The sequence below is a fragment of the Mobula hypostoma genome, chromosome 6 (genome assembly GCF_963921235.1).
Source record: "Mobula hypostoma chromosome 6, sMobHyp1.1, whole genome shotgun sequence".
NCBI lineage: Eukaryota > Metazoa > Chordata > Chondrichthyes > Myliobatiformes > Myliobatidae > Mobula > Mobula hypostoma.
This window is the reverse complement of record NC_086102.1, coordinates 24,376,167-24,448,255: the sequence shown is the minus strand read 5'-3', so window position 1 is coordinate 24,448,255 and position 72,089 is coordinate 24,376,167. Positions and strand designations below refer to the sequence as shown.

The 72,089-nt window shown below is 43.6% G+C and overlaps 1 protein-coding gene across 3 annotated transcripts; it reads right to left on the bottom strand.

Moving 5' to 3' along the window:
• Nucleotides 1-15,340: 15,340 nt before the first annotated feature.
• Nucleotides 15,341-52,220, bottom strand: LOC134347871 (interferon-induced GTP-binding protein Mx1-like). 3 transcript variants are annotated; one of them, XM_063050419.1, is made up of 16 exons: nt 51,913-52,220; nt 50,891-51,089; nt 50,344-50,443; nt 47,468-47,686; nt 38,558-38,750; nt 36,413-36,550; nt 34,158-34,312; nt 33,041-33,179; nt 32,342-32,540; nt 29,880-29,958; nt 28,713-28,835; nt 26,992-27,136; nt 23,609-23,767; nt 18,486-18,562; nt 16,728-16,928; nt 15,341-15,983 (listed from the first exon to the last, which is right to left on the bottom strand). In XM_063050419.1, exons 3-16 carry the CDS (start codon nt 50,428-50,430, stop codon nt 15,756-15,758), a joined length of 2,142 nt encoding a protein of 713 aa, XP_062906489.1. In that variant the 5' UTR covers nt 50,431-50,443; nt 50,891-51,089; nt 51,913-52,220; the 3' UTR covers nt 15,341-15,755. The 3 variants fall into 3 exon arrangements, with proteins under 3 accessions (XP_062906489.1, XP_062906490.1, XP_062906491.1); XM_063050420.1 differs by having other exon boundaries at nt 50,891-51,078; XM_063050421.1 differs by lacking the exon at nt 50,344-50,443 and having other exon boundaries at nt 51,913-52,218.
• Between the last annotated feature and the right edge of the window lie 19,869 nt (nt 52,221-72,089).

Genomic DNA, 72,089 nt, shown 5'->3' with positions numbered 1-72,089 from the left:
ACTGTTTGGGGCCCTGAATGGTGGTAAGGGAGGAAGTGTAAGGGCATGTGTAGCACTTGTTCCGCTTACACAGATAAGTGCCAGGAGGGAGATCAGTGGGGAGGGATGGGGGGGACGAATGCACAAGGGAGTTGCATAGGGAGCGATCCCTGCGGAATGCAGGGGGGGGGGAGGGAAAGATGTGCTTAGTGGTGGGATCCCGTTGGAGGTGGCGGAAGTTACGGAGAATAATATGTTGGACCTGGAGGCTGGTGGGGTGGTAGGTGAGGACCAGGGGAACCCTATTCCTAGTGGGGTGGCGGGAGGATGGAGTGAGAGCAGATGTACGTGAAATGGGGGAGATGCGTTTAAGAGCAGAGTTGATAGTGGAGGAAGGGAAGCCCCTTTCTTTAAAAAAGGAAGACATCTCCCTCGTCCTAGAATGAAAAGCCTCATCCTGAGAGCAAATGCAGCAGAGACGGAGGAATTGCGAGAAGGGGATGGCATTTTTGCAAGAGACAGGGTGAGAAGAGGAATAGTCCAAATAGCTGTGAGAGTCAGTAGGCTTATAGTAGACATCAGTAGATAAGCTGTCCCCAGAGACAGAGACAGAAAGATCTAGAAAGGGGAGGGAGGTGTCGGAAATGGACCAGGTAAACTTGAGGGCAGTATGAAATTTGGAGGCAAAGTTAATAAAGTCAACGAGTTCTGCATGCGTGCAGGAAGCAGCGCCAATGCAGTCGTCGATGTAGCGAAGGAAAAGTGGGGGACAGATACCAGAATAGGCACGGAACATAGATTGTTCCACAAACCCAACAAAAAGGCAGGCATAGCTCGGACCCATACGGGTGCCCATAGCTACACCTTTAGTTTGGAGGAAATGGGAGGAGCCAAAGGAGAAATTATTAAGAGTAAGGACTAATTACGCTAGACGGAGCAGAGTGGTGGTAGAGGGGAACTGATTAGGTCTGGAATCCAAAAAGAAGCGTAGAGCTTTGAGACCTTCCTGATGGGGAATGGAAGTATATAAGGACTGGACATCCATGGTGAAAATAAAGCGGTGGGGGCCAGGGAACTTAAAATCATCGAAAAGTTTAAGAGCGTGAGAAGTGTCACGAACATAGGTCGGAAGGGATTGAACAAGGGGTGGTAAAACCGTGTCGAGGTATGCAGAAACGAGTTCGGTGGGGCAGGAGCAAGCTGAGACAATAGGTCGGCCAGGACAGGCAGGTTTGTGGATCTTGGGTAGCAGGTAGAAACGGGAAGTGCGGGGTGTGGGAACTATAAGGTTGGTAGCAGTGGATGGGAGATCCCCTGAGCGGATAAAGTCGGTGATAGTGTGGGAGACAATGGCCTGGTGCTCCTTAGTGGGGTCACGATCGAGGGGTAAATAAGAGGAGGTATCCGCGAGTTGTCGCTGTGCCTCGGCAAGGTAGAGGTCAGTACGCCAGACTACAACAGCACCCCTCTTATCGGCGGGTTTAATAATAAGGTTAGGATTAGTGCGGAGCGAGTGGAGAGCAGAGCGTTCCGAAGGAGTGAGGTTGGAAAGGTGAATGGTGTTTTTGGATTCCTTCATCAGTTGCAGTCGTTTACACCTGAAGAGATCGTAAAGAGGTCATCAAATCTTATTAAATCATATCTGGAAATCTGGAAGAAAGTCTTGATGAAGAATTTGTGCAGTTTACTGAACTGTTGAAAACTGATCTTGCTTCTCATACTGGCGCCAAACAAGACCTTGTAGAGTTACAGTTGTACCGTTTGATAACTGACAATTCTTTGGAGTCATGTTTTCCAGACGTAGAAAATGCCTTGCACATCTATTTGTCACTCATGGTTACCAACTGCAGTAGAGAATGCTCATTTTCAAAACTGAAAAGGGTTAAAAGTGAACTAAGGAGCACCATGGGTCAAAACAGATTGAACAATCTCACTCCAATGAGCATTGAACATGAACTTCTGCATGAAATAGATATTTCCAGTATCATCAACAAATTTGTTCATGCTAAAGCTAGAAAATGTAACTTCTAAATTGTAGCAACACACACAAAAAATGCTGGTGAACACAGCAGGCCAGGCAGCATCTATAGGAAGAGGTACAGTCGACGTTTCAGGCCGGGACCCTTCATCAGGACTAACTGAAAGAGGAGATAGTAAGAGATTTGAAAGTGGGAGGGGGAGGGGGAGATCTGAAATGATAGGAGAAGACAGGAGGGGGAGGGATGGATCTAAGAGCTGGAGAAGAGAGAGGATCATGGGACGGGAAGCCTGGGGAGAAAGAGAAGGGGGGAGTGGAGCCCGGAGGGTGGAGAGCAGGCAAGGAGTTATAGTGAGAGGGACAGAGGGAGAAAAAAGAGAGGGAAAAAAAGAGAGAGAAAAAAAAGGGAAAAATAAAAAATATAATATATTAAATAAATAAATAAGGAATGGAGTGTGAAGGGGAGGAGGGGCATTAACGGAAGTTAGAGAAGTCGATGTTCACGCCATCAGGTTGGAGGCTACCCAGACGGAATATAAGGTGTTGTTCCTCCAACCTGAGTGTGGCTTCATCTTGACAATAGAGGAAGCCGTGGATAGACATATCAGAGTGGGAATGGGATGTGGAATTAAAATGTGTGGCCACTGGGAGATCCTGCTTTCTCTAGCAGACAGGGCGTAGGTGTTCAGCGAAACGATCTCCCAATCTGCGTCGGGTCTTGCCAATATATAGAAGGCCGCATCGGGAGCACCGGACGCAGTATATCACCCCAGCTGACTCCCAGGTGAAGTGTCGCCTCACCTAGAAGGACTGTCTGGGGCCCTGAATGGTGGTGAGGGAGGAAGTGTAAGGGCATGTGTAGCACTTGTTCCGCTTACAAGGATAATTGCTGGGAGGGAGATCAGTGGGAAGGGATGGGGGGACGAATGGACAAGGGAGTTGCGTATGGAGCGATCCCTGCAGAAAGCAGAAAGAGCGGGGGAGGGAAAGATGTGCTTGGTGGTGGGATCCTGTTGGAGGTGGCGGAAGTTACGGAGAATTATATGTTGGACCCGGAGGCTGGTGGGGTGGTAGGTGAGGACCAGGAGAACCCTATTCCTAGTGGTGTGGTGGGAGGATGGGGTGAGAGCAGATGTGCGTGAAATGGGAGAGATGCGTTTGAGAGCAGAGTTGATGGTGGTGGAAGGGAAGCCCCTTTCTTTAAAAAAGGAAGACATCTCCCTCGTCCTAGAATGAAAAGCGTCATCCTGAGAGCAGATGCAGCAGAGACGGAGGAATTGTGAGAAGGGGATGGCATTTTTGCAAGAGACAGGGTGAGAAGAGGAATAGTCCAGATAGCTGTGAGAGTCAGTAGGCTTATAGTAGACATCAGTAGATAAGCTGTCTCCAGAGACAGAGACAGAAAGATCTAGAAAGGGGAGGGAGGTGTCGGAAATGGACCAGGTAAACTTGAGGGCAGGGTGAAAGTTGGAGACAAAGTTAATGAAGTCAATGAGCTCAGCATGCGTGCAGGAAGCAGCACCAATGCAGTCGTCGATGTAGCGAAGGAAAAGTGGGGGACAGATACCAGTATAGGCTTGGAATATGGATTGTAGTTTTGTTACTTCTGACATTTGAAATTGATACCTACATGTAAGTAATACTATTACTGAAGAGTCAGACATCTGCTGTATTATCTGGCAGAATAGCAAATGACAAAATTGAATTACTTTACTATGCAAGTAAATAATTTATGTTTTAATACTTATGTGCATTTTTGAAATTTACAGCCCGTTATAACATATGCTACAGGCCGTGCGCTAGCTTAATCCGGCCCTGTCCGCAGCCTGTAATTCCTCTTTAAGGAATGTTCTTTTCAGCCATCTAAATAAACTAGCGATTTAACAACTCCAGAGGTATTTGGCGAACTTGCTTCTCTGGAATGCAGGTACGGCACCTTGAAGCATTTTAACTTCGGCCACAGCCAATAGAGAAAGCACAGGGGCGGACTTCAAACCAGGTTAAAGTGCCGAGGCCTGAGAGTGGAAAGTGAACCGGTGTTCAGCCCCACTACTCTATGTCCATCTGAGTCTGTCCTGTCTGTCTGAATTTCACCTGTCTCCCTCTCTTCTCGCTACTACTGTCAGGCGGGAGGTGCCACCAGGTTCGGATCCATTGCTGCCCCGCGACTATTAGGCTCCTTGAGCCCTGTGGGTGGCTGCACTCGCCTCAGTCTTGAACTGATCGACTCGGCATTTGTTAAGTATGGTTTTTCAGTGATTCTATTATACTGCCTTATTTTCCTGTGGGTGCCTGCGAGAAAATGAATCTCAAGGTTGTATATGGTATAGATACTTCAATAACAAACTTACTTTCAACTTTGAACCAAGACTCCTGTACCTTCTGCCCGATGGTTGTCATCATCATCAGGTGCCGTGCCCAGTTTGAGCTTCGACTGCCATGGCCCACACACTCCTGTTTCGGGTCAAGTGGATCAGTTCATTGGTATTCATTTCTAGTTCTCTGGCTGCTGTCTCCATCATCAACACACATCAAAGTTGCTGGTGAACGCAGCAGGCCAGGCAGCATCTGTAGGAAGAGGTGCAGTCGACGTTTCAGGCCGAGACCCTTCGTCAGGACTGTCTCCATCATCATTTGTCTTTGTCTTCTCTTCTTGCTTTCTTCCCTTCCATCTTTCCCATAGTTACCGTGCATTCTAACTCCTCTTTCCTAATCACATGTCCAATGAAGTTATGTTGCCTTTTCATGATCTCATACATTATTTCTCTTTTTATGTTTGCTCTGTTCATGACATCCTCATTAGATATTCATTTTGTCCATGATATTCTTTGCATCCTCCTCAAAAACCACGTTTCTGCTGCTACAATTCGTTTCCTCATGTTACTAGATATTGTCCAACATTCTGAGCCATATAACATAACTGGATAAACATAACGTTTCAGTACTCTAATATTGGTCAGTATACTCCTCATTCTCGTAAAGGTGTCTTTTGCCATCTCTATTCTTCTTTTGTCGTCCAAGTTGCACCTGTCATCTGATGTCACCCAGCTTCCTAAGTATCAAAAATTCTTCACTTGTTTTATGTCTTCCCCATTTATTCTTAGCCGGCAGATAGGATTCTCCTTCTTTTTGGATATCACCATACTTTCTGTCTTTTTGAAATTGATAGACCGACCTATTTTTGCACTTTCTTCAACAGTTTCCTAAGATGTCTCTTATTTTTTTGTAATATTGTTTCAATGTACACATTAAATAAATCAGGGGAGGAAACATACCCTTGTCTAACGCCTCTCTTGATTTTCATAAACTGACTCACCTCTCCATCTATTCTTACAGTAGCAGTTTGTTCCCAGTACAGATTTCTGATTAGGCGGAGGTCTTTCGAATCTAGATCTTGAGTATTCTGCAATATTTCAAGTAACTTATTGTGCTTCACTTTATCAAATGCTTTTGTGTAGTCGATAAAACAAACAAACAAATCTGTTTGCACTTGAATAGCTCATTCTGATAGTATCCTTAACATCAATATCGCGTTTCTTGTACCTTTGTCTTTCACAAAACCACATTGTTCTTTGCCTATTTCAGCTTGTATCTTACTTTTAGTTCTTGTCATTAAAATTCTTAGAAGTATCTTGGTGATATGACTCATTAAACTTACGGTCCTATGTAATTCACATTCTATTGCCCCAGCTTTCTTAGGAAGAGTGATAAATACTGATTTTTCATCTCTTCTGGTATTATTCCAGTCTCGTAAATGTCATTGATTAAATCACTAAGTTTTTCAATTCCATAATCTTCAAGGGCAATAATTTGTTCTATTACTAATTCATCAGGACCTGTTGCCTTTCCTTTCTTCATCTTATTTATTGCATTACGAACTTCAGATTTTAAAATACTTGGACCTTCAATGCTCTTCTTAATTTCTGGTTTTTCACCTCGATCGTCTTCAAACAATTCCTGAATATACTCAGTCCATCTGTTCATAATCTCATCTTTTTTCATGATAATGGTACCGTCCTTTGCTTTCAAACATCCACCTGAAGAACAGAGGAGCTTTTTACCAGTGATATTCTTGATTTGTTGAAGTAACCCTTTTGGATCAGTAATAGGGATTCTTTCTATTTGCTCACATTCCTGGTTTAACCATTATTCTTTGGCTTTTTGACATATGCTTTTAACTTTTTTATGTAAGGACTTATATTCTATAGGATTTGCTTTCTTCCATCTCCTTTCTTCCATTAGATTTTTGATTTCATCTGTCATCCATTTATTCTTTGTGCTTTTTTCTTTTTTAGGAATCACTGACTTTGCTGATTCTACCAAGGCATCCTTTGGAGAGTTAAATTTCATTTTCTACATGATTGCTATCATCTTCAATAGATTCTATTTCTAGACTTTGAAATCTATTCCTTACTTCAATTGTAAATGTTTGTCTTAAGTTTTCTTCTTTAATTACTTGCAAGTAGTCAAGGGATTGTTCAGATATTTTCTTCTTTAGTTTTTAAAGTTTTACTTTTACATGACATACTACCGGGTTATCGTCAATATTACAGTCTGCACCTGGATACGTGTAGGATATGTGCAGAATATGTGCATTGAGTCACTGAGTTTCTAAATCTTTGGTTTATAGTAATAAAGTCAATTTGATTTCTAGTGTTATCACCTGGACTTTTCCAGGTCCACAAGTATCTTGGATGGTTTTTAAAGTAGGTATTCATAATGACCTGATTATTCATCTTGCACCATTCTACCCATTTCTCACCTCAAACACGAGGAAATCTGCAGATGCTGGAAATTCAAGCAACACACATCAAAGTTGCTGGTGAACGCGGCAGGCCAGGCAGCATCTCTAGGAAGAGGTACAGTCGATGTTCCGACTCTATTCCATTTCTCACCTCTTTCATTTCTTTCCCCTAGTCCAAATTTTCCTATAGTATTTCCATCAACACCTTGTCTTACTTTAGCATTTAGATCTCCCATGACAATAACAATATCTTGAGATTTGCATCCATTCTTTGCTTGTTCAAGCTCTTCATAGAATTTAACTATATCTTCATTTGCTCCATCTGTTGTTGTTGCCCGATGGTAGCGGTGAGAAAAGGGGATGGCCTGGATTGCAGGGATTGTTGATGGCTGAATTCTTGTGCAGTGCTCCATGTAAAAGTATTCAATGGTAGGAAGGGCTTTGCCTGTGATGAACTGGGCTGTGTCCACCACTTTCTGTAGTCTTTTCTGTACCTGAGCATTGGTGTGTTCATACCAGGGAAGACCTTACAGAAGTGTACAAAATTATGAGGGAAAATATATGATAGGAAGGTAGGTAGAGGGGGTGGCGTGGCCCTGATGGTAAGTAACGATATCAAATCACTAGAAAGAAGGGACATAGGATCAGAAGAGATAGAATCCTTATGGGTAGAGTTAAGAAATGGCAAGGGTAAAAAGACACTAATAGCAGTTATATACAGGCCTCCAAACAGCAGTCAGATGTGGACTACAAGTTACAGCTGGAAATAGAAAAAGCACGTCAGAAGGAAAATGTCAAGATAATCATGGGGGATTTTAATATGAAAGTGGATTGGGAAAGTCAGGAAGGTACTGGATCTCAGGAGAGGGAGTTTGTAGAACGCCTACGGGATGATTTTTTTGAGCAGCTTGTCCATGAGCCCACCAGGGGATCGGCTGTTTTGGATTGGGTGCTGTGTAATGAACCTGAGGTGATTAGGGAGCTGGAGGTAATGGAACCCCTTGGAGGTAGTGATCATAATATGACTGAGTGCAGTTTCAAGTTTGAAAAGGAGAAGCTGGTATCAGGTGTATCGATATTTCAGTGGAACAAACGAAATGACAGTCGTATGAGAGAGGAACTGGTCCAAGTCGATTGGAAAAGTAAGCTAGATGGAGGGACGGTAGAGCAGAATTGGATGAAATTCCTACAAGAAATAAGGCAAGTGCAGGAAAAATATATTCCAAGAAAAAAGAAAATCATGAATGGAAAAATGACACAAATGTGGCTAACGAGAGAGGTTAAGGCTAAAATAAAAGCAAAAGAGACAGCATACAAGGAAGCAAAAATTAGTGGGAAAACTGAGGACCTGGATGACTTTTAAAAACTTACAGAAGGAAACTAAGAAAGTCATTAGGAAAGAAAAGATGAATTATGAAAGGAAGTTTGCAATTAACATAAAAAAGGATACTATGAGTTTTTTTAAATATATGAAGAGTCGAAGAGGGACGGGTAGATATAGGGCCGATTGAAAATGATGCTGGAGAAATTATAATGGGTGACAAATAGATGGCAGAGGAACTTAATGAGCATTTTGCATCGCAAACACGAGGAAATCTGTAGATGCTGGAAATTCAAGCAACACACACAAAAAATGCTGGTGAACGCAGCAGGCCAGGCAGCACCTCTAAGAAGAGACACAGTCGACGTTTCAGGTGGAGACCATTCGTCAGGACTAACTGAAAGAAGAGATAGTAAGAGATTTGAAAGTGGGAGGGGGAGGGGGAGATCCGAAATGATAGAGAAGACAGGAGGGGGAGGGATGGAGCCAAGAGCTGGAAAGTTGATTGGCAAAAGGGATACGAGGCTGAAGAAGGGAGAATCCATGGCCGTCCCATTCCCATTCTGATATGTCCACCCATGGCCTCCTCCACTGTCAAGATGAAGCCACACTCAGGTTGGAGGAACAACACCTTATAGAACCATAGAACCATAGAAACTACAGCACAGAAACAGGCCCTTTGGCCCTTCTTGGCTGTGCCGAACCATTTTCTGCCTAGTTCCACTGACCTGCACACGGACCATATCCCTCCATACACCTCCCATCCATGTATCTGTCCAATTTATTCTTAAATGTTAAAAAAGAACCCGCATTTACCACCTCGTCTGGCAGCTCATTCCATACTCCCACCACTCTCTGTGTGAAGAAGCACCCACTAATGTTCCCTTTAAACTTTTCCCCCCTCACCCTTAACCCATGTCCTCTGGTTTTTTTCTTCCCTTGCCTCAGTGGAAAAAGCCTGCTTGCATTCACTCTATCTATACCCATCATAATTTTATATACCTCTATCAAATCTCCCCTCATTCTTCTACGCTCCAGGGAATAAAGTCCTAACCTATTCAACCTTTCTCTGTAACTGAGTTTCTCAAGTCCCGGCAACATCCTTGTAAACCTTCTCTGCACTCTTTCAACCTTATTTATATCCTTCCTGTAATTTGGTGACCAAAACTGAAAACAATACTCCAGATTCGGCCTCACCAATGCCTTATACAACCTCATCATAACATTCCAGCTCTTATACTCAATACTTCGATTAATAAAGGCCAATGTACCAAAAGCTCTCTTTACGACCCTATCTACCTGTGAGGACACTTTTAGGGAATTTTGTATCTGTATTCCCAGATCCCTCTGTTCCACTGCAATCCTCAGTGCCTTACCATTAACCCTGTATGTTCTACGTTGGTTTGTCCTTCCAACGTGCAATACCTCACACTTGTCAGTATTAAACTCCATCTGCCATTTTTCAGCCCATTTTTCCAGCTGGTCCAAGTCCCTCTGCAGGCTCTGAAAACCTTCCTCACTGTCTACTACACCTCCAATCTTTGTATCATCAGCAAACTTGCTGATCCAATTTACCACATTATCATCCAGATCATTGATATAGATGACAAATAACAATGGACCCAGCACTGATCCCTGTGGCACACCACTAGTCTGGGTAGCCTCCAACCTGATGGCATGAACATTGACTTCTCTAACTTCCGTTAATGCCCCACCTCCCCTTTATATCCCATCCCTTATCTATTTATTTATTTATTTATCTATCTATCTATCTATCTATCTATCTATCTATCTATCTATCTATTTATTTATTATTCCCCCACCCCCTTTTTTTTCTCTCTCTCTTTTTTCTCCCTTGGTCCCTCTCACTATGGTGGGCTCCCCTCCCCCTTTCTTTCTCCCTAAGCCTCCTGCCCCATGATCCTCTCCCTTCGCCAGCCTCGTATCCCTTTTGCCAATCAACTGCCAGCTCTTAGCTCCATCCCTCCCCCTCCTGTCTTCTCCTATCATTTCGGATCTCCCCCTCCCCTTCTCACTTTCAAGTCTCTTACTATCTCTTCTTTCAGTTAGTCTTGATGAAGGGTCTCGGCCCGAAACGTCGACTGTACCTCTTCCTATAGATGCTGCCTGGCCTGCTGCATTGACGAGCATTTTTTGTGCATGTTGCTTGAGTATTTTACATCAGTCTTCACAGTGGAAGACATTAGCAATATACCTGATAGCCAGAGGTCTTAGGGAATAGAATTAGGTACTGTCAAGATTACTAGAGAGAAAGTGCTTGGGAAGCTAAATGGGCTAAAAATAGATAAGTCTCCCGGACCAGATGAGGTGCACCCATGGGTTCTGAAGGAGGTGGCTTTGGAGATTGTGGAGGCATTGGAAATGATCTTCCAGGAATCAATAGACTCTGGCATGGTTCCGGAGGACTGGAAGGTTGTAAATGTAGTTCCACCGTTGAAGAAAGGAGGGAGGCAGCAAAAAGAAAATTACAGACCTATTAGTCTGACATCGGTAGTTGGAAAGTTATTGGAATCGATCTTCAAGGACGAGGTTATGAAATACCTTGAGGTGCATGACAAGATAGGCCCAAGCCAGCATAGTTTCATGAAGGGAAGATCCTGCCTCACCAACCCATTGGAATTTTTTGAGGTAATCTCAAATAAGATTAGGACAAGGGAAAGGCTGTGGATTTTGTGTATTTGGATTTTCAAAAGGCCTTCGATGAGGTGCCACATATGAGGCTGCTTAATAAGATGAGAGCCCATGGAATTACAGGAAAGATATTGGAATGGGTGGAGCATTGGCTGATAGGCAGAAAGCAAAGGATGGGAATAAAGGGATCCTATTCTGATTGGTTGCTGGTTACTAGTGGTGTTCCGCAGGGGTCGGTGTTGGGGCCACTTCTTTTTACAATGTATATCGATGATATAGATTATGGATTAAATGGTTTTGTGGCTAAGTTTGCGGATGACACCAAGATAGGTGGAGGAGCAGGAAGTGGTGAAGAAACGGAAAGGCTGCAGAGAGACTTGGTCAATTAGGAGAGTGGGCAAAGAAATGGCAGATGAGATACAATGTTGAGAAATGTACAGTTGTACATTTTGGAAGAAGAAATAATCGGGCAGATTATTTAGATGGAGAGAAAATTCAAAAATCAGAAGTGCGAAGGGACTTGGGGGTCCTCGTGCAGGATACCCTAAAGATTAACCACCAAGTTGGATCGGCAGTAAGGTAAGTGAATGCTATGTTAGCATTCATTTCAAGAGGAATAGTGTATAAGAGTAAGGAGGTGTTGATGAGGCTCTATGGGGCATTAGTGAGACCTCATTTGGAATACTGTGTGTAGTTTTGGGCCCCCTATCTTAGAAAGGATGTACTGATGTTAGAGAGAGTTCAGAGAAGATTTACGAGGACAATTCCTGGAATGCAGGGGCTAACATATGAGGAGCGTTTGTCGGCTCTTGGACTGTATTCATTAGAGTATAGAAGAATAAGAGGGGATCTCATAGAAACATTTTGAATGTTAAAAGGGTTGGACAGAGTAGATGTGGAAAGGCTGTTTCCCTTGGTGGGTGAGTCCAGGACAAGAGGCCACAGTCTTAGAATTAGAGGGTACCCAGTTAAAACAGAGATGAGGAGAAATTTTTTTTAGCCAGAGGGTCATGGATTTATGGAATTCGTTGCCACATACAGCTGTGGAGGCCCGATCATTGAGGGTGTTTCAGGAATAGATTGATAGGTATCTAATTAGTCAGGGTATCAAGGAATATGGGGAAAAAGCCGGAAATTGGAACTAGATGGGAGAATAGTTTAGCTTATGGTGGAGTGGCGGAGCAGACTTGATGGGCCGAATGGCCTACTTCTGCTCCTTTGTCTTGTCTTGTGATATGGGGTAAATACATGCAAGCTTTTCCCTTCAGGGTGGGTGAAGTGAGAACTCAAAGTCATGGGTTCACAGTGAAAGGTGAGGTATTTAACAGGAACTTGAGGTGCAGCTTCTTCACTCAGAGGGTGGTGCAAGAGCGGAACAAGCTGCCAGTGGAAGTGTTAGACACGGGGTCAGTAGGTACACAATGGAAAGAGTGTGGAGGACTATGGTCCAGATGTGGGTAAGTGGAACTAGGTAGAAAAACAGGTCAGCATAGACTAGATGGGTTGAAGGGCCTATTTCTATGCTGTAGACTCTATTAAAGGTCAACATGACCTTGCCAGGCACAGGCTGTGCCTTTCTTGCTAGAATTGTGACTGGCACAGGTAACACAACTCATTCATAAACTCCTGTGCCAAAAACCTGAAAGATTTCTCCACAGGGGCCAGATGAAAAAAAAACTGTCCTCCAAATTATGTGCCCTGGGCATAGCCTTTCCCTCTTCTGGCCTCTTCTTCCTCCTCCTGCTTCAAGGGCAGGCCAATCATAATCTCACTCTCCTCAAAACCACAGACAGCCTGATCACCAATACAACCTCAAGTCCATAAGACCATAAGATGTAGCTGCAGAGTTAGGTTCTTTGGCTCATCAAGCCAGCTCCACCATTTCATCATGGCTGATCCAATATTCCACGCAGCACCAATCTCCTGCCTTCTCCCCCAATATCCTTTCATACCCTGACCAATCAAGAATCTATCAGCCTCTGCCTGAAATATACATAAAGACTTGACCTCCACAGCTGCTTGTGGCAATGAATTCCACAGATTCCCCACTCTCTGGCTGAAGAAATTCCTCCTCATCTCTATTCTAAAAGAATGTCCCTCTATCTGAGGCTGTGTCCTCTGGTCTTAGACTGTTCCATCATAGGAAACATCCTCAACACATCCACTCTATCAAAGCCTTTCAGCAGTCGATAGGTTTTAATGAGGTCATCCCTCGTTCTTCTGAATTCTAGTGAATACAGGCTCTTCATATGACAAGCCATTCAATTCTGGAATCATTTTTGTGAATCTCCTTTGAACCCTCTCCAGTGTCAGGACAACCTTTTTAAGATGAGGGACCCAAACTTGCTCACAATACTCCAAGTGAGGCCTCACCAACGCTTTATAAAGTTGTAACATTACATCCTTGCTTTTATATTCTAGTCCTCTTGAAATGAATGCTAACATCGCATTTACCTTCCCCACCGTAGACTCTACCTTCAAATTAACCTTTAGGATAATGTAATGTAAAAAGAATTGGTCCCAACACAGACCAGTGTGAAACTCCACTAGTCATTGGCAGCCAGCCAGAAGAGTTTCCCCTTGTTCCCACTGTTTGCCTCCTGCCAATCAGCCACTGCTTTATCCATGCTAGAATCTTTCCTGTAATACCCTAGGCTCGTAGCTTGTTAAGCAGCCTCATGTACGGTACCTTGTCAAAGGCCTTCTGAAAATCCAAGTACACATTAACCCATTCTCTTGTCTATTCTGCTTGTTATTTCTTCAAAGAATTACCACAGATTTGTCAGGCAAGATTTTCTCTTGAGCAAACCATGCTGACTACGGCCTATTTAATCATGTGCCTTCAAGTATTCTGGGTCCTCATCCTTAATAATCAACTCCAACACCTTCCCAACCACTGAGGTCAAACTAACTGGCCTATAGTTTCCTTTCTTCTGCCTCTCTCCCTTCTTGAAGGTTGGAGTGACATTTGCAATTTTCCAGTCTTCCAGAACCATTCCAGAAACTAGTGATTCTTGAAAGATCATTACTAATGCCTCCAGAATTTCTTCAGCCACCTCTTTCAGAACCCCAGGTTCTGGTCCAGGTGACTTATCTACCTTCAGACCTTTGAGTTTCCCAAGAACCTTCTCTCTAGTTACGGTAACTTCAGAAACCTCATGGCCCCTGACACCTGGAATTTCCACCATAATGCTAGTGTCTTCCATAGTGACAACAGATGCAAAATACTTAATTAGTTTGCCTACCATTTTGTTGTCCCCCAATACTGCCTTTCCAGCGTTATTTTTCCAGTGGAGCGATATCAACTCTTGCCTCTCTTTTACACTTTATGTATTTGAAGAAATTTTTGGTGTCCTCTTCATTATAATTATTGGCAGCTTACTTTTGTATTCCAGTTTTGTCTTTTTAGTTGCCTTCTGTTGATATTTGAAAGCTTCCCAATCCTCTAACTTTCCACTGAGTTTTTCTCTCTTTGGTTTTTATGTTGGCTTTGACTTACTCGTTAGCCACGGTTGTGTCATCTTTACTTTCGAATACTTCCTCCTCTTTGGGATGTACTGTATATATCCTGCGCTTTCTGAATTGCTTCCAGAATTTCCAGTCATTGCAGTTCTGCCATCATCCCTGATACTGTTCTTTTCCAATCAATTCTGGCCAACTCCTCTCTTATAACTCTGAAATTCCCCTTACTCCACTGTATTACTGAAATACCTGACTTTAGTTTCTCCTTCTCAAATTTTAGGGTGAATTCAATCATTTTATGAACACTTTCTCCTAAGGGTTCTTTTACCTTAAGCTTTGCAATCAATTCTGATTCATTGCACAACATCCAATCCAGAATAACTGATCCTGTAGTGGACTTAACCACGAGCTGCTCTAAAGACCCATCTCATAGGCACTCTAGAAATTCTCCCTTCTGTAATCCCACACCAACCTGATTTTCCCAATCTACCTTCATATTGAAGCGCCTCATGACGATATAACATTGCCCTTTCAGCATGCTTTTCTATCACCCATTGTAATTTGTAGGCCACATCTTTACTACTATTTGGGGGAGGGGGGGGTCTGTATACAACTCCCATTAGAGTTGTTTTACTCTTGCTGTTCCTTAGCTCTATCCACAATAATTCAACACTTTCCAACCCTATATCACTTCTTTCTCGTGATTTGATTTCATTATTTACCAGCAGAGCAATGCCAAACCCTCTGACTTCCTGCCTATCCTTTTGATACAATGTGTATCCTTGGACATTAAGCTCCCAGCTATAATCTTTCAGCCGTGATTCAGTGATGTACTTTTTGTTTGTCTAACTAAATATGCAGAAGTGAGTGTAATTAACGAATTAATGACCACTATCCCAGACATATTTTAAATTGATGATTAAAGACATTTTGTCCCTCTTGTACATTGATTTCTTTTGATCATTAAGTATTAAGAATTTGTTACTAACTTCAATAATAATCAAATAGAATTATTATGTACAAATAGGAGACATTTATAACTTAGTAAGAGTGTAATATATTTTGTGTAACATTGAATCACAGTCTAAAGAAACAGTTTATCATCCCATGGGTATGGATCACAACACTGTAACCCGAAAAGCACAATAAAGGAAATGAAGTCAAACACTAATTCCCACTCCCCATCTATGTATCTTTGTAAACATAGCCAATAATTATCTGCTTTTAAATTGCCTTTATTTCAATGTAACATCTGAAATATTACACAGAATACAAGTACTTGGAATACTTTGTGATATTACATCAGGTACATTAAAAATAACTACAAATTTCTTGTCAGCTTAAACCAGTTTATATATTGTGCTGGTCAGTATACTTATGATGGAATTCAATCCATTTCTTTTTGAGTTACCTAATTTCAGTCAGTATAGGGAAAAGGAAATTGTCCAAAGACATATAGAAATTGGGTGAGGGTATCCCTTATATTTCTCTAATTTATATGAATAGGCTGCTAACATTTGCAGGGTTAAAGACCACCTGTAATGTAGCGTGACTTTTGATACCAAAACCAAATAGAAAAAAGTAGTAAGAGCAACAGTATATATGCATTTTCATAGCATTTAACCAAATTCAAGCAATATCTTCTGGGCTTTTCTCAATCGCTCTATTCTGCATTTAAGCTCGTCTCTCTTTCTCTGTACATCTTGATCTTCCATCAGATATTCATTGATGCGATCCTTCTCTTGGATGAGCTGTAGCATCTGGATCCGTAGTTTTTCAGACAATTCACTTAAAATGTAGCAACGTATGACCATGGGAATCTGGTCAGACAGTCGATTAGAGGCAATCTAGGGAGTTTGAGAATAAAAATAATGGAAAAATGAAAATGAGGCAAAACTTGCAGATTGGCAAGTCTAGAATTAGGACATGAATCCGAAATTCAGAGCTAAAATTTTTTAAGAGTGAATTTAAGCAACTATTCTAAACAAGGAGCTATTATAACTAGTGAACCATATCAGATTGTGAGAATGTTGCAAGTGTGTACAGTATGCGGCTGATTGATGATGTGGTGAATTGACTGGGCACTTTCTTTTGGTGCTGGCTTTTGAGCGTGCGGGGGATCTGACTGCCTGGGTCCAGTTCCTAGCTCCTGCTCTGTAAGTTGCCTAGTGTGTATAGTGGCTAACACAACTCAGTAAAAACGTGTAATCCTATAGCCCCGTTGTCGTTCTTGCACCACACACAGGTAACAATTTGGAGCTTTCTTCGGCGGATGGCATTGATAGTTCTTTACAAAGAAAAGTGTTAAGGTATATGGGTCAGAGGTGAGTAGAAAGAGGCGAACCACAGTTGGAACAGGATTGGGAGCTAACAACCCACTTCACTTCCTATGTTCCTGTGACTCTGCTATTAAATTTTCAGCAATTTAATCCAGTAAACTTCAGCTCCATGTGTAGAAGTAATTCTTCATGTTGCCTCTACCTCTTTCGCCAATCTTATTGCTGGGAGCACCAAGGAATGAGCCCACCAGCAACCAGAGCACACTGGGACTGTTAGCTAATGTGCTTCAGTATTATTCAGAGTATGTTTACCTTGTAATATGCTCGTAAATGATAAGACATTTCCTGGATGCTGGCATTTCCAAAGTTTTTTCCTTGACCTTCCTTCTGTTTGCTCAGGCTGCCACTATAGAGACTATCCTGAGAGTACACCGTACTTTCGATCTTAAACTGGGCTTGCAGCAGCTTCTCTGCTTCCTGTTCTTGCTCACAGCTGAGATCTGCGATATTGACCTGTACACAAAAAAAAATAGCAAATGTAGTCAGATCAAGGCTTGCTTTCTAGTAGGAAAACTTCAAATCTAAAATGGTTTTATGTTCTGTGCAACTGTGAAAACTATCATCTACGACATGTACCACAGCTACCTGTCCAGTCCACTCCAACAGCCCCTTCCTATTCCCACCATCTCCATCACCAAGGGGAACAAGGACCATGGACGCAGGGGAATACTGCTGCTTGCAGTCCCATTCTAACTTGAAGAAATATTGTCAGACCTCCATTGATGCTAGGTCAAATTCTAGCACTCCTGTCACAAAAACACTGGTGGGCCTTCACCAGTAATACTGCACAGTTTAAGAAGATGGTTCTCCACCCCCTTGAGCAATAAATGCAGATTGCATTTAGTAATAAACAAATCCTAAAAATCTTGTGTCCAAGAAAGAGAAAATATTTAAGAACAGGACCGTTAGAAGATGGAGGGAAGGAGGAACGAGGCTTGTTTTGCTGGTGTTGCTTTGTTGACTGTTGTGCTGTTTTGATGTGTTTTGGGTTGTTCTGCGAGCATGGTGAGCATGCAATGTTGGCACTGGAACATTTGGCGACACTTGCTGGTTGTATTAGTTGTTAACACAAATAACACTGTACATCTTGATGTACATGTGATAATATAAATTTAAACTTGAATCTCAAGAGGGCATGCCCCAATGGTGAGGGTCCTTAGTGTTGGATACCTTCTTCCTTGGGCAGCGCCCCTTGAAGATGCTCTCCAGGATGGAATGGATTACGAGGGATAAAAAGATTTACATCATTATGAAATTAATTTTGTCTTATATTGGACCTCAGCCCATTTTCCAAAACACACTCAATGTTGAAAGTGAGTACGTACTTGATATGGCAATTAAGGAACTATACACTACGATTGAGGGTGGAAGTGGGATACAGGGTGATACTGGTGATCTCCAGGGACCTATACTGGTGCCTTTATCTTTTCAGTGTTTTGGTTGAGGATCAGAAGGCAGATATCCTGTTGTGTTGCTTCAGGTCTTCATGCACATGCTGAAAGTGCCAAAATGAAAATCCACCCCAGCATCTCCATGGAATCATATGTGCAATAGGAAAACCTAGCATTTCCTGCAACATGCATGGTGGGAGCGGGGCGAGGTGAGCATGTGGAGCAAGACAGTGAGAGACAGACGTCATCATGTACACGGACATTACATGAGGAGACCAGATTATGAAGGGGGATTGAAATTTGCTGGGTGGAGTTATTGATAAATATAGAATAAAGAAAGATAGAGCCCAACCATCAGATCATAGAAATTTATGACATGTGGGAGATCATTCATCCTATTTTGTTATTGACTAAATTGGAGCATTGGAATAGGGAACCATCAACAACGGGATGAATGGCCTGTTTGCGCTCCAATGTTACTATGAGAAAACAGCTGAAATGTAATTGGGCAAGAAATGGTTTGCAATTGGCAGGAATCTCCCTCCTACTCCTTCCTCAAATACTACCCTGTGCTCTGGCTAAAAAGAAAGCAGAAGATTTGTGTACATAAATACTGTACCTTGGCAGCCTTGTAAAGGTTGAAAAAAGTACTGAAATGTTGCTCAGCGATATCCAGAAATGCTTCCCTTGTGATCTCTACAACAGAAAAGAGAACAAAAATCACTTTTCCACCTCAACCCCAAGTTATCCTTAATCAACCAAATGTAAATATCACTGTTTTGTATAATTTGCTTTGGCAAATAATGCAAATAAAGACTTGAAATTGAAAGTTATTGCATTTCTGCTGTGATGCCTTCTTTGTAATTGTATCAATATGTTGAACCCACGATAGAACCTCAGAAATACTGACAACTGGTAATTTTAAACTGCTCATCCTTTTCACTTCTGATCCCTCAATGAGGACTGGTGTGTGTTCCCTTGATTTCCCCTTCCTGATTAATTCCTGAACCTTACTGATATTGAGTGCAAGGTTGTTGCTGCGACCACACTCAACCAGCTGATCTATCTGTACGCCCATACGCCTCCTTGAAATTCTTCCAACAATAGCTGTGTCAACGAATTTATAGACGGTGTTTGAGCTGTGCCTACACATACAGTCAAGGGTGTAGAAGAGTCGAGCAGTGGGCTAAGCACACATCCCTGAGGTGAGCCAGTGTTGACTGTTAGCAAGGACATGATGTTATTTCCAATCTACACAGACGGTGATCCTCCCAGTGAAAAAGTGAAGGATCCTGTTGCAGAGGGAGGTACAGAGGCCCACGTTTTGGAGCTTGTTGATCTGCATCGAAGAGTATGATTGTGGGGAATGCTAAGCTGTATTAAATAAACAGCAGCCCGCTAATACCCAGGTGATCCAACACTCAGTGCAGAGCCAGAGAGGGTGAATCTGCTGTGGACTTATTATGGCAATTATCAATCTGCAGCGGTCGAAGCCCTCGCTTCGGCAGATGATCCTAGCTATGATCAACCACTTGAAACACTTAGTCACAGTAGACACTAGTGCCACTGGGTGATAGACTATTGGGGCAGGCCACCCTGCTTTTCTTGGGCACCAGTATGATTGTCTTATGAAGCTGGTGGGAACCTCCGACTGCAGCAATGAGAGAATAGGATGTTCTTGAACACTCCCACCATTTGGTTGCCACAGGTTTTCATAGCCCTAACTTCACCGTCAGCATCTGATGCCTTACGAGGTTTTGCCCTCTTGAAGGATGTTCTGATGTTGGGATTCCAAAACAGAAATCACTGTCACTGGATGTTGCAAGGATTCACTTCAGTAGTTTTATTTTCTCTTTGAAAGCAAGCTTTAAAAGGCGTTAAGTTCACTTGGGAGTGAAGCTAAACAGCCATTCACGATGTTAGGCTACCCCTCACAGGAAGGAATGGTCTGCAAACACTGCCAAAGCTGGCATGCATCCAATTCTATCTCTAACTTCACTCAATATTGTTGTCACCTTTATAATAGCCTTCCATAGGTATTACCCAGATTTCATGCGTAGTTCTGTATCACTCCTCTTGAACGCCACTGAGCAGACTACAAATCTCCTGGTCCAACTACTGTATGTTTTTGAAGGCACACACTCATCCACACAGATCTTCATGAAGTAATTGAGAACTGTGGCTTATTTATTCAGACTCAAAAGTTGAGTCCCTGAATATTCTCCAAACCACTGACTCAAAACAGTCCTGTAAGCGCTCCTTCGCACCCCCCCACCATACCTTCTTCGTCCTCCTTACTGATGCTGTGGTCTTTAGTCTCCACCTATAATCTGGGAGTAGAAGTACACTCATGTGTGGGCATGGGGTGGCACAGTAAGCATTCTTGATGATGGTTAAGTGGTTACGTGTGTTGGCTCTTCTGGTCCCACAGGTGTTACGTTGGTGGTAGTTGCTCAGAGAATTCAAGTTGGCTTGATTGAAATCACTTGCAATGACAGGGAAGGCCTGCTGGTTATGTTGCTCAGCTCCTCCAGTGTCTGCCTGGCATTTGACTGCTAGATGTTCCAGGTTAGGTGAGCAGGACTGAGACAGAACCATGATGTCTGTGCACCATGAGGAGTTAATCATAAAGTATACTCTACTTCCTCCGCCTTTAAAGGACTGAGCTGTCCTGTTTTTGCAGAGAATGGTGAAGCCACAGAGCTGCAGAGCTGTGCCTGAAATGGTGGCAGTGAGCCACGTTTCTATAAAGCAGAGTACATACCAGTCCCTGATGTCCCTCTGGTATAGCATGGTGTTTTCAATTTCATTTTCCAGAGACTGTACATTTGCCAGTAAGATAGTTGGGAGAGGAAGTCTAAAGCCTCTGCATTTCAATTGTATCTGTAAACTGGTGTAGCTTTTGTTTTCTTAAAGGGGAACTGCACTTGCGACCCAAGTCTGCTGTCTGACGCTCACTGATTCAGAGCGCTGATAAATTTTTAAGAACATTTTAAATGATGTTGCTTACAGAAGTAGCCACGCTGTGACTGCGGATTACAGCTGTAGCAGTCCCGAACAGGAATACAGAGAAAGCAGGATCTCCCAGTGGCCGCACATTTAATTCCACATCCCATTCCCATTCTGATATGTCTATCCATGGCCTCCTCTACTGTAAAGATGAAGCCACACTCAGGCTGGAGGAACACCACCTTATATTCCGCCTGGGTAGCCTCCAACCTGATGGCATGAACATTGACTTCTCTAACTTCCGCTAATGCCCCATCTCCCCCTCGTACCCCTTCCATTATTTTTTTATATACACACATTCTTTCTCTCCCTCTCCTTTTTCTCCCTCTGTCCTTCTGACTATACCCCTTGCCCATCCTCTGGGTTTTCCCCACCTCCCCCTTTTCTTTCTCCCTGGGCCTCCTGTCCCATGATCCTCTCATCCCTTTTGCCAATCACCTGTTCAGCTCTTGGTTCCATCCCTCCCCCTCCTGCTATCATTTTGGATCTCCCCCTCCCCCTCCCACTTTCAAATCTCTTACTTGCTCTTCCTTCAGTTAGTCCTGACGAAGGGTCTCGGCCTGAAACGTCGACTGTACCTCTTCCTAGAGATGCTGCCTGGCCTGCTGCGTTCACCAGCAAATTTGCTGTGTGTTGCTGGAATGTTTGATTATTCCCATCGGAGCTGCATGCCAAAAGTGGCCATTTAATGGTGCCATCTACTGGTTGTAGTCAGCCCATGTGTTTCTATTGATGTTAAAATACTGTTATTAATCCAATATGTGACAGATGTCATTTCGAGATAGCTTCTCTAACCCACATGTTTTGGTCATGTCCCCTGTTGCAGAAATATTGGAAAGATATTTTTGATATTATTTCAACGGTTTTAAATATAGACTTACAACCGCATCCAATTACTGCTATTTTTGGACTACCAATGATAGATTTAAATAATTTAACCTCTTCATCACGAAGAATGATTGCATTTCTTACTTTAATGGCCAGAAGGTCTATTTTATTGAATTGGAAAGAGATTAACCCTCCTAAGGTATTTCATTGGTTTTCACAAACTATGCTGTGTTTGAATTTGGAGAAAATTAGAAGTGCAGTTTATGACCCTTCCATCAAGTTTGAAAAAACTTGGAGGCCATTCATTCAGCATTTTCACTTAATGTAATATCTTTATTTCCAAACCTATTCTATTTCTCTGTATTGTTGTTGGAGGGGAATGGAGTCGTCGGCACTAAGGTTTTCTTCTTTTTCATTTTTAAGTTTTTAGATTTGCCCAAGTCTTTTAGTTTAGTTGATCAATTTTGTCTTTCTTTTGGGTTGGGGTTTTTTTTGGTTTTGGTTTTTTTTTTCTTTTTCATGTTTTTTTCAGTTTTTTTTGATCTGTATTATCCGTTGTTAGTTTTATATGATTGGGAGTTTTGTCAAATTTCAATATTGGACTTTACGATTACTGTTTGTAAGTGTAACAATTTATCTCCTATTATTTGTATCATTGCTATGTCTTGTTTATATATTCTAAAATTAATAAAGAGATTGAAAAAGAAAAGAAATACTGTAAGAAAAGGTGAATATAAGCCCAGGAACAGCTACCGGTGGTGAACTTGGGCAGTGTTTATGTAACCTATGTCTTGCCAACGCATTAAGCATTTTCACTGCTCACGTCTCAGAAACCTTACATATCTTTCTCAAACAACAGGAATTCTGCAGATGCTGGAAATTCAAGCAACACACATCAAAGTTGCTGGTGAATGCAGCAGGCCAGGCAGCATCTCTAGGAAGAGGTACAGTCGACGTTTCAGGACGAAGGGTCTCGGCCTGAAACATCGACTGTATCTCTTCCTAGAGATGCTGCCTGGCCTGCTGCATTCACCAGCAACTTTGATATCTTCCTCAAGTTGCAGGAAGGCAATTAATTCATTTAGATCCAGTCATTCTTCCTCTCATGAAAAGGTTTCACAAGTTCACTAATACCGTATAGACTTTCTTTCAGACTGGCTTCATTGATAACCTGTTTGCCATTCAAAAGTTGTGACTTGAATGTTTATGAAGTAGTCGGAGAATGAAGGATCTCTTATTCTGATGTGAATAAGAAATATTTGGCTCGTGCCTTTATAGCCTGACTTCCTTTTGATAATTAGAATGACATAAATTAATTTGTTGAATAGTTAGTGTTGGTTCTAATGAAAAGTCGACTGTAAGTGCTAATATCTGAATTGTTGAAAAAAATCGTTGGAGAATTAGCAGGCCAGACTGTATCTGTGGAGGCAGACATTTTCAGGTTGAGACCTTGCATCAGGGTAGTGGAGAGGAGGCACAAGAGACCACAGATGCTGTAATCTGTAGCAGAATCTCCTATCAAAGATACAGAAGTTTGAGGACATGTACCTTCAGCTTGACGGACGCCTTCTATTCTGCTGTTACAAGACTGTTGAATGAACCTCTTATACGATAATGATCAACTCTCCGCCTATCAGTTTACCTTGTCATGGTCCATGCACTTTGTCTACCTACACTGCACTTTCTCTGCTTTTCTCTATAAAACTATATTCTGCATTCATTTTTCTCTCTTGTACATCCTTGATGCATTGACTGATCTGCATGAATGCATATAAATAACAGCTTTTCACTGTATCTTGGTACAGGTGACAAGAATAAACCAGAATCCTTGATGAAATATTCTCGTTAGGATGACCAGTATTCTTGCAAATCAGAATGGTACACATTATGCATGCAGACACATACTTGTAACTTCTCTCATTTTCTTAATCGCTGGATCTTCCAGTTCAGCAATCTCTTTCTTTATAAGAGATTCAAAGGTTTTGTAGTTGACAAATCCAGGCAGCTCTCTTCCCCGGTAAAGATCTTCATACTGGAGAACTTCCTCACGGACGTACATTTCAACTGACAATGAAAGAAGATTTAAGACTCATCAGTTCTTCTTCAATACTGCATTTGGAGTAGACGATTGGATCAGTCACCTGTCAAATCAAGCTCAGTGACAACAGAGTTAGTAACCAAAATGATTTTATGTATATAATTTCTATGCACCTATGTTCCACTTACTGAATTTTTTTGTGAATTTATCTTGTTTTACTGGGAGGTGTTTTGTAATTTTATTTTATTTGTACTTTGAACTTACACATTACGTACACAAAATGTCTAGTAACAACCTACAGGAGGCTATTTTAAGGGCAAAAAAAAACTAATTTTGGTTGAAGAAAGAAACGGAATTGGATGCACATCAGCTCTGGTAAGGTTTGCAGGCTTCCTACAAACTTCCTACAAGGCAAAACCTAACATCATGAAGGGGGCTGTGATGCTTCATTCCCAGATGAACTCAACATCTTCTATTCACACTTTGAAATGGAGAATAAAGCTACACATGTGTGAATCCCTGCAGCATCTGGTGACCCTGTGATCTGTCTTGGAGGCCAACGTCAGAACATATCTCCAGAGGGTGAATACGCGCAAGGTGTCAGGCCTTATAGTGTACCTACTAGGTCATTGAAAACCTGTGCCAACCAACTGGCAGGAGAGTTCAAGGACATTTTCAATCTCTCACTGCTGCAGCTGGAGGTTCCCACCTGTTTCTAACAAGGGTGACAAGCCCACGAAGAGCAGGGTGAGCTGCGTCAATGACGATCCCCCAGCTGCTCTCACATCTCCTATGATGAAGTGCTTTGAGTTTGATCATGGCCAGGATCAACTCTTGCCTAAGCAAGGACCTCAACCTACAGCAATTTGCCTCTCGCCACAGTAGACCTACAGCAGATGCAATCTCACTGGCTTTCCACTTGGCTTTGGGACCACCTGGACGATAGCAATACCTCCCTCAAGCAGCTGTTCATCAATTACAGCTCAGCACAATTACACCCTCAGTTCTAATCAAGCTGCTCAAAATCTTGGGCATCTGCACCTTCTTCTGTAACTGGATATTTCACTTCTTCACTGGGAAACCAGAGTCAGAAATAACATCTCCTCCTTGCTGACAATCAACACTGGCGTACCTCAAGGATATATGCTTAGCCCACTGCTCTACTCTCCCTACACCCACGATGGTATGGCTAGGCACAACTCAAATTCCATCTCTAAATTTGCTGATGACACAACTACTGTTGGCAGAATTTCTGTCAAGGTGGTGTACAGGAGCAAGATAGATTAGCTGAGTGGTTTTGCAGTAATAACCTCGCACAGCATCAGTGAGACCAAAGAATTGATTGTGGGCTTCAGGAAGGGGGACACGCATTAGTCCTTATTGAGAGATGAAGAATGGAAAGAGTGAGCAGTTTTATGTTCCTGGGTGACAATATCTCTGAAGATCTATCCTGGCCTTAACATACTGATGCAATTACAAAGAAGGGATGGCAGCAGCTATATTTCATCAGGAGGGTGATAGATTTGGTACGTCAACAAAGACTCACAAATTTCTACAGGCATACAGTGGAGAGCATTCTAACTGCCTGAGTCACTGTCTGGTATGGAGGGGCAACTGCGTAGGATGGGAAACAGTGGCAGAAAGTTGCAAACTCATCCACTTCCACCATGAACACTAGTCTCCCAACTATCAAGGATACCTTCAAAAGGCAATTCCTCAAGAAGGGAGCAATCATCAATAAAGAACCCCATCACAAAGGATAAGCCCTCCTCTCATTGCTACCATTAAGGAGCTGGTACAGGAGCCTGAAGGCACATACTCAACACTTCAGGAACAGCTTCTTCTCCTCCGTCATTGGATTTCTGAATAGACAATGAACCTATGAACACTACCTCACTTTCATTTTGCTCTCTTTTTGCATACTGTGCTAATTATCTATATTTCTTATTGTAATTCACTTTTCTTTAAAAAAAATAAGTATTGAAATGTATTGCTGCTGCTGAAGAACAAATTTCATGATGTATGCCATTGAAATTAAACCTGCTTCTGATTCTAATCATTCTTTATAAATTCACTCTGTGTATGTGTCACATGGACTTTTTACTACAAATCGTATATGCTGCCCTGTCTCCGATGTACTGACCGAGGACTACTGTCAAGTGATATTAAGTTTTCATTTTAAGCTTTTTTGTCCCATTTTCAATGAGTATGTGGCCGAGAACAAGAAAGGCCAAAGAAAGAAAACTCCAATAATCTATCACACTCGGGTCTTTGATGGTGCTGAATTGCCAAATTTCTGGACCACTGAACGTTTTATCTAAATTAATGCCTCACTCTATGAGTCCGCCATTTTAAAGATGGTATAATAGAAGATTTGTTTTCATACTGTGTAACTAACAAGTTACAAGGACATTGGGAAAAATAAGCCACAAGTGACTTGAAAGGGAGTGAGGGAAACTTTTTTTTTGATCCTGCAGGCTGTAACTTGGCACCCCCTTTTCAATGTTCAAGCTCAAATTTCAAAGTAAATTTATTATTTAAGTATGTATATCCATTTTTGAAATTACACATTAGTGATTAAAGATCAAACATTCAACTTGCTGTAAAACACATTGCAATATTGTAAGTATAAAATTTGCTATATAAATCTGTATTTAAGACAGTGTCATCGATATATGTCATTGACACAAGGTTAACTTGGTTTTAACACCTGTGTGTGTACATAAATACACAAAATGCTCGAGGGACTTAGCAGGTCAGGCAGCATCTATGGATGGAAGTGAATAGATGATGATTCAGGCCGAGACCCTTTATCAGGAGTCCTGATCTGCTTCCTGAGATGCTGAGTTCCTCCAACATTCTTGTTTGCGTTGCTCCAGATTTCCAGCACCTGCAGAATTGCTTGTGTGTATTCCTACCTTACCCTGAGAGGGCACTGATTTACTCACTGATGATTCGGGCCTGGAACAAACTGTCCTGGTTAACAGAGTACTAGGTAGCACCTCAGGGCAGGGCAAGCCAGACAGAAACAAGCATAGGTAAGGTGCCTCCCTGTTTCTCCTAATGATTGATACAGAATGTCCCTGCTTTTGACCTTTCTCCAAATGACCCTTATAATGCAAATATCCAGAAGTAGGAAGGTGTCTTTCAACATTAGCCTATTAGATTATATTCAGTTAGAAAACTAGATCATACAGCCTAACGCACAACAATCAGTTAAACAAGCTAACTCCAGTGATTTTCTACTCACAGTCTGATACTCTCGCTTGCAGGAATGAATTCCATTCTGCAAACTCCTTCCGCACTTTGGTGATGTATCTCTCCCCTTTCGACCTGTCGTGTGGCTCCTCCCCTGAAGCCAAATTCTTTATATGGCTACTGAAATTGTTGATCATCTACGATTAAACCACAAGTTTTGTAAAATTACTGGCAGAAGCATTTAGGAAGGCATCAAACAGAAAAAAAATTGACCAGTGTAATGTCCAGAAATCCATTACTAAATGATACTTTTAAGAGTTAAGATGTTAGCCTTACAATGACTTTAAGATTGCAGGCTGACTAATACAATGGGTGACTTGTTTGATAGTGCATGATGGGTAGAGAAAAGTGGGATGGAGAGGGTAGTTTGGTTTGTAGAGAGGGAATTTCAGAGAGGTATGTTCTAGAGATCTCCAAGAGGACCACAACTTTGTCATTGTGTTTGGGGACTTGCATGCCTCAATGACCTGGAGAACTATGTTGCCTGGAGTCAAGGCTTTATGCTTTGGCTCTTGGTAGGGTCACCCATGCCAACAGGTCAAGGGTTAGGGGCCAGACTAAGAGTGGTCCACTGGTCCTCCAAGCTTGGGGGTTCAGCTCAGGGCCAACAACCTAACAACTGCGAATGGTAAAATTGTTAGAGACAGCAATGAAAAATCCTATTACATCTTAGTTTGACAGTATTCCCGAGTCTCCACCTGGGACTTGGATGACTGACAGTACTGACATGATGACGGAACTTTGAATATGACCAGAGACGGAGAACCTTCATTGCTACCCTAAACGCCAGCAGCACAACAGGCACTGCTGCTACATGCTGGAGAGGATTGGGTTGGGGTAAATCGTTTTATCATGCCACCCATAAAAAACATTTTAAAATGGAAGTAGATCGAAGCAGTACAAAGGAAAAGCAATAATGGAACATAGAATGGAGACACAAGGGACTGCAGATGCTGAGAACCTGGAGTTACAGTTACAGAGAAGGAAGTATTATCAGGTCCAAAGACCATAATGAGATTGTCAATAGAGTCAAGAATTCATTCATTAGTTGTAACAGTAGTAAAGAAGCTGTCTTGGAGCCTGGTAGTGCATTTTCAATCTTCTGTATCGCTTGCCTTTTGCAAGAGGGGGAAGGGAGAATGGCCAGGGTGAACGAGGTCTTTGATTAAATTAGCTGCTTTCCTGAGGCAGTAGGAATTGCAGACATAATCCATGGAAGAGAAGGTGTTTTACGAGATGGACTGGGCTCTGTCCACAGCAGTAGCTGGTGATTAGTAGTTAATTGAACAAGTGATTGGTACATGGCAAATTACTTGTTGAGGGATTGTGTTCCTGAAGACGGTTGATTTGGGAAACAGCAAAGTGAAATGTGAAAGCCTACACCACAAAAACCGCGATTCATTAGTTTTCCACTCTCTGCAGTGATCGAGGTGGGATTGATAACATTTACAAAATTTACTCCACCGCTTTGTAGCTTATGCACACTACAACACCGCATTCTAGGGCTAACATTCAGAACAGGAATCCATCAAGCCCTGTTTCAGTCAATCAATGTGAAAGAAATGGAATCCTGAACTTCACCTCTTTTTAACAGTGAACTTGATTTTCCAAGCACAGTGAAAAAACAGGATTCTATGCATGGTTACAGCCTGAATCGCCCCCTGAAAGCTGTTCAACAGACTAAATTCAGCCATTAAATAAAGAGAGCCTTACCTCAATTATGAATGTCATTTTCTCACTGTAAGCAGACGGGACCGCAGTGTTGTACCCCTTTATAGATTTCAACGATTTGCTCAGTTCCTTCTCCACCTCCATTCTCAACTGAGGCAGCGATTTCTTGGAAAGACGGATTACCCAAAGATCACCGTGTGTGAAGTGGAAAGGTGAGCCCGTCAGTTCTAATGCTAACTCCTCACTTTTACTTCCCAGCTTATTCCACAATCCCCTTCTCTGAAGAAAAGCTTCTAGCATGAGCTCATGGCCACCAAAGTGATATACGTTTGTAAGATGCAATGTAGTTTTTTTGAACTTGGGTATTAAGCAGACAATTTCATACACTGACGATTGTTATAAATATTGGTTAGGATTTCAGAGAGCAGTCCTTACATCATCTGTGAATTCGCATTTTGTGATCTTTTATCTCCACTGAGAGAACAGTAATGTTTTGAGATCTCCTCTGAATATTGACTTCTCTAGACAGCCCCAGTCTATCAGTGCAGATCCTGAAGTCTCTAACATGGGACTCAATTCTTAACCTTTCTATTATTGTTACTACAGTATAACTAAAGAGTGGGAACAAACCTTGCTCTGTCCATTAATATTATCCATTTGGTCCAATTTCTCCAGTAATATTCCACATTTTTCTCTAACTTGTTTCCTCACATTACCTCAAGTAATAACACATCCCTGCGGCAAAATTTCTTTCATCAGCTGAATGCTAAAAATCCAGAAGTTCAGAGAATCTCAATACACAGAATATCCAAATTCCCTGAACATGCTTGAGTTAAATAAAAACAACAGGAATTCTGCAGATGCTGGAAATTCAAGCAACACACATCAAAGTTGCTGGTGAACGCAGCAGGCCAAGCAGCATCTGTAGGAAGAGGTGCAGTCGACGTTTCAGGCCGAGACCCTTCGTCAGGACTAAGGGTCCTGACGAAGGATCTCGGCCTGAAACGTTGACTGCACCTCTTCCTACAGATGCTGCTTGGCCTGCTGCGTTCATCAGCAACTTTGATGTGTGTTGCTTGAGTTAAATAAAACTGATTTTAGGCTTTTCATGGTCCCCACAGTAATGATACAGGAATACTTTAAAATGCAATTAAACAGAATAAACTAAAGTAATTGAAAACAGATATTTCTTTACAGAATAAGACTTACTTTAATGTGGTTAACAAGTTCCTTTGTCAGCCGAACAGCCAAATTTGGAATACCAGCCTTTCCTCCTTCTAGAAGTGGCCTAGTCATTAAAATTTGAAAGAAGAATATCATAGTCAAGACAGATATTTTATAAAATAATGAAATAATTAAAACATTTTTTGCATTACTTACAGTAATGTAAAAATTAAACTGATCCACTGAGATCTATCTTTTGGAGGCTGTAGTATGGCGATTTGGTGCAAGTTTCTTGTGATGACTTTCTAAACATGTATTGCCTTAACTGGGAAGTGCATGTATATGAAGTGTGGAGACTGTACTAACAAGCCTCATGATAATATACTAGCAACATAAGCCAGGCACCCATGATCCAGGTAATACCACAAGGCATGGAGAAATCCATGCATCTCCTTCACTCTGGATCATCTCCACTCTGGACAACCCGAGCACTGACTTTAGAGTCCTCTGCATGCTGCTCATAAACTCTGAACTGAAGAATGTTTATTACGGATGTGGGATACAATAGTCAATATTATCACTCTGTATCAGTCAGTACCAGTAATGTAATATTCCTAGTTTCTAAGGGTAAGCTGTTGGAACACAGAACTCCAACAGAAGAGGAGGAGACGAAAGAGTCAGCACTACCTTTATGGCTGAACACAATCCATTTACACAAATCAGAAACCACTGGGGATGCTCTGTTTCTTTCTCTCTTCCTAGCATGAGAGATCACCAGATCATCTGAGTGTTTCCATCATCTGTTGTTTTGTTTTCACATTTCCAACATCTGCTGCTTTGTTCTTGCCTCACTTTCTCCCCATTGTCCACCAGCAGTAAGTAACTGGGAAGGTCCATTGTATTCCTTCTGATTCTCTGTGCATGAAAACTGACAAACTTGGGCAATCTACATCTTTCATTTTGCCCATCTCACACCTTTAAGTGACACTTCCTCAGCTCCATCATCACATTCTGCACCATGTCAAACACTTTCACCTTTGTTGTTCTGTCAACCAGCTCATGTATTGTCTGATAGACAGAGCAGTGAATGAGGCACGTGGCAAGCTTGCATTCAATGGTGAGGACACTGACAATGGGAGTGGGGATGCCATGTAGCAACTTTCAATCAAGGACTCCACATGCAGGCTATGCTCTCTTCTCACTGCTGCCATTGGGAAGGAGGTACAGAAGACTTGGGATCCACACCACCTGATTCAGAAGCAATTATCCTTCAACTATCAGGCTCTTGAACCAGTGTGGGTAACTTCACTCAGATGTACACTGAACTGATTTCACAACCTGTGGATGCTACAACACAGGTTCTCAGTATTATTTATTTACTATTATTATTGATTTTTTCTTTTTATATTTGTTGTCTTTTGCACATTTGTTGGTTGTCTGTCTTTATGTGAAGTTTTCACTGATTCCATTCTTTTTATCTATCATGAATGCCCACAAGAAAATGAATCTCAGCATGATATATGGTAACGTGTACGTACTTTGACAGTAAATTTAACAATGATTCATAATGAGTGACTCAAAAGGCTGGGATTACATTCCATGGAGTGAAAGAGGCTAAGGGGCATCTTTATAGAGGTTTATAAAATATTGGGAGGCATGGATATGGTAGACAGTCACAATCTTTTTCTAGTGGTAGGGGGAATCTAAAGCCAGAGGATTGAGGTTTAAAATGAAAGGGGGAATATTTAAAAGAGATCTGAGGAGCCAATTCTTCCCACATGGAGTGGTGGGTGTACAGAACAAGCTGCCAGAGGAAGTGGTAGAGACAGGTACAGTTATAAAATTTAAATGATATTTGGACAAGTGGCTGGATAGGGAAGGTTGAAGGACATGGGTTCAATGCAGGAAAATGGGACCAGTTCAGGCCGGAATGGACAAGTTAGTCTTAAGGGCCTGTTTCTGGTTTGTAAACTTCTCTGAACTTGGAGGTAAAAATTAATGTAACATGGAAAAGATTGAGTGGGATTGATTCCTGAAAACCACTGTTTGTTTTCCCGGAGAGTTTATCTACCGTTTCCATGCCCCTTTTGAATGACAAGCAAATTCATTACTCAACATCAGCCCACACTGTCCTCAGCTGCTGTGTATAAATTATGCCATTTGTATTTTTTTTCTAAAATATGGTTTGAAATAATGTTATTGGCTGATTTTTTTGTCAGACGTTGGAGAAATATTAATATTATTCCAAGTCACTTCAGGTTATTGCCAGAGCCTCAAATATCCATCTTAGTGCAAAATGGTTCAAATCCAGGGAATGACGTACATTTGCCTCCAAACCTCTGACCATTCCAATGTGAAACTAAAATTGCCTCCTGATATTACTGAGATGAAAGACATCATAAAAATTCACCAATATAAATAAAATCAGAATATGAAAAAGGACTGTGGGAGGAGTTAGTAAGAAATCTACTGAGAGATTAATTGAAAATGAGTCTCCCATCGTTTACCTGAATTGTTCATGGTCTTCAAAAAAAGCTTTTTCCTTCATGATAGCATCACTGAGTGCTATTTGGTCATTGATATCTTTCTGGGCTCGACACTTAACAATCATGTAACCTTTACTCAGTTCCACCACCAAGTTCTCCATAATGTCCACCACATTCATCTCCGTTCCTTTGTCAACCAGGTCAGGTTTAGTTAAAATGCCTTCAGATTTAAAAGACAATAAAGGAAAGGTGATGAAATAAATTTGCTGCCCTGTATTTGAGGGAGTCTTAATATTGACTCTGAGGAGAAAGGGAATGGAGAGAAAAGATTGGAAGCAACTATCACAAAATATAGTTGAAGTTAATATACATTTAAATTGAAGGGCATTGGATACAAACATCAGAGGAAGAAGAACATCATTTAATTTTATTTAATAATTTAACCTTTAAAAACCTGCTGTAGCAGGTATTATTTCATGGCACATCAGGGACAGTGACCCAGAATATACTGCTTAAGAGCTAGTCAAAGGCAGCTTGCTTCATGTCATTATCCCCAAGTCGAGTATGAGGTGATGGGAGAATGGAGTTTTTTTATGCTTCTGTGAAGTATATGGGTGGAGAATTGAAGGAGTGGGTTGAGACCAGAGGATGGACCATCAACGCTAAGACTTTCTCCGATGCTTGGATGTAGAAAATCCTTCTATATTTATATGTAATTACCTAGAGTTCTGTCCCCAGTGGGATCCACTTCCTGAGCCATTTTCAATGCTTCTGTGGTTGCTATGTCGACATTACATGGCACGACTACAAGATTAATTGTCTCTTGTTTCTGAATAAATGTTTTAATAAGTCTCTTAATCTGGAATAAAACAAACCACAAAACAGTAGAATCATAAAAAGGTTGACATCGACACATTGTAAAATAACCACATTCAGGTAAATGTGCAATGGAACACAGAACAACGAGCAAAGCATAAATTGGAGTTCTCTGGTAAAACAGAAATACATAGTCAGTGCAGGGATATTTTCAATGCTATTGGATGTATTTACGTTAATATATCAATACATCCTAAGTTGATTTGGTCTCGAAAATGGTTTCATGTTAAGAATGCCGTCCAATATTTCATTAACTTTAGGACAATCACAAGTGCAAGAGGCAATTAAATATATTCTTGGAAAAAATTCATTTGTAATGTAGGAAATACAGAAAACAAATGCGATGCAGGTTCCACGAACAACTTGGGGGTAATTTTCCCTGCAAGTTGTGAATTCTGAACAACTTGAGACCCTCCATTGGTTGGGGTCAACTGTGGATGTGGTATCCCAGCTGTCTTATCAGCATGCCAGTACACAAGCCAATATGGAGAGCAAGCAGGCTCCTCCTCTCCACGCAGCTGATGAATCCAAAGGAACAGCAGAGACCAATACAGTTTGGCAGCAGTGGTATTGCAGGATTTGCCAGTCAGCGATGAACTCAGTGTAAGGACTCCAGCTCTGGACTCTACCTTGGAGATTACTCCCAAAGCCTTCTCCATGCGTGGGTATAGTTGCAAGGCAGCCGAGGTTTGAGATCAGTTTTGCTTCTCCTAGATCGGTTCCATCTGTCCAAATTGACTGGCTGGTAACCTCTTTTGCTCTCAGGGGGAAATGGTTTCACTAGGTTTAGTAGCTAAGCCACACATGAAGGTCAGGAGCTGGACGGGTTGTCAGAGGATACTTGAAATGCACACCATTGGGTGCATTTAGTAGGTACTGGGAGCTTATCCCCACCTCCTCCCCCGGCCATTACAACCTTGAGAAACCTTCAAAACATCAGATAGAAATCAGGCCCCATTACCTGCTCTCCAATATCAACTGGTTGGTCACCAACTGCTACTCGGGCAATTCCTGGCAAGTCTATCAAGGTCAGGTCAGGGACAATGGTGGATTCAATTTCCAGACTGATCAATTCATTGCTGATTCCCACTCCTTGCCCGGCAATACTGTTCTGGGCTGCAAACAGTTACAAATTACATTCATTAGTCAGAATATTTAATTAGCAGATTTAAAGACAATAATCCATCACTTTGTAAGCTAAATAGTAAATAAACTTGAAACAAGTGGAAACAAATTAAGACAAAACTTGTGTTGTCCTGACATTGACAGCAAAAACCAGGGGAATGGTTGTTCATTCCAGCGTGATCCCAGGTGTCATTATCTGCAGGGACACTGACTCCCATTTCTTCAGTGTGCCTGAGCCCACTCCAGGGACAGTCTCAGAGCAAAAACTTACAGAATGTCTTTGACCAGCAGCAAGGCCCAGTGATGACAGTCAAAGGTGACTGTATTGACCTTCTGTTCATGTTGCCGTTCACTGCCACTAATGCTTGTTGATTAATGTTTAGCACCACACATTAACAAGAAAAATGCTGAAACTACTACTTGACCCTCTCCCAGGGCTGACTGTTTCTTGTCATTTGAATGAGACTGCCACACGAAAGGCAGATTTACCTTAGCTGAGGGACAGCAGGAAGGTTGCCCAGCTGGAGAGCTGGCAAGCCTGATGGAACTTGCACTGCCATCTTAAAATGGGATGAGAGCAAAAGTACTGGTGCAGTAGTCACTGGCTTGGACCCATTTTAATGCTAGAACACTGAATACTGCAGGGAGCGGAAAATACTGCCCAGTCTATCACAGATTCATCATTTCCTACCGAACAGTCCATCTTCACAGTGCATTGCCTCAGAAAGGCTAATAGTTTCATCAAGGATGCCCACCAATCTGGCCTTTTCCCTCTTCCCTCTTCTATCTATTGGGACTCAAGAACTTATGAGACCCAAGAATAGCTTTTTACTCCAATGCTATCAGACTTCTGAACCCTTTCCAATGGTGCTGCCACTTTCTCAGACTCTGGGGATTTCCTCTCTCAGTTATCGTGTTTTTGTCATTTTAGCATTTCACTACCTCCAACGGTACTACAATCTTTGAAGCATTCCATTATCTCACACTTGTTATTGTATTTATTATCGCCACTCATACAGCTTACTTTATAAACTTCACATGGGCAGGGAATCTCATTGCAACCCCAGTATATATGATAACAGACGAATCTGTTCAGCTGCCTATGTTCAAGTTTAATGCTACCACTGCCAGGGTAGAAGCTCTCACCCCTTGTGTATGATGCTCATCAGAATTGGTTAGATTTAGGGCGAGTGAAATGAGAGAAAATCACAAGCAGGCACCTTAACTTAACCCTTTGCAGCTGCTGTTTGATATTAAGTACTTGACTACCAATTGATACCCTGTAATTTACAAATCCCTGAGCATTAAATTGAGAACAGTATCTTTTCTTAGAGAACAATTAGCTTTACACTAAAGTGGACATTAGTCATGGCGAGACAATCAAGTTGGGAATTACTCGCCAGAAGAAAAATTTGATAGAATGATTTGTATCAAACAGACTTGCATCAAAGCCCAAAACCATTTTTCTCCTGATTTTTTATTGATAATTACCAAGGCAAAATGGTGATTTTGCCAAAGGTTCAAGACTTGAACGTGCCATATTTAACTTAGAAAAATTTAAGTAGCTGGCTTTCACAATATTTTAAATTAATTTTTACAGTGTTATGATATATTTGTACTGAGCTCATCAGACCTTTGTGGGGAGCAGGAGAGTGAGGGGCTCTGAATTTTTTTTTAAAAGAGTACTTGAAATGGTTAATTGTTATTCAATAAGAGTCGTTAATTGTTTAGGGTCCTTGAGTTTTTCTCAAGCAACCTCTCTTTTGTAATGCAGTCTCCTAGTGTTTTCTGTTTAAGCTTGTTAAGATTATTTTGATAGGCTCGTATTCCCTACTACTTAAGTGGACGCCTGGTGAGCACTAATTGTGGGGTCCTAGTTTTGAGAATATTATGCCTTACAGTGTTGAGACACCAATGTTCTGTTGGAATTCTTATAAACAAACTCTGGTCGCCATCTCCACATCAGAGTTTGTCTTCCCTCTGCACTTGGGTTCTGACATTGTCAGCATACATCATGACAATGTTAAACCCCAACTTATCATTCATTTTGAATCCACAGCTGGTCCTACACAGCAATATTTTGGAACATACCTTTGACAATTTCTTCTTCCACCTCAGATGCACTGCTGAGATCCTTTGAATAATCCCTGTAGCTGATTTTCCCCTTCCAAGCATTTTTGTTTTTAACTCTTTTTAGCTTCAGTTCCAGTGGGCATCTGGTTACAATTCCTGTCACATGGAAAATATTGCCAGATATCAATTAGGACCAAAAATTTACTTTGGAAGGCAATGTTTTTGAGACGTGTTGAAAATAAATCAGCGCAACAAATAATAATCAACAGATTATGATTTACTTCTAAAAGACTATCTTGACTGAAAAATGAATTAAGATGAGAAGATATTGATAGTGTCATTCAGTTGAGCTTTTTAACAAAATTAAAGTCTGGAATCAAAACGGTGACCATCAAACAGCTGAATGTTTACAGTTGGGAATGGAATCATCTATCCTTTCTCAGTCTGTGACCCCAGATACACCAAACTGTTTCACCATCAGCAGAAAATGCCTGATAAACTAGTCAAGTGCCATGATTGCCATCGAGGTCTACGTTCCCAGAACCAACAAAAAGCTTGATTGACAGAGATACTGGCCAACCAGACCTTCTCTGGCTAGTCGTAGTGTTCTCTTTAGACAAGCCCTTTGTAAATCTACCTACTACTCAACTGATAAAACCTATAAACACACTCTTCATTTGCTTATTATATGAACTTCTATTATTTATAGCTATTACCTTAAAAATCTTCCATTTAACCCCATCTCCTTCTATTGACATTCTTAGTACTACAAAAGAGTAGTAGACAGAAGAACTGAAGTCTTTTTCCCCTTAGAGCAATGGCAACAGCTTCAACAATGGAGTTAGGTCAATAAAAAAAAATGCAATTCTATGCATTACTACTTTTAAATGTTTATTAAGAGGACAATTGCCTGGAACACAGGAAGAAGAAACTTGTTTTGGACAGCAGGGCAAATACTACGGTTGCTGCTTCATGCTCCATTAAAGTTATTGGGTAGAGCACACAATGAGAGTGTTGATGCAAGTTTGCTAAGTCAGAACATAGAAACATAGAAACATAGAAAATAGGTGCAGGAGTAGGCCATTCGGCCCTTCGAGCCTGCACCACCATTTATTATGATCATGGCTGATCATCCAACTCAGAACCCCGCCCCAGCCTTCCCTCCATACCCCCTGACCCCCGTAGCCACAAGGGCCATATCTAACTCCCTCTTAAATATAGCCAATGAACTGGCCTCAACTGTTTCCTGTGGCAGAGAATTCCACAGATTCACCACTCTCTGTGTGAAGAAGTTTTTCCTAATCTCGGTCCTAAAAGGCTTCCCCTCTATCCTCAAACTGTGACCCCTTGTTCTGAACTTCCCCAACATCGGGAACAATCTTCCTGCATCTAGCCTGTCCAATCCCTTTAGGATCTTATACGTTTCAATCAGATCCCCCCTCAATCTTCTAAACAACCACATAAAAATTGTTTCTCCCTAGAAACATTTACAGAATCAAATTATACCCAATTAAATTCCAGTTTTGATTACATCACTAATTGTCTAGCCACTTACCTTCAGTTCTGGGTTAAGTTTGAAAATCTACATGGGAAGGCATTAGCTATTATTGAGCTAGTGGTAGCACAGTGATGGGTGGTAAAATAGATTAATGATTGTCAATCCTTCCTTTAAATGATGATCTCTGCCATAATTTATTAATGTCTTATAATCTGATCCTAGAACCATGTGTTTATTGTCAAAGACTTGGCCAGGGCTTCTTTTGTTTTTCTGCTCTTTCTCTTTGCTTTTGAGGGGAAGGTGCTTTTCTTCAAAGACACTTTCCATTTGATGGAAGATTAGCCACCAGTAAGATGAGAGAAGGCCAGCTGCTCCCATCTTGTGACATCCAAGCCTGTTTTGATGAGATATTCCTTTAAAGTTTTAAAAGGTTCAAGGTTCATTTTATTGTCAAAGTATGCATGTACAATACAACTCTGATATTTGTCTTCTCCAGCTAGCCATGAAATACAGAAAGACCATGGAAGTCGTTGAAAGAAAAGGCATGCACTATGCATTTGCAGCACCATCCTTAACTGTTACAGGATTTCTGACTATGAGTAGGGCATCTATGTACAACAAATAAATCTACAAACAGTTAACCATCGACTCCAACAGTCTCTTACCACTCCCTCTGGGAAGTGACACTCCAGAAAGGGCCTCCAAGACTGAGCTCTTCCCAGAGCTCTGATCACCAATGACTGCGATGGCTGGAAGCCCCAGATCTTTATCCACACCAAATCCTCTCAGCGAGTCAATGAGATCAATGCATGGTCGTACCTCTTGTTCATAATGACTGGACAATGGAGTATCCATTGCCTTAAGAGAGAGGAGGAGAGAAGGAGGTAATCTTCTAGAATTGCCTTTAGAATAGAACAAAAAAATGGCATTTTACATTGTTTTAACAGAGGAGGATAAAAAGCAGTTTGAGGATTGAACTGGTCATTGGAAAAAATGGCAATGGAGACCATCTTGGTGATAAAGATCACCCTTCCATAAAACTTAGCAGAGTTATAACCATGGACCATAACAGAACAAGAATAAAATCTCTAAAGTAAAACAAGACCAAGTTACCATGCAAATGTAAGAGTTTACAACACTAAATAGCTTTCTGAATGTTTGAGCAGTCTGGAGATTTTCAAGGAGAAACAGTGTGGATTCAGAACAAATTCCAACTACACCTAATAAAGTGGCCACTGAGTGTTTGTTTGTGGACTTCTGTTGCTGAAGCCCATACAAAGTTCAACAGATTGTGCATTTAGAGATGCTCTTCTGCACACCACAGTTGTAATGTATGGTTACTTGAGTTACTATTGCCTTCCTGTCAGCTAAAACTGGTCTCCTCTGACTCTTCTCAGTCAGAGGACTATAGTTCACTGGATTTTTAAAAACATTTTTCACCATTCCCTAGAGACTGTTGTACGTGAAAACCCCAGGACATCAGCAGTTTCTGAGATAAACAAACCACCCTTTCTGGCACCAACAACCAGTCCACAGTCGAAGTCAATTAGAACCCACTTCTTTCCCATTGCACATGCGCTGGTCGTGCATGCAGCCTGTTATAGCCGTTCCAACGAGTATTCTTTCTTTTTTCTTCTTACTTTTTAAACTTATGTTATTTTTTGTACTTTTTTTCGCAGTAACACGTTGAAGCTGCATCCTCTCTAACATGCTAGTAGAGAGTGTTTTATTTGGGTTTTTAGTGCTGGAAATAGTTACATTCCGACACGTCTCATTAGCGGGATAGAAGCATGGTCGCATTGTGTATTCCAGGGACCAGCTGATTGAGCTTATGCCGGCCGGTTTAGCGAGCAGAGTGGCGGACACCCCTGCTGAAATCTGGAGGAAAACACACAGAGGATGCAGAGGGGGATCACAAAGGCGAGGAAAGAGGACCAGGTCGAGACAACAGAGACTTATGGAGAAGAGGAGTTCAGTGGGTAATAAAATGGACAAGTTCATGGCGCTAGCCAGGCGTCAGAGAACATTTCAGGAGCGCAGTGTTATGTGTTTTACTGGAACAGGGTTGCACGAGGACATACCCGATCAAATCTTTTGCATGGACGGCTTCCAGACCGTTCGAGCTGACCGGAAGTGCACTGAGAGCAGTAAGCGTAAAGGAGTTGGGTGCTTGCTGTTCTGGTTAACAACAGATGGTGCAATCCGGGTCATATTATGATCGAGGAATGTGTTTGTAGACCAGATATTGAACATTTTGCTGTTGGACCCCAGCCATATTCCACCGAGATATAACACTGGGCGGCACGGGAGGTCGTTCCTGCCTGTGGCCATCCAACTCTGCAGCTCCTCCCGTGGAGGGTCAGACACCCTGAGCCAATAGGCTGGTCCTGGACTTATTTCCATCTGGCATAGTTTGCATTTTGTTGTTTGTTTGTTTGTGGTTTTTGTATTGCTATATTTATGCTCTATTCTTGGTTGGTGCAGCTGTAACAAAACCTGATTTCCCTCAGGATCAATAAAGTCTATCTATCTCGATGTTTGGTCTGAACCTCATGGCCATGTCTGCATGCTTTTATGCATCCAGTCACTGATCAGATATTTGCATTAACAAGGTGTACATATGCAGATGTAATAAAGTGGCCACAGAGTGTATATTGCCAAAGAGAAAAATAAAGATACTTCCAAAACTAAGCCAACATGGACATTGGCAAATGTACAAGGCAATACAAGGTAATACACAGATATTGCAAAGTCAACAGACTAAAATTCCTGAAGAGGCATTAAAGTACAGAAGTTTATTGTCCTATGCACAAAAGCATTTATTCAGTTTCAGTGGAAAAGCTTACTTGCAACAGCAACACAGTCACAAAGTTCCTCCCCACACTATCTTTGGCGCATTGGGTAGCAACCTCACTGTTTCTTTAGCATTTGTTTTTTTCACGAGGCCAAGTTGCCAGCTCGATGCTGAACCCAGCACAGACGGAAAGCAGGCAAGGAGCCAGCCGGGTTCGAACCCAGAACCATTGTGCCGAAGTCTGGGTGTGAATCCCAATAGACCACTGCAACAGACACACAGCACATAGTTCAAGTGAAATTAATGAGAAAGTTAGAAACATAATGTGGGTGCACAATGTAAGCATATAACATTAAGGGAAACTGGAATTATATTTATACAAATGAAAGGCAAAGAAAGCAGCCTTTGAAGTCCAAATTTACAGCATGTGTGCACAGATACAAAATATATAATTCTAAGTGCAAATTACAAACTGATGGAGGAACTCAAAGGGTCAGGGAGCATCAGTGGAGGAGTGGAACAGTTGATGTTTCAGGCTGAGATTTTGCATCAGATCAGATGACAATTGGACTCAGAGGAAATTGTTCATCCTGACGAATTATTCCAAGTTCTCCACATTACAATCATAGAATCAGAGCTTTTATAAACTTGCATGCCGAGCAATGTAATTACCTATGCAGACACAAGGAAATTCAAGCAACACACACAAAAAAATGCTGGTGAACGCAGCAGGCCAGGCAGCATTTTTTGAATGTAATTACCTAGGTCATTTAGCCATTATTTAATCTTCCCTTTGCTCCCACCAAAGTCGCCTAACCTCTGAATTTCCTTCAGTAGTTTGTTTTATTTTGCACTGTAACACAGCATCTGCAGTCTTTGTGTCTCCATTATTCTAAGTGGACACTTTGTTCAGTCTTCACAGCAAAAGCCATTGATAATGGCATTAATAAGATAGAAGAATACAAAATTTGTGGTAGAATAAACAGAGTATTTACATATTACAGAGGATGCTAGGTCTGGAAAATAATATTTACGATGGGAAGATTGCAGCAAATTTTTTTTGGAACAAGAGAAGCTGAGGGTAATTTTAATTGGGCTATATAATTGGAACAGTTGACTATAAGACCATATGATATAGGAGTGGAAGCAGGCCATTCAGCCCATCGAATCTGCTCCGCCATTCAATTATGGGCTGATCCAATTCTTCCAGTCACCCCCACTCTCCTGCTTTCACCCCATACCCTGTGATGCCCTGGCTAATCAAGAACCTATCTATCCCTGTCTTAAATACACCCAACGACTTGGCCTCCACAGCCTATCGTGGCAACAAATTCCACATATTTAACACACTGACTACAGTAATTTCTCCACATCTCTGTTCTAAATGGACATCCTTCAATCCTGAAGTCGTGCCCTCTTGTCCTAGACTCACTTACCATAGGAAATAACTTTGCCATATCTAATCTGTTCAGGCCTTTTAACATTCGGAATGTTTCTATGAGATCCCCCCTCATTCTCCTGAACTCCAGGGAATACAGCCAAAGAGCTGCCAGATGTTCCTCTTACAGTAACCCTTTCATTCCTGGAATCATACTCGTGAATCTTCTCTGAACCCTCTCCAACATCAGTATATCCTTTCTAAAATAAGGAGCCCAAAACTGCACACAATACTCCAAGTGTGATCTCACGAGTGCCTTATAGAGCCTCAACATCACATCCCTGCTTTTATATTCCATACCTCTAGAAATGAATGCCAACATTGCATTCACCTTCTTCACCACTGACTCAACCTAGAAGTTAACCTCCAGGATACTCTGCACAAGGACTCCCAAGTCCCTTTGCATTTCTGCATTTTGAATTCTCTCCCCATCTAAATAATCAGAATCAGGTTTATTATCACTGGCAGGTGACGTGAAATTTGTTAACTTAGCAGCAGCAGTTCCATGCAATACTTAATACAGAAGAAGAAAAAAAATAAATCAATCACAATATACATATATTGAATAGATTAAAAATCATGCAAAAAACAGAAATATTATATATTTAAAAAGTGAGGTAGTGTCCAAGGGTTCAATGTGCATTTAGGAATTGGATGGCAGAGGGGAAGAAGCTGTTCCTGAATCACTGAGTGTGTGCCTTCAGGCTTCTGTACCTCCTACCTGATGGTAACAGTGAGAAAAGGGCATGCCCTGGGTGCTGGAGATCCTTAATAATGGACGCTGCCTTTCTGAGACACCACTCCTTGAAGATGTCCTGGGTAATTTGCAGGCTAGTACACAAGATGGAGCTGACTAAATTTACAATCTTCTGCAGCTTCTTTCAGTCCTGTGCAGTAGCCTCCCACCATACCTGTTTATCAGTCTGCCTGTTTATTTCTTCCACCAAAGTGCATGTCCATACACTTTCCAACATGATTTGCCACTTCTTTGCCCATTTCCCCTAAACTATCTAAATCTCTCCGCAGGCTCCGTTTCCTCAACACTACCCGCTCCTCCACCTATCTTAGGATCATCAGCAACTCTAGCCACAAATCCATTAATCCCATAGGCCAAATCATTGACATACATCGTGAAAAGCAATGGTCCCAACACTGACCCTGTGGAACTCCACTGGTAACCGGCAGCCAGCTAGAAAAGAATCCCTTTATTCCCACTCTGTTTTCTGATCAGCCAATGCTCCACCCATGCCAGTAACTCCCCTGTAATTCCATGAGCTCCTATTTTGCTAAGCAGTCTCATGTGTGACACCTTGTCAAAGGCCTTCTGAAAATCCAAGTACACCATGTCTACTGCATCTCCTTTGTCTACCCTGCCTGTAATTTCCTCAAAAAATTGCAGGAGGTTATCAGGCAGGATTTTCCTTTCAGAAACCAAGCTGTATTTGGCTTATCTTATCACGTGCCTCCAGGTACTCCGTAATCTCATCCCTAACAATTGATTACAATAACCTCCCAACCACTGATGTCAGGCTAACAGGCCCATAATTTCCTTTCTGCTACCTTCCACCCTTCTTAAATAGTGGAATAACATTTGCAATTTTCCAGTCAACCAGTACAATGCCAGAATCTATCAATTCTTGAAAGATCATTGTTAATCCCTCTGCAATCTCTCCAGCTAATTCTTTCAGAAACTAAGGGTGCATTCCATCACGTCCAGGAGATTTATCCACCTCAGACCATTAAGCTTCCTGAGCACCTTCTCAGTTGTACTTTTCACTGCACCTACTTCACTTCCCTGGCACTCTTGAATGTCCGGTATACTGCACTGGGAAGATTGATGCACAGTATGCATTCAGTTCCTCTGTTGTTTCTGCGTCTCTCGTTACAATATCTCCAGCATCATTTTCTATTGGTCCTATATCTACCTTCAACTCTTTTACCCTTCATATACTTAAAAAAGCTTTTAGTATCTTCTTTGATATTAGTCGCCAGCTTCCTGTCATAATTCACCTTTTCCTTCCTAATGACCTTCAAGTTTTTAGAGGCTTTCCAATCCTCTATCTTCCCACTTGCTTTGGCTTCCTTGTATGCCCTCTCTTTTGCTTTTACTTTGCCTCTGACTTCACTTGTCAGCCATGGTATTGTCCCCCTTCCACTGGAAAATTTCTTCTTATTTGGAATATATTTGTCTCACACTTCCCTCATTTTTCACAGAAACTCCAGCCATTGTTGCTCTGCTGTCCTTCCAGCTAATGTCCCTTTCCAGTCAACTTTGGCCAGTTCCCCCCTCATGCCATTTTAATTTCCTTTATTCCACTGAAATACCAACATACTGGAATTTAGTTTCTCCTTCTCAACTTCAAAGTGAACTCAATCATATTGTGATCACTGTTCTCTAAGGGTTCATTAACCTTAAACTCTCTTATCACTTCCGGATCATTGCACAACACCCAGTCCTGCACAGCCGATCTACTAGTGGGCTCAAGAAGCTGTTCTAAAAAGCCATCCCTTAGACATTCTACAAATTCTCTCTCTAGAGGTCCAGTACTGGCCTAGTTTTCCCAATCCACTTTCATTTTAAAATCTTCAACGATTATCACAACATAGCTATTCTACCACGCCTTTTTTAACTCCTACCGTAATTTGTAATCCACATCCCTGCCGCTGTTTGGAGGCCTGTATACAACTGCCATTAGGGTACTTTTACCCTTCTCCGTGGATTGTCACCTTGTCGTAGTGGAGAAGCCTGTGTGGTCCTGTGATTCTGAGAGCAATGCCTTCTGGAGCTATGCTCCTGGTAGGGTCACCCATGGCGGTAAGGTCGAGGGTGAGGTCCCTGACAAAGAACTATCCAACCAAGACCTCAATGGTGGAACAGGCAGATGAAGTTACTTCGAACTCAACAGCTGTGAAGGAGGATGAAGGCTGCAACAAATCCATCAGCTCCAATCATCGTGGTTTCCATGCCATTGGAATCAGTTGGTTGGTTTGTGAAGTATCGTGTGCTTCTTGGGGAGTGCAACATCAAGTACACGTTAAACAAATACACACACAGGCGTTTTCACTCTGTGGGCCACTTCTTCAGAACGAAGACTGTCATCCTCTACCTCGAGGGATAGCCACGACACGACGACTTTTACCCTTGCCATTTTTTAACTGAACCCATAGAGACTCTACACCTTCCGATCCCAAGCCATCCATCTCTAATGATTTAATATTATTTCTTATACACAGGGCCACACCATCCCCTCTGCCTACTAACCTACTTTTCCGATGCAGGTTTCCCCCGCCATCCAAAGGTTCAGCGTTCCTATGAAACGGTTCGTAAGCTGGAATGTCGTAAAGCGAAGAAGTAACTTATATGGGAAAAATTTGTGAGCGTTCGCAGACCCAAAAATAACCTACCAAATCATGCCAAATAACACATAAAACCTAGAATAACAGTAACATATAGTAAAAGTAGGAATGATTTGATAAATACACAGCCTATATAAAGTAGAAATACTTCTCTACAATCATTGCCTGCACTGTTTTCCGTAGCGAAAATCTCACACAAGCACTCTGCAGAAACACTCTCTCCAGTAACCTTTAAGCTATGAAGATGCCAAATCATACCAAATAACGCATTAAAATACACAGCCGATATAAAGTAGAAATAATGTATGTACAGTGTAGTATCACTTACGGGAATCGAGAATTCAGCGCCCAGCACACTGATGATGGTGTGTTAGGCTGAGTCGTCGGGGGTTGGGGTGGTGCAACAGCCCCCACCCTCCAGGCTGCCAACTGATACCGATCCGCGAAGAATGCAGCGGTCCAGTGGTAGCCCGGATGCACCCAGCACATCTTTAAGAAAAAAGCCGAAATAAACAAGCTAATTAGGTGCTGCCCGGCACGTAAATGTAGGCCCAGATCAGAGGCGACACAATTGGCAATCGCTGCAATGATAAATGGGCCGACATTTACGTGTCGGGCGGCACCTAATTAATTAGCTTGTTTATTTCGGCTTTTTTCTTAAAGATGTGCTGGGTGCTTCCTGGCTATCGCTGCATTCTTCGCAGATTGGTATCTGTACACGGTCCAGGAGTTGGGGTGGTGGGACACTGGGGCGTCGTCTGTTTCCATCAGGGCAGGCAGGTCATCTTCCATGTCTGCCTGCTTCGATGTCGAAGGTTGAGGTTCGTCGTCTGCTGTGGCTGATGTGGAAGGCTTGCTTGACTGCTAGCCTCTCACATTTTTCTATCATACAGTTCTTTTTAAAGACTCAAACCATCTTGCAAATATGCCCTAAACCGATGTACCCTTTCAAAATTAAAGTCGTACTTTATCATTGCAGCGAAAATCTCACGCAGTTGCTTCACGTTCAGTTCCCAGACAACTTCACTTTTGGTCCGTTCACTACTGCATTCGGTTTCGATTGTTATCCTTTCCTCTTCCAATTCCATCAGCTCTTCCTCTATCAGTTCTTGGTCATGGGATGCCAAACGTCTTCAACATCATCTTCCTCAACTTCCACAAGCCAAACTCACTTTGTCCTTACTTCGTTCACCATGATCAAAACGCTTAATTATGTCTAGTTTTACGCTAACTGTAACACCCTTCCGAGCTCTTTTAGGCTTTTCTGATAACTTAGAACTCATCTTGCTAATGGATGCTCACAGGCAGGTGTTTAAGCAATGCCGGCTAGAATGCCGTTCTGAATTCAGGGGAGAGCAGCCTTTTATCGTGCGCTTTTTTTTTTGTGCGCTGCCTTTCATCACGTGCTGCCTTTTTTTGTAACAGTGTAAACACCTTCTGTTAGCAAAAACAGTAACTAATGTAGGTCTTTTGTAACAGTGTGGTTTCGTAAAGCGAACGTTCGAAAAGCGGGAGAACACCTGTACACTGTATATCCTGGGACGTTCAGCTCCCAATGGCAGCCATCCCTTAGCCAAATTTCAGAGGTGGCCACAACATCATACTTGTCAATCTGCAGCTGAATTTCAAGATCGTACATTTTATTTCCTATGCTGCTTGCAAATGCAACACTTTCAGTCCAGTATTTGATGCTTTCTGTTTTAACTGCACCAAGCCTTTATTGCCCTGTAACTCATCCCACTGGCAGTGATTAAGCCTCACCTCCTGCCTGTCCTTTCTATTATCTCTGTTGCATGCTCTCTTTGAATTATTTCTGTTTTTGACTACTTTCTAATAGGTTCTTCAGTGGCTAAAAACATCTTTTGGGACAACCCGATGTTGTGCTAATTGCCGCACATGTCCTTCTCTCATTTTACCTTGCACACTTACATGAAGAAGGTAACAGAAACATCCAGGTAGCTGTTGTGTCTAATTAAGGTCACTCACCTTAACTGAATCACTTCTCTCATCTTTCGGTTCCTGCTGTGCCTCTGCTGCATCGAGTGCCTTCTGCCAGACATCTTTCTGTAGGCCATTCTTTATGGAGATTTTAATGTCTCCATTTTGGACTGGAACTTCACTCAGATCATTGTCTGATTCATCTAGTGATAAACGTTCAGTAGAACAATTCCCTGTCGGTGTCATGAATGCAACATCCATCCTTTCCTATAATAGAAACACAACTCTTCAGCTCTGTACCAATAGTCACTGATGTTTATTGATCATCAAGCAATTGTGTTATTCTTCATCCCATATTTTATCACAACTTTAAAGACAGAACATGAAACAGAACAGTACAGCACACAGACAAACGCTTTGGGCCACAATGTCGTCAAACTAATTAAACTAGAAATTAAACAACTAACTAAGCTAATCCCTTCTGCTATACAATGTCCATATCCCATCCGTTCTCTGCACATTCAAGTGCCTATCGAAGAGTACCTTAAATACATCTTTTGTACTTGCCTCCACCACCACCTCCGCACCGCATCCCAGGCACCCACCATACATTGTCTAAGAAAATTGCCCCACACAACTCCTTCAAACGTACTCATCTCACCTTAAATACATGCCCTCTGGTGTTAGACATTTCAACCTCAGGAAAAAGCCATCTACTTCATCAACCGTACTCATGATCTCATAAACATCTGTCATGTTGCTCTTCAACCTTTGAATAAGTTACATGTTTGGCACAACATTGTGGGCTGAAGGGCCTGTAATGTGCTGTAGATTTCCATGTTTGATGTTCTTTGCCACTGCAGTGAAGAACAACCCAAGTTTGTCTAAACTCTCCTCAGAGCATTTGTTCTCTAATCTAGGCATCATCCTGGTGAACCTAATCACAAACAAGAGAAAATCTACAGATGCTGGAAATCCAGGCAACACAAAAAATGCTGGAGGAACTCAGCAGGCCAGGCAGCATCTGGGAAAAGAGCACAGTTGATGTTTTGGGCTGAGACCCTTCAGCAGGGCTGGGAAGTTTCATCCTGCTGAAGGGTTTCGGCCTGAAATTGTGATCAGAAGAGGCATGCTATGGTGACAGGGGATTCATCAGTTAGGGGAAAAGGCAGGAGGTACTGTGGACGAGAAGATGATTCCCAGATGGCTTCCCGGTTGCCAGGGTCTGGGAAATCTCTGAACGAGTTCTCAGTATTCTTAATTGGGAGGGTGAGTAGCCAGAGGTCGTGGCCCATATGGGTACCAATGACATAGGTGGGAAGAGTGGCTTGCTTCTACAAAGTGCGACTAATATTTTGATTGATTATAATTCAATACAAGAAGTATTGTAGGAAAGGCAGGTGGTTCAGGGCATGGATCAACACCTTAAAATTATGATATTATGGACATTAGTGAGACTTGAGTTGCAAGAGCAGCAGGACTGGCAACTCAATATTCTGGGGTTCCATTGTTTTAGAGGTGAAAGAACAGGAGGGATTAAAGGGGGGTGGTGGCAGTGCTCTATCAGGACAGACTGGAGAACTTGTCCAGTGAGGCTTTATGGATGGAACTGAAGAATAAGATAGGTATGACCACGTAAATGGGGCTATATTATAGACCACCGAATAGTCTGCAGGACTTAGAGAAACAAATTTGTAGGGAGGTTGCAGACTGTTGCAAGAAACATGAGTTTGTGATAGCAGGGGATTTTAACTATCCATATATTGACTGGGACTCCCCTACTGTAAAAGGACTGAATAGGACAGAGTTTGTCAAATGTGTTCAGGAAAGTTTCCTTAATCAGTACATAGAGGTCCTAATGAGTGTGTGCGCGATATTTGATCTGCTATTAGGGAATGAGATGGGGCAAATGACAGAATTTTGTGTAGAGGAACATTTCGCATCTTATGATCACAATGCTATTAGTTTCAAAGTAAATATGCAAAAAGATAGGTCTGGTCTGTGGGTTGAGATTCTAAATTAGAGAAAAGCCAGTTTTAATGGTATCAGAAGGGATCTGGCAAGTGTAGATTGAGACAGGCTGTTTTCTGGCAGAAGTATACTTGGTAAGTCACAGGCCTTCAAAAGTGAAATTATGAGAGTAGAAAGCTTCTATGCACCTGCCAGAATAAAAGGCAAGGGTAACAGGTTTAGGGAACGTTGGTTTTCAAGAGGTATTGAGGCCCTGGGTTAAGAAATAAAAGGAGGTGCATTGCAGGTATAGGCAGGTAGGAACAAATGAGGTACTGATGGAGTACAAGAAATGCAAGGGGACACTTAAGAAAGAAATCAGGAGGGCGAAAAGAAGGCATGAGGTTGCTCTAGCAGACAACGTGAAGGAGAATCCCAAGGGCTTCTACAGATATGTTAAGAGCAAAAGGATTACAAGGGACAAAATTGGTCCTCTGGAAAATCAGTCTGAGTGAAGCCAAAAGAGATGGGGGAGACTTGCATCTGTGTTTACTCAGGAGACAGGTACAGAGTCTATAGAAGTGAGGCCATGGACCCTACACAGATTACAGAGGAGGTATCTGCTGTTTTGAGACAAATCAGGGTGGACAACATCGATGTCCCTCTCACTGGTGAATATTGAAAGGAAGTATTCATGAAGGACCTCCCCTAACTCTGGATTCACGCTACCCTAACTCTAACCTCACTATCCCTGATTAATCCTGGAACTGTCAAAATCGTCTTGATATGGAGAACAAAGCATCAGGCCCCTCCTCCCCCTTTCCCAAAGAGCCCAGGAATACTCTGGGGAGGAAGTTGCTCAGCCATGCTATTCTGAAATGCTAGGGACTTGGTTGCTGAAGATTATTTGCCTACAATATTATGCTAGGTCTCCGCTGATTTGATGTGCTTTGTCTGTTTTGGATATTGAGTACCTTGAGCTCTGTTGTGCTTCTTCTTGATGAATGTGATTTTCGAGATTTGTGATGGTTTGAATTCTTGCATTTGGAATTCATGGACATATTGCAGTTAAATCTGCGGAAATTATTAAAGATATCTATTCCATTTTCATTTCTCAATGACAAAAGACCAAATCCAAAACGCTGAACAGATTTTGAGCTACCCGACTGGACAAACCCACAAGAGCAGTAGTATTCATTTTCAAGCGTTTAAGTAGACAGTATAAAATAAAACAAATCCTAACCACACAGAAAAGTGACTACACGTTTTAAAATAACGTGGCATGTCTGGACGCACACCTCTCCTGGAAAACATACAACAGCTTTAGAATAGATGGTACAAGCGGGACATAATACACCCATGGAAATATCGGCACCAACATGGTAGTGAAGAGACCCCGAACAGCGACACAGACAAAGTGCATTAACCCAGTGAGTAAACACACAAGAAACGCAGAAATTAAAAAGGCATTGGTACTGCTGGCGGCCGGCAAACGGACTCTCCTCAGCAATGTAAACTAACCTGATACCAAAGAGCGATGGTTCAATCTTCGGCACAAGAGGGCGACTTCAGATTTTGCGCCTAAAGAACCATTTTCCGATCGGAACTAAAACTGTTGAGAATATTTGAGCGTCAGTGCGCTACTCACGCACTCGATTTGGTTTAAGGGCGTATGCGACACAGGTCGACAGAAATCACGCGTCCGAGATCTGCAAGAAAACTGAAACACACGTTTCACTTTGAAGAAGTGTTTCCACTGACGAAAGGCTCAGACCCTGACTGGTGCTGAGTCGGAACCATCGCCCCTTACAAAGAAGGAAGTTATAGGGGTCCCAACATCCACCAGCTACCAAACCCTCCACCCTCATCTCTGGAAATGTCCTCAAGACCCCGGAGCAAAGCCCGACTAACCTTAGTCCACACCTCTGAACAACAGACCAACCCCACGTCAGTTCTCCAGGAATGGCCTCTGTTACCTATTTCACAAACACTGTCCGTGTCCCAAGACTGCCCCCTCCCCCTCCCCCTATCCTGTCACCCACTAGCACGGGCATGATGGGCTCACTGTTTCAACACGGAATCCTGTTCCAGGGTTTCCGTACCGGCTGCGAGGCTGATGTTACTGCAGTACAGTACTAGGGGGGACTGCTACGCTGTCAAGAGATAAGCAGTTTAAGATCTGCCACCCGTAACTGTCCGATTATACCAGCCATTTCCCTTCTCTGCGTTTGCTAGTCCAAACTGGAACTTGAAAAAATCGTTAAGGAACACTGCCGAAATCAAATGACATCAAAGTCTTCTCCCCTCCCTAGAATAAAACTTGCCTTAGGAGTCAACATTGGCTGGAATTTCACCCCGTTCGAACAAACTGGAATAACAGGAATTCGATGCAAACGATGGTAATAAATATATCTAAATATATAACTCAATGTAGTATTGTACGCAACAGTAAATACTTATTTTTGTGGGGGGTTGGTTTTGAAATAATTACGAAACTTTCACAAAAACCTGAATGAATCGGCTTAGTTGCAATAAGGACATACCTGTATCACACCGACGTGGAATCGCACATCTCACTGAAAAACCCGCCCTGCGCGGATGAGTCTTTAAATACTCAGGCGTGCAGGCACCGGGTACAAGAATGATCCAATGAATTCCCCGCCACGCCACAGCACCAAATTGTAATTCGCAGGAACACGAAAGTAATGATTTCTAGATTCTGTTGCTGATGAATCGAAACCGAAACTCTGGACGCCGGAGAATCAGAACTAAAGGAGCAGCCCAGCTGAAGCGTCGACCATCCCTTCGCGTCCACGGATCCCGAATTCTTGCCGCAGTTTGTTGCTTTCTTGCTGCAGGAGGAAATTGACTTTCTTTTAAAAGAAGCGTGTTCAGATGTAGACCACGTGCACGGAATTTCCGGCAAAAATGAACATAGTCATGGTCATACTTTATTGATCCCGGGGGAAATTGGTTTTCATTACAGTTGCACCATAAACAATAAATAGTATTAGAACCATAAATAGTTAAATAGTAATATGTAAATTATGAAGTAAGTCAAGGACCAGCCTATCGGCTCAGGGTGTCTGACCCTCCAAGGGAGGAGTTGTAAAGTTTGATGGCCACAGGCAGGAATGACTTCCTATGACGCACTGTGTTGCATCTCGGTGGAATGAGTCTCTGGCTGAATGTACTCCTGTGCCCACCCAGTACATTATGTAGTGGATGGGAGACATTGTCCAAGATGGCATGCAACTTAGACAGCATCCTCTTTTCAGACACCACCGTCAGAGAGTCCAGTTCCATCCCCACAACATCACTGGCCTTATGAATGAGTTTGTTGATTCTGTTGGTGTCTGCTACCCTCAGCCTGCTGCCCCAGCACACAACAACAAACATGATAGCACTGGCCACCACAGACTCGTAGAACATCCTCAGCATCGTCCGGCAGACGTTAAAGGACGTCAGTCTCCTCAGGAAATAGAGACGGCTCTGACCTTTCTTGTAGACAGCCTCAGTGTTCTTAGACCAGTCCAGTTTATCGTCAATTCGTATCCCCACGTATTTGTAATCCTCCAACATGTCCACACTGATCCCCTGGATGGAAACAGGGGTCACCGGTACCTTAGCTCTCCTCAGGTCTACCACCAGCTCCTTAGTCTTTTTCACATTAAGCTGCAGATAATTCTGCTCACACCATGTGACAAAGTTTCCTACCGTAACCCTGTACTCAGCCTCATCTCCCTTGCTGATGCATCCAACTATGGCAGAGTCATCCGAAAACTTCTGAAGATGACAAGACTCTGTGCAGTAGTTGAAGTCCGAGGTGTAAATGGTGAAGAGAAAGGGAGACAAGACAGTCCCCTGTGGAGCCCCAGTGCTGCTGATCACTCTGTCGGACACACAATGTTGCAAGCACACGTACTGTGGTCTGCCAGTCAGGTAATCAAGAATCCATGATACCAGGGAAGCATCCACCTGCATCGCTGTCAGCTTCTCCCCCAGCAGAGCAGGGCAGATGGTGTTGAACGCACTGGAGAAGTCAAAAAACATGACCCTCACAGTGCTCGCTGGCTTGTCCAGGTGGGCATAGACACGGTTCAGCAGGTAGACGATGGCATCCTCAACGAGACTGAGATTGAGACATGACCACTCCTGCCCAGGATGCAGTTATGCCCTGCAGTGACCACCGATCCTGGAAAGGCACAAGAGGGCCTGTGGGCACTCTGTGCTTCTTTAGGAAAACCCAGGTGTCATTCCTCAGAAGAAGGGCAGGCACTCAGTTATGGTGGAGGTACCAGCGGCCTTCTTGGCCACACTCGGAGCAGGGTGATGAGGAGGTTACCTCAACTGACTCGCCTTCTCCTTCTCTCCTAAAAACTCTCCACAAATTTCAGGGGAGTGGGGCTGGCTGAAGTGCGAGCTGAACTTGAGGAGTTGCCCTTTCAAGTACGTCAGGAGGGACTGCAATTCTTCACGTAAATGGCAGGCAGCTTTTGAGTCTGCACCAACTCTAGCACAGGTCACCGGTCTGTGCAACACTCTCCACCCCAGGTTTCAGATGTAAAGTGGGAGGACTTCAGTGTAGTTGGGACTCTAGTGGGGTCTCTCTTCACTGTCAGGGGGTAGAAATGTCTGTCACAGTGTGGCTGGGCATCAGCTGAGCACGATGAAGCAGAACAGGCAGGAAACAGATCCACAACTTGTGGAGAGGCACGTAGGTCATTTCCTAGAGATGGCTCCTGTTGTGCAAGCCCTCTTCCCAAGGAGGGTTTTGGGGTAATGAGTCATTCCGGCTGAGCCAAGATCATTCCACAGCTCCGCCCTCATGACGGGATGGCCAAAGGCCGCAGCCAAGAGCCCAAATGGAAGCAGCATACTTGTCCATCTTCCAATCCATTCCTTTGGCCTTCTGGCCTAGCAGTGGCATCAATCCCCTTTGCTGGATGGGGGAAGGGCTTTCTGACTAAAGATAAACAACATCCCAGACTCCGGAAAGGTTCCAGTAAAAGACAGACACCTCCTGCAGAACAGCACAGCATTTATTCACAATAGTAAATGGATACAAAAGTATAAACATAGTACAAATTATACATTCATGGTCATTACATTTAGCAGTGTTCCTTTTCTTTTAAAGCCATGGCATCATTGCCACTCACATGCCCTCTCCCCCCCCCCAGCCCCCCCAGGGTGATATGCTCTTTCGATATTTGAGGGGCTTCTCCACCCAACTCAGCCCCTCCAAGTCCTTGTAGTAGAAGGAGTCTTGCCGGTGGTCCTTGCCAATGGAGCCCTTGCATCTAAGTTTCAATGCATTGATCAGCACCAGGTTCAGGAGCAGCTATTGCTCTTCAACCATCAGCGTGGATAACTTCACTCACCTCAACTCTGAACTGATTCCACAGCCTATGGACTCATAGAACATAGAAATCTATGGCACATTACAGGCCTTTAGGCCCATAAAGTTGTGCCGACCATGTGTCGTACTCTAGAAATTGCCTAGAATTTCCCTACCACATAGCTCTCTATATTTTGTTAAGCTCCATGTACCTATCTAAGAGTCTATGAAAAGGCTTTATTTCATCCGCCTCCACCACTATCGTTGCCAGTGCATTCCACGCACCCACCACTCTCTGTGTGAAAAAGCTTACATCTGACATCCCCCCTGTACCTACTTCCAAACACCTTAAAACTATGTCCGCTTGTGTTAGCCATTTCAGCTCTGGGAAAAAAGCCACCGGCTATCCACACGATCAATGCCTCTCATCATCTGATACACCTCTGTTGGGTCACCTCTCATACTCAGTCGCTCCAAGGAGAAAAGACCCAAGTTTACTCAACCTGTTCTTATAAGGCATGCGCTCCAATCCAGGCAACACCCTTATACATCTCCTCTGCATTCTCTCTATAGTATCCACATCCTTCCAGTAGTGAGGTGATCAGAACTGAACACAGTACTCTAAGTGGGGTCTAACTGAGGTCTTATATAGCTTTAACATTACCTGAAGGTTCTTGAACTCAATTCCATGGTGATGAAGGCCATCACACCATACACCTTCTTAACAATGAGCAGCAGCTCTGAGTGTCCTATGGACACAGACCCCAGCATCTCACTGATCCTCCACACTGCCATGAGTGTTATCATTAATATTATATTCTGTCTTCAAATTTTGACCTACCTTCCAAAATGAACCACTTCACGCTTCTCTGGATTGAACTTCATCTACCACTTCTCAGCCCAGCTCTGCATCCTATCAATGTCCCACTGTAGCCTCTGACAACCCTCCAGACTATCCACAACACCCCCAACTTTTGTGTCATCAGCAAACTTACTAACCCAGCCTTCTACTTCCTCATCTGGGTCATTTATAAAAATCACAAAGAGGAGGGGTCCCAGAACAGATTCTTGCCGAACACCACTGGTCACCGTCCTCCATGCAGAATACGAACCATCTACAACCACCCTTTGCCTGCTGTGGGCAAGCCAATTCTGGATACAACAAAGCAAGGTCTCCTTGGATCCCATGCCTCATTACTTTCTGAATGAGCCTTGAATAGGGAACCTTATCAAATGCCTTACTGAAATCCATATACACTACATCCACTGCTCCTCCTTCATCAGTGTGTTTTGTTACATCCTCAAATAATTCAATCAGGTTCATAAGGCACGACGTGCCCTTGACAAATCCATGCGGACTATCCCTAATCAGATTATGTCTCTCCAAATGCTCATAAATCCTGCCAGTCAGGATCTTCTCCAACAACTTGCCCACTACTGAAGTCAGCCTCACTGGTCTATAATTTCCTGGGTTACCTCTACTCCCTTTCTTGAACAAGGGAACAACATTTGCAACCTTCCAATCCTCTAGTACTTCTTCTGTCCCTATTAATGATGCAAAGGTCATTGCCAGGCACTCAGCAATCCCCTCCCTCACTTCCCATAGTAGCCTGGGATATACCTCGTCCGGTCCTGGTGACTTATCTAACTTAATACTTTTCAACAGCTCCAGCACATCCTCTTTCTTAATGTCTATACACTCAAGCATTTCAGTCCATGGTAAGTGATCCCCACAATTGCCAAGGTCCTTTTGACTGGTGAATACTGAAAGCAAAGTATTCATTAAGTACCTCTGCTACCACCTCCATCTCCAGTCACACGTTTCCACTGTCACACCTGATTGGTCCTATTCTCACATGGCTCATCCTCTCGCTCTTCACATACTTTTTTTACATAATGAGAACACTCAGTCCTCTTTTATTGTCATTTAGAAATACATACGTGCATTAAGAAATGATACAATGTTCTTCCAGAGTGATATCACAGAAAACAGGACAAACCAAACACTAACACTGACAGAACCACATAATTATAACATATAGTTACAGCACTGCAAAACAATACCATAATTTGATAAAGAACAGACCGTGGGCACGGTAAAAAAAAAAGTCGCAAGTCCCGATCGACTCCTGAGTCCCCGATAGCAGGCGGCAAAAGGGAGAAACTCCCTGCCATAAACCTCCAGACACCGTCAACTTGCCGATGCCTTGGAAGCAGTCAACCACAGCTGACACTGGGTCCGTCCATCCGAAAACTTCGAGCCTCCGACCAGCCCCTCCGATACAGCCTCCTGAGTGCCATCCTCTGCCGAGTGCCTTCAACCTAGCCCTGGCCGCCGAAACAGGCAAAGCCGAGGATTTGGGGCCTTCTGCTCCGGAGATTCCGGTTACCACACAGTAGCAGCGGCAGCGAAGCGGGCATTTCAGAAGTTTCTCCAGATGTTCCTCCGTACTCTCATGTCTTTCTCCATCAAATCTGGATTGTGCACAGTTCCGTACTTGACAAATAACAGATATCATTCACCGGAGAGACCACGTGCGCTGCCATCGTGCCGCCATCTTCTCCTTCTCCTACTTGAAGAATGCCTTGGAATTTTTCTTTAATCCTGCTCACCAAGGCCTTCTCATGGCCCCTTCTACCTAGTTTCTTGGATCTTTCATAAGTTCTTCTTCTTAGCTAGATTTTCTACATCCTTTGAACACCACGGTTCTTTTATCCTACCCTGCGTCAATGGAACATACCTATGCAGAGCACCACGCAAATGTTCCCTCAACATTTGCCAGATCTGTGCCGTGCAATTCCCTGAGAACATCTACCCCCAATTTATGTTCCCAAGTTCCTGCCTAAAAGTATCATTTGAACCCTTACCCCAATTAAATGTTTTCCCAAATTGTCTGCTCCTATTCCTCTCCAGCGCTATGGTAAAGGAAATAGATTTGTGATCACTACCTCCAAAATACTCTCCCACCCAGAGATCTGACACCTGACCAGGTTCATTTCCCAATGCCAGATCGAGTACAGTCTCTCCTCTAGTTGGTGTATCTACATATTGCGTCCGCAAACCTTCCTGAACACACCAAACAAACTCCGCCCCATCCAAACCCCTTGCTCTAAGGAGATGCCGGTCAATATTTGGAAAGTTAAAATCACCCATCACAACAACCCTATTATTATGGCGCCGTTCCAGAATCTGCCTCCCTATCTGCTCCTCGATGTCTCTGTTACTATTGGGGGGGGGGTCTATAAAAACACCCAGTAAAGTTACTGCCCCCTTCCTATTTCTGACTTCCACCCACAGACTCAGCAGACAATCCCTCCATGACTTCCTCCTTTTCCGCATCTGTGATACTAACCCTGATTAGCAATGGCACCCACCCACTTTTTTTTGTCTCCATCCCTGTCCTTTTTGAAACATCTAAAGCCCAGCACATTCAACAGCCATTTCTGCCCCCGAGTCTCTGTAATAGCCACAATGTCATAGTTCCACGTATTGATCCATGCTTTAAATTCATCCACCTCACTTATGATAATCCTTGCATTAAAATAGATACATCTCAAACCATCTGTCTGAGTGCATCTTTGCTCTATCATCTGCTTATCCTTCCTCATAAACGCGTCCTTCCTCATACTTGTGTGCCAACCGCCCCATCCTCTGCGTCTTCACTTCGGTTCCCACCCCCCCCCCCATGCAAATCTAGTTTAAACCTTCCCCAACAGCATTAGCAAACTTGCTCCTCCCCAGGATAATGGTTCCCCTCCAGTTCGGGTGCAACTCGTCTCACTTGTACAGGTTACTCCTTTCCTAGAAAACGTTCCAATGATTCAAGAACTTGAAATCCTGCCCCTGCCCCCTGTCCCATCTCCTCATCCACTCATTCATCTGCACTATCTTCCTGTTCTGACCTTCATTAGTTCATGGTACTGGGAGTAATCTGGAGATGACCACCTTGGAGATCCTGCTCTTCCGCCTCCTTCCTAACTCCCTCAGCTTACTGCACAGGAACTCTGCCCCTCTCCTGCTTATGTCATTGGTACCAACATGTACCATGACCTCCAGCTGCTCACTCTCCCCTTCAAGAATATTCTGCAACCACTCAGAGACATCCTGGGCCCTGGTACCCGGGAGGCAACACACTATCCTGGCATCTGTTTTGTTGCCACAGAATCTCCTATCTGTCCCCCTAACTATTGAGTCCCCTATGACTGTTGCTCCACCTGACCTCACTCTACACTTCTGAGGCTCAGAGCTGAGCACAGTGCTATTGGTCTGGTTGCTGCTGCTTTGCCCAGATAGGTCATCCCCCTCAGCAGTATCCAAAGGGGTACACCATGGAGGGGCTTCCCGCAAATGTAGTCATCAGGGAGACCATCAGGTTCCATGAATTCCCACATTCTGAAGGAGGAACATTCCAGTGCCATATCTGCCACCCTGCCTGCCCTGTACAATGGGCAACCAAGACCAACTCTTCTAACCTGTCTCATTGGCCTCAGTACCTTTCTCGTCAAAGTCTCTTGAGTCAAAGCTTGATGCTCCCACTCTCACCGTTGGTCCACTCCCAACAATGGTCGCTGCACTTGCCCCTTCTGTATTTTTAGATACTGTGCAGAGCTTTGTTCCACCGCTGACTGGGCCCCCGGAATGTCCGAACACCAACGAAGAACTCCTTTTATACAAGCTTCGCCGATCTGTGCGTAGCCTCCTCAAAGTGCTCTGTTTGCGCCACTGACTGGGCTTCTGGACTCACTTTCAAAGACAGTACAATTTCTCAGCATTATTTAGTTATTTATTTATCATTTGGACAGCGTGTCTTCTTTTGCATGTTGGATGTTTGTCAGCCTTTTTGTGTCGTTTTATATTTGTTCTATCGTATATCTTTGTTCTACTGCAAGAAAGTGAATTGCAAGGCAGCATATGGTGACATACTATACGGTATGCATACTTCGATAATAAATTTACTTTGAACTTTAAATATTCTCCTGAGCCTGGAATGAGCCAGACGATATCATTCCCTTACAGACATCTCCAAGACTTGGGCTCAATACCCCTTCCTGGATTTCCTCACTTGCAGACCCCAGTCAATTTGGATTGGCAAAAACATCTCCTGCACAATCTCCACCATCACAAGAGCACATTAAGGATGTGTGCTTAGCCCTCTGCTCTTCTTGCTTCATACCTATGACTGTGTGGCTAAGTACAGCTCCAACACTATATACAAGTTTGCCGATGACACCACTGTTGTGGGCTGTATCAAAGGGGGTGATGAATCAGCATACAGGAGGGAGATTGAAAATTTAGCTGGGCGGAATAATAACAACCTCTCATTCAATGTCATGTTACTAGAATCACCCCTTGTAATAATGATCAGTGGGGCACAGGGAATCTGTATTTAGCGACAAGTAACTTTTATTGTCTCAACTAAAAACCAAGTGCGTATTTAAGGCAGAGATTGATAGGTTCTTGAATGGGCAAGGCATCAAAGCTTACGGGGAAAAAGGCCGGGAAATGGGGTTGAGGAGGAGAAGAAAAAGGATCAGCCATGATTAAATGGTGGAGCAGACTCAATGGGCCAAATGGCCTAAATTTGTTCCTATGTCTTATGGTCTTATGGTTATGAAACAGCCTATTCCCCAAAACCTGAAAGGGCTGCAGTCCTTTCCGGAACTGGTAGGCTACTGTAGGGATCACATTGATGGATTTTCCATCAAGGCAGCTCCTTTAATGGAGTTAATGGAAGAGAATGTGGCATGGGAATGGAAGTCAGAGCATACCCAGGCCGTCACAGACCTGAAGCAAGTGTTGGCCACCGCACCTGTTTTAAAAACTCCAAATCCGAATGAGCCATTTTCATTGGAAGTGGCTACAACTGATACCACATTCTCAGCAGTGCTGTTACAGGAGACGAATGGAAAGTTAAGACCAGTAGTGTATGCATCACACATGCTCTCACCAGTAGAACAGGGGTATACTGTATGTGAAAAACACTTGTTAGCAGTTTTCTGGGTGGCACAACATTTTTCCTACACAGCAACTTTCATAAGTACTGAAACCACAATTTGTAGGCTTCTGCTTTGTCATTTCTTCTGCACAAGATCAGTGGTCTGTCCCTTGATGGCATCTTGATAAATCTATCCCTTTCCCAGTACCATTCATAACAACAGCATGTGTTGGTTGGTTACTTAAGGATATCCATGCTTTCTAATGAGATTTACTAACATTGCGAACCCTTTTCAAAGGGTAGATTGAATAATTTCCATGCCAGGGAATGGGGAATACTGCACTAACATAAAACTTTCCTTTACCATCATCACAGGTACCCAGTACCCTGTTGATTATCGTATGGTTTCTAGTATGACACAATAGCACCCCTTCTCTGACCCATTCTTTTAGATGCTCATCTGAGATCCAATTTGGTACTTGATGTGTTATCAAGTTATAATAAATCAGTGCCAATCATGGTAAGCAAACAACTAGCATATGTAGTACAGATCTCAGTTTTATGTATTTCCTTAGATGAGGTCTGGATGGTCAATAATCAGATCTGTTGTATCTTGAAGGGGTTTCAGAAATTTAACCACATCCAGAATTACCTGGGATGCATCTTGACCAATCTGATTAGTTTCTCCCTGATCTTGATAATTTTCTCCAGTTATACCCTGTATTTTTGGCTGGAGCAATTGTATCTGGTTTCTAATTCTGCTATATCTCGGGTGTTGACCGTTGCTACCCCTGATGCATAACCTGCTCCCACTAGTTCCAATCGTCCTCTTTTCCTTGTATTTTTGACTGGCTTAAACTCACTCCTGCTTAGTTGTCTCCCAGAAGACGAGTAAATAATTGTTTTGTTATAGATGAGCACCATTCAGGCACTGTTATTTCAGTTAGATTAAAGATTACTTGCACATGCTGGTACCCTGGTACCAAAGTGACAAAGTCCCCTGTATCTTCTAACACTAATCCTACCCCGTTTGTGTTACGCTGGGTCTGAGTACATTTGGGCTCTGGAGTAGTTTCCTTCACTTGTAGGTGTGGAGTAGTGATTGTTCTAATAGTTTTGAAAACTTGGAAAGGGCCTGGGCCCTGACAAAACTCTTCTCTGTGTCCTTTAGCACCTTCTCCATTCTACTGTCCCTGTGTACCACATTCCCCTGTGGGCAGTTTATAATGATGGAAATATTTGGGGTGATGACCCCAGTTGACATACCTCTTGTGTAGATCACTACCCTGCTCAATATACACAAGAGTGTGATCCCACAGAACTGTAATCTTACCATGTCCATCATTACCTGAAGGCTGCTCAATAATTGGACCTACAGACTGACTCATGATTATCCCCTCTGGGATACTGAATATTGTCACCTCTAGAATTTTATTGGATAGGAATTGTACCTTCGTACCTTTTGGAATACCTAAGGTTTTGTCCACGTGTGTCAAGCCATCTACTGCAGTATACTACAATTCTGAGTCCTCTATTTCTCCTTTGTTAGACCACATTACCCGTGTGCATTGAGAAGATTTGTTTTTGTTCATGGAGTGTTCTCCAAGCAACAACCTCACTGTTGAAATGCTTGTCTGCCGTAATGGCTCTGGAGCAATACGGACCATGGCTAATTCCATTGCAACTAAATATATTATTCTCTTCATGTTGAATTAAATCTGTAACACACAAAGGTAATATCTGCTCTTTTCTCCAATTTAAACCTTAAATTATTTTAAATCTATATTATCTATTTGTTTTCCGTGACCATCCATTCCAAACTCCCAACTGTCCTTGGACTCAAGGTATCCATTTTTCCTCGCCCAATTTTGTTCTGGGATAGGAGAGACATGCACTGGTATATTTTCCTTTTCCTTTGGCTTTTTGACAAAACTCCCCTGATTCTCAGTATGAGGGAACTAAAAGTCAGCCCCTTGATAGGACCTGTCCCCATCTTCTTGGGGCAGTTGTTCCACCCTCAAGTCTCCCAAGTCAGGGCTACCATGTAGATCAATTGTTATGTGCTGATGGTGATAACATTCACGTTTCTCCCCCACTAATTTCAGCTGGTTGATAAGGAATCACCCACTTTTATCTGGAAAAGTCAGTACTTTGTACATTGAAACACTTGCCTTGTCTGTAATTTCATGGGGCCCTGCAAACCTTAGATTTAAAAATGAGGTGGGTTGGTGTATTCTAATCGCCTCTCTTTGTGCCGGGCTTAATTCTATGGGACTGACTTTTCAGTCAAAGTATGCTTTATTCTGTTACTTCTTTCCTATTTGGTGGGCTGCCACATAATTGGCCTCTTTCACTGTCTCTACCAATTGTTGTACCAACTTTTCGATTACAATCCCATCAATTTCGGGTTCTAACAGATCTAATCCTAACAACTCCTCTAATACCCTCACGTCCCTTCTGGTTAAGAGTTTATAAGGGGTGTAAGCTGTTGAAGATGCCACTGTATTCCTTATTATCATCAAGGCATAAGGCAAAACTACCTGCCGTGTTGTGCCGTGTTGTTGCACCATTTCTGCAATCATATTTTTCAGTGTTCGATTCATCCTTTCCACAATTCCACTAGACTGTGGTCTATAGGGTATATTAAATCTCTGCTTGATCCCTAAAAGTGCCATGACATCTTGCATTATCTGGGCTGTGAAATGTGTGCCTTGATCCAATTCAAGACTCCGATAGTCTGAGTGAATATCCTTTCCAATAAGATATTTGCAGTGGCCTTTGCTGTGTTTGTCTTAGCCAAGAAAGCTTCCACCCACTTCATAAAAGTATCTATTACTACCAGAATCTATTTGTACCCTCCTGGGGTGGGGTTAAGGGACCAACATAAACTATCTGCAAATTAGTCCAAGGCCCTTCTACTGGTCTGTGTTGAAGGGCTCCTTTCTTTACATTTCTGTCAGGATTTAACTGTGCACAAATCAAGCAATTTTTGACATACGCTCCACATCATCCTTCAACTTAGGCCACCAGCCCACTACCTTGCTCTTTTCCAGGGTGCTTTCGCACCCCTGGTGTCCCCACAGATCCTGGTACCAACGGATCATCTGGTTCCTCCCTCTGGAACCACAAACCTTCCTTCATGAAGGACAACTCCATCCCATCTTTGACAAACACTCCCTTGTGCTCTTTGTATATTTCAGACCCTGCACGTCCTATCATTTAAAAAAAATCCTTATCTTTCTTTTGCTCCTCTGTTAAATCTATAACCTTAATTTGTTGTTCCTTCTGCCTCCCAATCTCCCCAATCTGTGGCTGTCATTCCTGCCCAAATAAAGCATCTTGCTTCGCCAATTCGTCAGCCTTTCTATTTCCCTCAGGTGATAATTTAGAGTGGGCTTTCATGTTTATGACTCCATATTCTTTCCCTTTGTCTTCTCAAATATATATTGTAATAAAGGAGCAGATTGGAGGGGCTTCCCGCAGACCCCCTGGCTTCCCACAGAGGCAAATGTTCTGTAAGGCTGTTATAAACATACATACTATCAGAGTGTACGACTCACCCTGATGGAAAACATTCTGGGTGGCTAACCACATATGCCACAGCTGCCAATTCTGCTGCCTGTGCACTCATGGTTTTGGGTAACTTTAAAGCTATACTATACCTTCACAATACGCTGGAGGAACTCAGCAGGTCGGGCAGCATCAGTGGAAACAATGAGTCGACTGAAGAAAGAAGGTGAGGGAGGGTTGGAAGAAGGCTCGTAGCTTAAGTTGAAAAACCAGTAATTTGAAAGACAAAGGGGTGGCGGAGGGGAAACAGGGACGTCAAAGGCAGGAAAACAATGGGTAGAGGAAGGGAGGGGGAGGGAATTACCGGAAGGAGGCCATGTATGGTATTCAGGGCCCCAAACAGTCCTTCCAGGTGAGGCAACACTTCACTTGTGAGTCTGTTGGGGTCATCTATTGCATTCGGTGCTCCCAGTGCAGCCTCCTCTACATCAGTGAAACCCGACGCAGATTGGGGGACCGCTTCGTCGAGCACCTCCGCTCCGTCCGCCACAACAGACAGGATCTCCCAGTAGCCACCCACTTCAACTCTGCTTCCCATTCCCATTCAGATATGTCCATACATGGCCTCCTCTACTGCCATGATGAGGCTAAACTCAGGTTGGAGGAGCAACACCTCATATACCGTCTAGGTAGTCTCCAGCCCCTTGGTATGAACATAGAATTCTCCAACTTCCGGTAATTCCCTCCCTCTCCCTTCCTCTATCCCTATTTCACTCTGTCCCCACTTCCCCCAGCTGCCTATCACCTCCCTCATAGTTCCGCCTCCTTCTACTACCCATTGTTTTCCTGTCTATGACGTCCCTGCTTCCTCTCCCCCACCCCTTTGTCTTTCAAATTACTGGTTTTTCAACTGAACCTACCAGCCTTCTTCCAACCCTCCAAAAACCTTCTTTCTTCAGTCCTGACGAAGGGTTCCGGCCCGAAACGTCGACTCATCCTTTCCACTGATGCTGCCCAACCTGCTGAGTTCCTCCAGCGTATTGTGAGTGTTGCTTTGATCCCAGCATCTGCAGATTATTTTGTGTATACTATACCGTGCCTGGCTGATGCACCTTCAATTATTCCAAAAGACTGAAGTAGGGTAAAAACTGAAAGGCTTTTATTCGCAGTAAAATATGACTTCCAGCATGCTGAATGTCTGCCCCTGGACTGAGGGGGAGGGGCAAGGTGAAATCACCTTTATTCCTGGGTCTGTGGGAGGAGCCACAGGGGCAGTCAGCAGAGGGGCATGTCCAGACAGGTAACCCAGTTACAACATATATATGGTTTACCACATTCACCCCTCCTTTTTTTTAAAAGAGTCCTGCGGGGTGAAGTGACTGACAATATTTAAAACAAGTATATTTACAGGTCAAGTCTATCAGGTGGTCGAGTCCGTTGCTGTGATCTACGTAGCAACGGTGCTGATTGCACTGGCGATGGTGGTTGTGCTGGCTCCGGCCTGATTTGAGGTGCCAGCACGTTAGGCGTTGTTAATCCCTCGTGCGTGTGCGTCGTGCCTGGTATGGGAGTGTCGTGTGGTGTCTGTGTAGGGTTTGGAGTGCGCGGTGTCTGGTGGGTATACATATCGGTGGATACGGGGTTAGTAGTCACTACGGAGTGTTCAGGGTAGGGGCCCGGTGCTCCTGTGGGTGCCAGGTCGCAGATGGAGACCGTGTCCTCCCGCCCATCAGGTAAAACCACATAGGCATACTGGGGGTTTGCATGAAGTAAGTGAACCCTCTCGACCATTGGGGAGTATTTATTGCTCCTCGCATGTTTCCGGAACAGCACCGGCCCCGGGGACGTCAGCCAAGTTGGTACGGTGGTCCCAGTGGTCGACTTTCTGGGAAATGAAAAGAGCCGCTCATGAGGGGTGGCATTGGTGGCCGTGCATAACAGGGAGCGGATGGAGTGGAGTGCCTCGGGAAGGACCTCCTGCCAGCGGGAGACCGGCAGTCCCTTTGACCTGAGGGCTAAGAGTGTGGCCTTCCACACCATGGCATTCTCCTTCTCCACCTGTCCATTCCCCCGGGGATTATAGCTCGTGGTCCTACTAGTTGCAATTCCCCTAGCCAGCAGGTACTGGCGCAGCTCATCACTCATAAACGAGGACCCTCTGTCACTGTGGATATAGCATGGGTATCCGAACAGAGTGAAGAGCTTGTGCAGGGCTTTTATAACTGACGTGGTAGTGGTGTCGGGGCAGGGGATGGCGAAGGGGAACCGCGAGTACTTGTCGATTACGTTAAGAAAGTACACATTGCGGTCGGTGGAGGGAAGGGGGCCCTTAAAGTCAACACTAAGTTGCTCAAAGGGGCGGGTGGCCTTGATGAGTTGTGCCTTTTCGGGTCAGTAGAAGTGCGGTTTGCACTCTGCACAGACTTGGCAGTCCCTGGTCATCGTCCTGATCTCCTCAAGGGAGTAAGGCAGGTTCCGGGCTTTCACGAAGTGGAAAAGCCAGGTGACCCCCCAGGTGGCAAAGATCTACATGTAGGGCGTATAGCTGGTCGATCTGCGTGCTGGCGTACGTTCCCTGGGATAGGGCATCAGAGGGCTCGTTGAGTTTCTCAGGCCTGTACATGATGTCATAGTTGAAGGTGGAGAGTTCGATTCTCCACCTCAGAATTTTATCATTTTTGATTTTGCCCCGCTGTTGGTTATTAAACATGAATGCGACTGAGCGCTGGTCAGTTAGCAGGGTGAACCTTTTGCCAGCAAGATAGTGCCTCCAGTGCCTTATAGCTTCCACTATGGCCTGGGCCTCTTTCTCCACCGCGGAGTGCCGAAGTTCAGGGCCTTGAAGGGTACAGGAGAAGAACGCCACCGGTCTTCCCGCCTGGTTGAGGGTAGCAGCCAGCGCAAAGTCGGAGGCGTCACTCTCTACTTGGAAGGGAATGGCCTCATCCACCGCATGCATTGCTGCTTTGGCAATGCCCCCTTTTATGCGGCTGAAGGCTGTGCAGGCCTCGGCTGAGAGGGGGAATGTGGTGGCTTTGACCAGGGGGCGGGCCTTGTCTGCATAGTTAGAGACCCATTGGGCGTAATATGAAAAGAAGCCCAGGCACCTTTTGAGGGCTCTGAGGGTATTGGGAAGAGAGAGTTCCAACAGAGGGTGCATACGGTCGGGGTCAGAGCCAATGACTCCATTCTCCACGACACACCCAAGGATAGCAAGTCGGGTGGTCCCAAATACACACTTGTCCTTGTTATAGGTGAGGTTGAAAGATTTGGCCGCTTGGAAAAAATTTTGGAGGTTGTTGTCGTGATCCTGCCGGTCGTGACCGCAGATGGTGATGTTATCCAGATATGGGAACGTGGCCTTCAGTTGGCACTGGTCCACCATCCGGTCCATTGCCCTCTGGAAGACAGATACACCATTCGTGACACCAAAGGGGACGCGCAGGAAGTGATAAAGCCTGCCGTCCATCTCGAAGGCGGTGTAATGGCGGTCCTCCCGATGGACGGGGAGCTGATGGTAAGCGGATTTTAGGTCTATGGTCGAGTACACCTTGTACTGTGCTATCTGATTGACCATATCTGTGATGCGGGGTAGAGGGTACGCGTGAGCTGCGTGAACCTATTGATGGTCTGGCTATAGTCCACGACCATCCTATTCTTCTCCCCGTTCTGAACAACGACCACCTGGGCCCTCCAAGGACTTGTGCTTGCCTCAATAACCCCCTCCCTGAGCAGCCGCTGCACCAACAATCTAATGAAGGCTCTGTCCCCCGCGCTGTACCTCCTGCTTTTAGTTGCCACAGGTTTACAGTCGGGGATCAGGTTGGTGAACAGCGGTGGGGGAGGGATCCTGAGGATGGAGAGGCCGCAAGTGGTGTCGGTAGTGTGGCAGTTGGCATGGTGTTGGGTGGGATGTGCGGGTCGGTGTGTGTGTGTGGTCAGTAGCGGGGTATGTGACATATTCCTACAAAACTGAGGATTTCCGACGGTGATTGGTGGGAGGGGCCTGTCATACTCCATTGTCACACTTTTCAGGTGGCTCTGGAAGTCGAGCCCCAATAGCACAGGGGCACACAGTTGAGGCATGAGCAGTAATGTAAAGTCTCGATATTCTGTGCCCTGCACCACTAGCGTCGCTACACAACCCCCCGACCCCCAGATGTCTGTTGTATGTGACCCGGAAGCCATGGCGACCCTCTGACTTACTGGCTGTACCGCGAGTCCGCAATGCTGCACCGTGTCCGGGTGGATAAAACTCCCCGTGCTGCCCGTGTCAAACAGGCAGCTTGTCCTGCACTCCTCCACCAGGATGTCCATCATTGACCTTGCGAGCTGGTGGGGAGCGCTTTGGTCAAGGGTCATGGAAGCCAGGGTTGAGTCGCTGTCTTGGTCCGGCGCGGTGGGGTGCGCCGTGAGCACCTGTTGGTCGTAGGCAGTGGGAGGTGGCGCTGACCAAGATGGCCGTCCCCATGTCTCGCACTTGGTGGTGGCGTGCAGGGAAGATGGCGGCAGGCAAGCTGGTGACCCCCATGTCTCGCACATGGTGGCGGCGTGCAGGGAAGATGGCGGCAGGCAAGATGGCGACCCCCATGTCTCGCACGCGGCGCTGCTCGATCCAGCTTGCGGTTTGGACTTACAGGCCTTGGTGAAGTGGCCCTTCTTTCCGCAGCTGGAGCAGGTAGCTTGTTGGGCCGGGCAGCGTTTCCGGGGGTGCTTCCCGAGTCCGCAGAAGTAGACTTGTGACTGGCAGCAGCCGAGGTCGATTCACCGGCGGGTTGCAGTGTCTGCAGCGCCCACGAGGCTATTGGGGGATCGCGTGCCTGGAGAGCCTCAGAGTTGTGCAGAGCGGCCTCCAGCGTGTCGGCCAGCTCGATCGCCGAACTTAAGGTAAGATCAGCTTTTTCCAACAGCCGCTGGCGCACATACACTGACCTGGTCCCTGTGACGAAGGCGTCTCTCACTAGGAGCTCTGCATGCTGTTCTTGGCAATTGCAGGCTTGCACGAGCGTCCGTAGCGCCTGGACAAACTCAGCACTTGATTCGCCGGGCTGCTGGTGCCGAGTCGCTAAACGATGTCGTGCGTAGACGCTGTTTACCGGCCGTAAGTTTTGTCCTTTGAGAGCGCTCATCGCGCCGTCGTAGCTCGGCTGGTCTCTGATCAGCGAGTAGACCTGTGGACTGACCCTGGAGAGTAGAACTCTGTGCTTCGCTACGGGGTCGGTCGCTTTAATCTCCTCTAGGTACGATTCGAAGCAGGCCAGCCAGAGTTCGAAAGCGTTTCCAGCTTCAGATGTTTGCGGATCGAGTTCTAACTTGTCGGGTCTCAGAGCATGTTCCATGCTTTAAAATTTACTGTGAATAAAATTGATGCATCTTCAATTATTCCAAAAGACTGAAGTAGGGTAAATACTGAAAGGCTTTTGTTCACAGTAAAATATGACTTCCAGCATGCTGAATGTCTGCCCCTGGACTGAGGGGGAGGAGCAGGGCAAAATCACCTTTATTCCTGGGTCTGTGGGAGGAGCCACAGGGGCAGTCAGCAGAGTGGCGTGTCCAGACAGTTAACTCAGTTACAACATATATATATATGGTTTACCACACTGGCCATGTTCATCCTCTATATATATACCACACCCAGTTCTCTCATCATTCTGCACTGACGAGCAACCATCTACACACATTTTAAAAAAGGGTTTTACTTTTTCTTTTGTGCTTTTGTTCTCAGTCATTACTTTTTTTGTTTTGCTTCGACCCCCCCCCTTTTTGTTTTGATACAAATGATCCCTTGGGATCATTTGCTATCATAACTTGACACTCACATTCACTCCCTTGGTACACCAGGTTATCGGCTAACACTGAGGTTGTGTTTACTCGCTCTACACTAGTATTTCTCCCTTGCAACAGCAATGTCCATCTACCAATCCTGTTTTGGCTTACTGAACCATCTTTAATCCTTCCATCTAACAGTAATTGTATGGGGGTGTGTTCTGTCAGTATTGTAAGTCCCAGTATGTAGGCAAAATGTTGTACCGCCCAGAAAACCACTAACAAGTGTTTTTCACATACAGTGTACCCCTGTTCTACCGGTGAGAGCATGTGTGGTGCATATGCTACTGGTCTTAACTTCCCGCGCGTCTCCTGTAACAGCACTGCTGAGAGGGTGGTATCAGTTGTAGCCACTTCCAATGAAAATGGCTCATTCGGATTTGGAGTTTTTAAAACAGGTGCGGTGGCCAACGCTTGCTTCAGGTCTGTGATGGCCTGGGTATGCTCTGACTTCCATTCCCATGCCACATTCTCTTCCATTAACTCCATTAAAGGAGCTGCCTTGATGGAAAATCCTGCAATGTGATCCCTACAGTAGCCTACCAGTTCCGGAAAGGACTGCAGCCCTTTCAGGTTTTGGGGAATAGGCTGTTTCATAACCATAAGACCATAAGACATAGGAACAAATTTAGGCCATTTGGCCCATTGAGTCTGCTCCGCCATTTAATCATGGCTGATCCTTTTTCTTCTCCTCCTCAACCCCATTTCCCGGCCTTCTCCCTGAAAGCTTTGATGCCTTGCCCATTCAAGAACCTATCAATCTCTGCCTTAAATACACCCAATGACCTGGCCTCCACAGCTGCACGTGGCAACAAATTCCACAAATTCACTTTATATTTTATACTTCATTGTCGCCAAACAATTGGTACTAGAACATACAATCATCACAGCGATATTTGATTCTGCGCTTCCCACTCCCTGGATTACAAATATTAAATATTAAAAATAGTTAAAATTATAAACATTAAAAATTTAAATTATAAATCATAAATAGAAAATAGAAAAATGGAAAGTAAGGTAGTTCAAAAAACCGAGAGGCAGGTCTGGATATTTGGAGGGTACAGCCCAGATCCGGGTCAGGATCCGTTCAGCAGTCTTATCACAGTTGGAAACCAAGCTGTTCCCAAATCTGGCCATATTATTCTTCAAGCTCCTGAGCCTTCTCCCGGAGGGAAGAGGGACGAAAAGTGTGTTGACTGGGTGGGTCGTGTCCTTGATTATCCCGGCAGCACTGCTCCGACAGCGTGCGGTGTAAAGTGAGTCCACGGACAGAAGATTGGTTTGTGTGATGTGTTGGGCTGTGTTCACGATCTTCTGCAGCTTCTTCCGGTCTTGGACAGGACAACTTCCATACCAGGTTGTGATGCACCCTAGAAGAATGCTTTCTACGGTGCATCTATAAAAATTAGTGAGGGTTTTAGGGGACAGGCCAAATTTCTTTAGTTTTCTCGGGAAGTAAAGGTGCTGGTGGGCCTTCTTGGCAGTGAACTCTGCTTGGTTGGACCAAGTCAGGTCATTTGTGATATGGACCCCGAGGAACTTAAAGCTTTTGACCTGTTCCACTTGCACACCACCGATGTAAATTCGGTTGTGTGGTCTGCTACTCCTTCTGAAGTCAACAACCAATTCCTTCGTTTTGCTGATGTTGAGGGATAGGTTACTGTCTTCGCACCATGCCACCAGGTTCTTAATTTCTTCCCTGTACTCAAACTCATCATTACCCGAGATACGGCCTACAATTTACCCTCTGGCTAAAGAAATTTCTCCGCATCTCTGGTCTGAATAGATGCCCCTCTATCCTGAGGCTGTGCTCTCTTGTCCTAGATTCTCCCACCATGGGAAACATCCTTTCCACTTCTACTCTGTCTAGTCCTTTCAACATTTGAAATGTTTCAATGAGATCCCCCTCATCCTTCTAAATTCCAGCGAGTGCAGACACAGAGCTATCAAAACGTTCCTCGTATGATAACCCTTTCATTCCTGAAATCATCCTTGTGAACCTCCTCTGGACCCTCTCCAATGCCAGCACATCTCTATTAAGATGAGGAGCCCAAAACTGTACACAATACTCAAGATGAGGCCTCATCAGTGTCTTATAAATCCTCAGATT

Coding starts and splice junctions, on each gene's coding strand:
- LOC134347871 (XM_063050419.1), bottom strand. CDS start 50,430: ATGTCCATGAATTCCAAATGCAAGAATTCAAACCATCACAAATCTCGA. Junction 28,836..29,879: donor AACTTGTTAACCACATTAAA/GTAAGTCTTATT, acceptor CGTCTTTCCAAG/AAATCGCTGCCTCAGTTGAG. Junction 18,563..23,608: donor GAAAATGAGAGAAGTTACAA/GTATGTGTCTGC, acceptor TTTCTGTTGTAG/AGATCACAAGGGAAGCATTT.